Raw genomic sequence first — 59,960 nt, forward strand, 5'->3', positions numbered from 1 at the left:
ACCTAGCACAGTAGCAAACTGAGAATTGTATATCTGGTCTACTTGCAGTTAGATAAAGCAAGGAACCAATCATACCTCTGTACAATTTGTTGTCTACTGGCTTACCTGACTCATCTACTGAAAGTACGATGTCAGTGCTCATGGGTGTTGAGATTGCCTTGCAATTTTCCATGTCATATTTCTTTAGTATTTCATTGGCATATTTAGTCTGGCTAATGAAGATTCCATTTTTGCCTTGTTTAATTTGAAGTCCCAGAAAAAAGCTAAGTTCTCCCATCATGGACATTCTGTTTGCATTTGTTTGCTAAATTCTCTACAAAGTGACTCATTAGTATCACCAAAAATTATATTATCAACATATACTTGTGCTAAGAGGGTATCTTTACCATTCCTCTTGATAAACAAGGTTGTATCGGATTTGCCTCTGACATAGTTTCTATTCAGAAGGAAGTTAGTTAAGCGTTCATACCAAGCACGTGGTGATTGTTTTAATTCATACAGAGCCTTTTTAAGTTTTTTTTTTGAAAGGAGCATTTTTTAGTTTATAAACGTGGTTCGGAAGCTTGAGGTCTTCAAAACCAAAAGGTTGATTTATACAAACCTCTTCGTTTATAATCCCATTGATTTGATTTTGTGCTTGAATAGTCAATTGGTTTAATTGAAATACTTAAATGATTGAGGTTTATTCCAATTGAAAATCTACAAAATAAAATAAGAGGAAAGTAAAGTTAGTTTGTTTAAAATTGAATACATAACTAACTTCTTAACTTAGCTCAAAAAGTAAAGGGAAAATTACAAAAATGGGTCAAATAGGAGGCCCATTTACATATTTAACCCATTTACTCAACCTACTATATATCTAGACTGATTTTGTGTGAGTTTCCCATAATACCCTCAATATTTACGCGGGTCTGTCTCCCTCCCGTCTAACTTCGCATATTCGATCTTATGCGAAGCTTGCGAAGCTAATGTTTGGGTTTACTTGGTGAATTTAATTAGCATATGCGAAGCCTGCAAAGCTAATGTTTGGTTTACTTGATGAATTTAATTAGCATATGCGAAGCCTGGATCTGTTTTGAAGCTAATTCGCGAAGTGGTATATAACAAAAAATTCCAAACAACAACTGATTCTAACATTAAAATCATAACATTATCAAAATTTACAACAAGATTGCCACAATAAACTCCTAACAAATCACTTCATAATACATAGGCTCCTATTCACTACCGATGGACGGTACAGAACAAGATTGCCATAATAAACTCCTAACAAATCACTTCATTATACATAGACTATTATTCACCACCGATGGATGGATGTCTCACGATACATAGGCTCTTATTCACCACAGGGATGGACGTGTCCCACAGTGTAAGCTCTTATTCACGACCAATGGTTGGAAATCCAGGCTTTTTGGAATGAATGTCTCTCATGGCACCCTAACACGCCAGCTTCCAAGAATGAATATTATGTATTCAATCACCTTCAGAAAAATAATCGTTTAGTCAGAAAAAAGAAGATTTGGCTTCGCAAAACGATGATTCGCTAAGTATGCGAACATAAATGTGCAAGGAAGAGGGTGATTTCACTTAGCGAAACAATGATTTCGCGACGTTTGTGAGGAGAAATGTGACGCTCTGACTTCGTGAAACGATGATTTCACGAAGTTTGCGAGGAGAAATGTGACGCTCTGACTTCGCGAAACGATGATTTCGTGGAGTCTGCGAGAGAAATTTATCGAATTACCTCGCAAACTTCGCGTAATCAGCGTTTCGCAAAGTGAAATCGCTAAATTTCTCCCCACAAACCTTGCGAAAGCCGCATATGCTAAGTGGATTTATGGGAAAAACGCAGAAAAAACAGTATATACTTACATTTTTCGACGAGCAGGAAATGGAAGATGAAGAACCATAATTTCGTTTTCTAGGATTAGAAAGTTGCAGAATCAAGAGATGAAGAGAGGAAGAAGAGAAATGCATTGTGATTTAGAGAAATGGTGTAGATTTCGTGCAATTTAAAGGATGATAGGAAGATCAAAAGTCTTGGAATCATTAATGGAGGAGCTGCCAACCGTTTCACGCAACCAAGGAGAAGAGAGGAGAGATCGTTCACGTTTGGGGAAGTGGGAAGGTTAGGGGTATTATGGGAAAATCATACAAAATCAGTCTACATATATAGTAGGTTGAGTAAATGGGTTAAATATGTAAATGGGCCTCCTATTTGATCTAGTTTTGTAATTTTTCCAAAAGTAAATTTGCCATCAAATAGATTAAGAGTGTCAATTAACCTTCTAAATTTTATTAAAGTAATTTATTGATCACTTTAATTTGTTTAAAGTGATTTATTACCCTTAAACACTTGTAATAATGTATTGCATGAAAATACTTAAAAGTGATACATCTCAATCTGTCAAAATACAATCGTGTCATCCTAAATCTAGACGGGGCGTTTGGTATTCTATTGGGATATGGATAAAGATAAATGTTGGGATGGAGATAAGGATAAATGGTTGGGATAATGATAAAAATATGATAGTTGAGAATTATTATTCAATGTTTGGTACGTGGGATAGGGATAGGGATAAAATAATACATTTTACTATTTTAACCCTATTTAAACTACATAACATTAATTTGAGGGATAAGATGGATTTTTCCATCCTATTAAAATCGCATGAGCTTATCACACCTCCTTATACCAACCCCCCTCCTGGTTATAGGATTTGAGGGATAATAAGCTTATCCCTCAACCGTCTCACTCTTGTGTCCCCCAAACAAATACGAGATAACTTATCTCCGATAGAGTTTAAAAAGGAGAATATTTTGTAAGTTTAGGGACTTCTAGGCCAAATTCAGATTTTGTTACAAAACATATCCGGCACTTCCACCATTAGGAGACTTCCGGATTTGGATTCGAATTCGGTGGCTAAAATTGGAGGTTGCAATAACCTGCATTTTTGAATAAAAAGAACAAAACCAAACAAAAAATAGTATTAACATTATCCAAAGTAGACATGCCTACCGAGCTATCTCCGTCCACACTCCTCTTTACCGGAATCCCCAGCTCTCCGCGGATTTTTCTATCACGAAACCTTAACTTACCAATTCTCTCCAAATCCAGAAACGCCGTCCCTAGACTTAGCCTCTTATGTCAAACTGCCGGTACTCAAACTACATCTACAGGTGTATCCGACTTCGAATTCTCTGTCGAAGCTGGCCGACATCGTCTGTCCAAGGTAATCTCTCTAATATTTCTATTTTTCTTATGACAATATGAGGTTTCATTGCGTTTTGGAACTGCAGGTTCCTATCTCCAATATCAGAAATTTCAGTATTATAGCTCATATTGACCATGGAAAATCAACCTTAGCCGATAAATTGCTTCAAATGACTGGAACCGTGCAGCAGCGTGAAATGAAGGAACAGTTTCTTGACACAATGGATTTGGAAAGAGAAAGAGGCATTACAATCAAATTACAGGTACTACGGCCCTTGCCTTTGTTTTAGTTTTAATTTCTGTTGAGTTTCTCGAGTTTTCCTGGAACTAGGTGGTTCGTGATGTTGAACATTCATCTTCAATTTTGATATGAGTTATGCTATGGGCTGTATGGCTTAAGATATTGCTGTATGAGCGGTCTTCACTTGCTTGCGCTTTCATGTTATACAACAACAACAAAGCCTTAGTCCCGAAATGATTCGGGGTCGGCTAACATGAACCATCATATAAAACCGTGAAATCAAGTCGTGTGAGCGACACAAATTCGCTCCCTCCACTCCGTCCTATCCACTACCATATTTTCCTCAATTCCCAATAAACTCATATCAATCTCGATCACCCTCCTCCAAGTTTGCTTAGGTCTTCCCCTACCCCTCACCACTATATCCCTTTGCCACTCTTCGGTTCTCCTAACCGGCGCATCAAGCGCTCTACGTTTCACATGGCCAAACCACCTTAGTCGGTTTTCTCTCATTTTATTCTCAATAGATGTGACCCCTACTTTTGTCCTAATTATTTCATTACTCACCCGATCCTTTCTCGTATGACCACACATCCATCTCAACATACGCATCTCCGCCACCGACATCTTATGGATGTGGCAGTGTTTCACTGGCCAACACTCCGTACCATATAACAATGCTGGTCTAATTGCCGTCCGGTAGAATTTTCCCTTCAATCTATTAGGCATGCCGGGGTTACAAAGGAAACCCGTAGCACTCTTCCACTTCGTCCAACCAGCTTTAATCCTATGAGCAACATCTCCATCTACTTCTCCATCCGTTTGGATAATAGATCCTAAATACCGGAAGCAATCCGAGGCCTGAACAACTCTCCCATCTAGGGTGATCGTCCACTCCTTCTTTCGTCTCATCAACCAACACAATATCATCTGCAAACAGCATGCACCATGGTATACCATCTTGAAGTGAACTTGTTAGTTCATCCATAACGATGGCAAAAAGAAATGGGCTTAGTGCGGAACCTTGATGCACTCCAATCGTAATAGGAAACTCTTCAGTCTTCCCAACACTAGTACGTACACTCGTGCATGCTCCCTCATACATGTCCTTTATGATGTCAATACATTTCCGCGAAATGTCTTTCCTTATCAAGGCCCACCAAAGTACTTCCGTTGGTACCTTATCATATGCTTTCTCCAAGTCAATGAAAACCGTATGCAAGTCTTTCTTCTTATTTCGATAGTGCTCCATTAATTGTCTCATTAGATGGATGACTTCCATAGTTGATCTTCCCGGCATAAAGCCAAACTGGTTTTCCAAGATCTTCACCGTCCTCCTTAGCCTTTGTTCGATCACTCGCTCCCAAAGTTTCATAGTGTGACTCATTAATTTGATTCCCCGATAGTTGGCACAATCTTGGACATCGCCTTTGTTCTTATACAAAGGGATTAAGATACTTTTCCTCCATTCTGATGGCATCTTATTGTTTCTCCAAATTTTGTTGAAGAACGTCGTCAACCATTCGATTCCTCTTTCTCCCAAACATCTCCAAATCTCAATAGGGATGTCATCAGGTCCTACTGTTTTCTTCAACTTCATCTTACTTAATGCCATTTTGACTTCACCCTTTTGAATTCTCCGCAGGCATTCATGATTTATCATATCGTGATGGATACTTATATCTCCAACATCTTGTCTGCGATCTCCATTAAATAAGTCATCAAAATAGGACCTCCATCATTCCTTGATATCCTTATCTCCAACTAGGACTTTCTGGTCCACATCCTTCACACATTTAACTTTTCCGAGATCTCTCGTCTTCCTATCTCTCATCCGAGCAATTCTATATATGTCTCTTTCCCCTTCTTTCGTATCCAATCTTGTATACAGATCCCGATTCACCTTTGCTCTAGCATCTCGTATGACCTTCTTTACTTCCCTTTTAGCCTCTTTGTATTTTTCGTAGTTCTCGTCACTCCTACATTTTCCCAATATTTTATAGGATTCTCGCTTACTCTTTACTGCTTGTCGTACTTCTTCTGTCCACCAAGATGTGTCCTTACCCGGTGGCATGCTACCTTTAGATTCCCCTAGAACTTCCTTCGCTACTTCCCTTATACTATGCTCCATCTTAGTCCATATCGAATCTATATCTAAATCCATATTACAAGTCCAAACATCTTTTTTGGTCATCTCATCCACAAATTTTTGTTGATTATCCCCTTGCAATTTCCACCACTTAATCTTAGTCTCTACTTGTGGTGTTTGTTTTCTTATACATTTCCTACTTCGAAAATCAAGCACCACTACTCTATGTTGGGTTGCCGTACTCTCACCAGGGATCACCTTACAATCAATATAACTCTTTCTCCAAGCACTCCTTACTAAGAAGAAGTCAATTTGGCTCGCATTACCGCCACTCCGATAAGTCACTAAGTGGGATGTTCTCTTGATAAACCATGTGTTCATGATACTCAAGTCATAGGCTTATGCGAATTCCAAAAATATCATTTCCTGCTTCATTCTTATCTCCAAAACCATACCCTCCATGAACACTCTCAAACCCATCTCGCCTAGAACCCACGTGTCCATTGAGATCACCCCCCAGTACCATTTTTTCATCCCTAGGAACCTGTTGCACCACTTCCTCTAAGTCCTCCCAAAAAGCTTGTCTTATAAAGACATCTAATCCTATTTGTGGCGCATATGCACTAATGACATTCACAACCTCATCCCCTATCACTAGCTTAACACTCATAATTCTATCGCTCTTCCTAGACACCGCTACTACATCATCAATATACTCCCTATCAATAAGAATACCTACTCCATTTCTACCCTTATCCTTTCTTGAGTACCAAAGCTTATAACCCCAAGGAGCTATCTCTCTAGCCTTGGCTCCAACCCACTTGGTTTCTTGTAGGCACATTATATTTATTCTCCTCCTCTTCATAACATCTACAATTTCAGCTAATCTTCCTGTCAAAGAACCTATGTTCCATGTCCCAAAGCGTAACCTACTACCCTTACCCCTACCCCTACCCCTACCATTACCGTGGACTAGCTTATTTACCCGCAACCCTTGCATATTTGACAGCACCCCCGGGTCCTGGGGTGGCGCGCCGCTTCGGGGCGACGACCTAGCAACCCTTGCACATTTATCACTACACCCGGGTCTAGGAAGTGCAGCGCGTCGCTGAGTAGGGAACGCCCCAACGATTTTTATAGTATGGTTCATGTCATAAGATGTGGCTAAGTTTTACGCTGGCCGCCACAAACCTACCGCAACCCTCCTCCTTTGTCCGGGCTTGGGACCGGCTGTAAAGGTCACCAAGTGGCCCTCACAGGCGGAGTTGCGCTTATTATATAAGTACTAAATAAAATTATGAGCATGTGATGCCCTTATTTTATTATTATCATCGTATGATTGTAGATATTTGTCTCTAAAGAGCATTTTCGGCTAAAAGTGGATGCTACAGATTTTTCTCATTTATATTTCAAAACTAGCTGATAAGCTCATGAAATCAACAATTGTTGTATGCTGTTGTAGACTCTTATCAGTATAGGTTGTAATTATCATGCCTATTTGCTTGGTTATTGGTGATGTGCATAATTTTTTGATACGTGATAATTTAATGTAATAAATGTAAGTATGATTAAGTCAACTAAACATGTTTTAGCTGCTATATGATTGTTGTAGGCTGTTGCGGGCATACAATATCTCTTTGATTGAAGGAGAACCTTATATATATATATATATGTAGAGTGAGGCTATAGAGAGGGATTCCCTCACTTTTTATTCTAAGGGAAGAATAGCTTACTCCAATTACCAAACAATATCCTCCTAATTTAATTAACCATAAATCCTCCTAATTTAATTAACCAAATTTAATTTAATTAAAATACTAACACCTCTCTTTCTCTCTCCTTCTCTGGAACGATTCACACGGCTCTCTCTCTCTAATATTTCCGATTCACGACTCTCTCTAATATACAAAATTGTTGCTCACATCATTACTCATTATTTTCGAATTTCAATTATTGTGGAAAAAAGAATTATTTTTCATCATCTGTAGCTATAATCCAAAAAAAAATAACTACACTTATGAAAATTTATTTAATTAATTGCTCAAATTATGTTAAGGCCTCACTTGTTTCCTCCAATTAATTAATTACTCATCTTTTTCGATTTTTTTTCTTTTATAAAAATACCTGCTTTTTTTTACTGTTAATTGAATGCTTTTTCGCTTGATTTTTTTTTTCTTTTGTATAGATGAGCAATTTTGAGGGCGAGCCTTGGCGCAACGGTAAAAACGTTGTTGCCGTGTGACCAGAGGTCACGGGTTCGAGTCTTAGGAGCGGCCTCTTGCCAATTAAATTGGCAAGGGAAGGCTTGCCCCCAATACACCCTTGTGGTGGGACCCCTCCCCGGACCCTCGCTCAGCGGGGACGCGTAATGCGACCGGGCCGCCCTTTTTTTATAGATGAGCAATTTTGTATATGAGAGAGAGTCATGAATCGGAAATATTAGAGAGAGAGCCGTGTGAATCGTTCCAGAGAAGGAGAGAGAAAGAGAGGTGTTAGTATTTTAATTAAATTAAATTTGGTTAATTAAATTAGGAGGATTTATGGTTAATTAAATTAGGAGGATATTGTTTGGTAATTGGAGTAAGGCTATTTTTCCCTTAGAATAAAAAGTGAGGGAATCCCTCTCTATAGCCTCACTCTATATATATATTGCTTTTAAGTAAAATATATCATTAGAGGGCGAGCCTTGGCGCAACGGTAAAACGTTGTTGCCGTGTGACCTGAGGTCACGGGTTCGAGTCTTAGGAGCGGCCTCTTGCCAATTAAATTGGCAAGGGAAGGCTTGCCCCCAATACACCCTTGTGGTGGGACCCCTCCCCGGACCCTCGCTCAGTGGGGACGCGTAATGCGACCGGGCCGCCCTTTTAAGTAAAATATATCATTGTAGTCTTTTAATCTACGTGGTATTCCATGTATTCCTATTGTATTACATGGTCAATGACATGGTATCAGAGCTGTTTTGGGTTTCTAGATTGAGATTCCAAATTTGTTTTTTTTGCTTTGTGGGTAGAATTCCTGGGTTTGTATCTTTGAGCGGTTCCTTTCAGCATTTTATTGTCTGCCTTGTGAGCATACTATTTGGACCTAAGGTTTCAAATCTTCGTTCTTCTGCCGCCATCACCTCTCTGTTTCTGACCAGTCTGTTCGGTTAGTTTTCCCTCCTTTTGTGCATTGACGTTGATGGCAGCCTCTTCCATATTGCTTCAATTGAGTTTTGTTTCTCTATTCTCGACAAAGCTTAATGTTCTGCTGCCATCTCTCATGTCCAATTTGTTCTCTAGGTTGCACTTCTCGGATTATATTTTTATATTCTAAAGTATCTTGAATGTGCTGTCCTTAAGACTATGTTATCTGTATCTGTAGCAAGCTGAGCATGATTAGAATCCATGCTTCAGCTTGAGGGGAGTGTTACATAATAATTGAATGTAATAAATTAAGCATGTCTAAGTCAACTAAAGCATGCTTAGGCTGCTATATGACTGTTGTAGGCTGCTGTTGGCCTACAATGTCTCCTGGATTGAAGGAGAACTTTATATATAAATATATATAGGCTTAATACATCATTTTCCCTGAACTTGTCCAAAAAGCTTGATTGGCTCCCTGAATTTTCAAAGTGTTGCGGTAGCCCCCCTCAACTTGTATAAAATGTTTAGTTAGCCTCCTGAACTTGCACAAAATGTAATCAATTGATCACTCGGTTGCAAAAAAGTAAGTTAAATGCAGAAGATGTATTGTACGAGTCTTAAAAAAAAGTAAAACAACCAAAATCGGGATATGCGGTTCTAATATTAGAGAAGACAAGTTTTATGGTTGAGCAAGTAATAACTTCCTTTTTAATTTATTTTTTAATTATGTAATAACATTCTAAGATGCGTGGAATACATCTTCCGTATTTAATTTACTTTTTTTGCGATCAAGTGATCAATTGATTACATTTTACGCAAGTTCAGGAGGCTAACTGAACATTTTATGCAAGTTGAAGGGGTTATCGAGACACTTTGAAAGTTCAGAGGCTAATCAAGCTTTTTAGACAAGTTCAGGGAGCAAATGATATTGCTTTTAAGTAAAATATATTCATATAGTCTCTTAATCTACATGTCTACATGGTATCATATGTGTTACTAGTGTATTACATGTTCAATAATAATCTTCTATGGTTAAATGTGACAGGCTGCTCGGATGCGTTATGTTTGTGAGAATGAAGCATATTGCCTGAATCTGATTGACACTCCTGGCCATGTTGACTTTTCCTATGAGGTAATTATTTCATTTTCTTATTAGTGATTCTACGTAATTGTATTTGTGAGCTTGAATGAATTGTATTTAGGTTAATGGTTCTCTAATAATTGGTGTAGAAAATACAATGATGTTACCCTTTACTCTTGTACTTCTTTAAAATCATATGCTCGGCTGATAAAGTTTTTTTTTTTTTTTGTGTGTGTGTGTGAGTGGAGTAAATGCTCGATTTTTGACTTAATATGGTAGATTGAAAGAGTGAAGATCTTTATCTAGTACGTAGTGTCTAGTTGGTAGGATGAGGAACACCCAATTTAAATTTGTTACGTTACTTAGCCACTGATCACAGGGAGATTAACTAAAAGTCTAACTCTAATAGCTGTCTTTTCTCTTTATAAGGAATTAATACATTACCCATACTTCGCCAAATAATACGATATCCTTATATTTTAAATTTTGGAGATGTCCATTACTCCTTGAACTTTCTTTAGAGTGAGATGAATAATTTCTTAAGTCCTACATGGTAGGGCAAAGTGAAAATTTAGATAGGTTGAAGCGCGAATCACTTTAAGCATGTTCAGGGGCCAATAGATCACTTAAATCAAATTCAAAAAGTTAATAGGTCACATTAAGGAAATTGAGAGATAATGAAGCACTTTCAAAATTGTTTGTCATCAACTTTTTAAATTATTCAATCATCTTTTGATCATATCCTGTGAAAACTAAATCATCAACATACAAACCCACATATACTATTTTTCCATCCTCATTCCCCTTACATACAAAGCATGCTCATAAGGACATCTTGTGAAGCCATTCTTTTGAAAATAATCATCGATGCAAGAATACCACGCGCTTGGAGCTTGCTTAAGGCCATACAAAGCCTTCTTTAACTTCAGCACCCAGTCTTCTTGACCTTTGACAGTGTAACCCAATGGTTGATTCACATAAACTTCTTCGTTAGGAGTTCCATTTAAGAACATTGATTTGGCATACATTTGGTGAATTTTCCATCCTTGTTGAACTGCTATGGAAATAACTAATCGAATTGTCTCCATTCAAGCCACCAGAGCAAAAACCTCTTCATAATCAATTCCGTCCTTCTGAGAAAACCTTTTGCAACAAGGCGAGCTTTATACTTCTCCACTTCTTCTTTGGCGTTCTTCTTCACTTTGAAAATCCACTTCATTGCTACTACTGCTTGTTTGCCTTATGGAAGTGTTGTCAACTCCCAATTTTCATTCTTTTTTATGGAATTCATCTCTTCATCCATGATTTGTCTCCATTTTTTCTCCTGAACGACATCTTCAAATGTACATGTTCTGTATCAGCAAACAAACAAAACAAAGTAGTTACTTCTTCAGTTTCTCCATAAATGTCGCTCAGGCTTCTCATTCGAGACTGCATTTTTGATGAGCTTTCCCGAGACGAGTCTGCTACGTTTGTTTGAGATGTGGAAGGTGAAGTTAGTGGTGTGATAACTACATCTTCATGCTGATCTACAAAATCATCATCAAATCTTCAAAATCCATATCTTTGCCTATCACAATTTTTCCATTTCGAGGATTATAAAATTTATAACCTTTGTCAATAAACACCATCTTCTCACCTTTATCATCCACTTTATATTAATATCTGACCCCCACACGCGAATTCCACTGGCTCTGATACCATATCATGGAACCAATTGAACTAAAAGCTTGGGTTGATAGTTAAAGGTCCACATCCACTTCATATGAATATCTGACATATTTTTCCGCTCCATGACACCATTCTGTTGAGGGGATTTTGGAACAATAAGGAATGGACGAACACCATTATACTAACACAACTGATTGAACTTTTCGGATGTGAATTCTTCTCCTCGAGCGCAATGATTGAATCTTCAAGCCACTTTCATTATCGGCTAGTGTTTTGAACTTCTTAAACACTTCAAATGCTTCAGATTTTGTCTTCAAGAAACCCATGTTTTGCGGGTATAATCATATATAAACAACAAGAAATACTTGCTCCCTCCATGTGAACTCGGATTAATAGAACCACAAATATCCGCATACACCAATTCAAGTGGCTTTGATGTGTTTGACAAAGACTCCTTTGAAAAGCTTCTTCTGGATTACTTCTCGTACATACATCGTTCACAAATCTGATTAGGATGATTTATAGAAGGTAATCCGTGCATCATTTGTTGTTTGCACATTTGCTCCAATCCACCAAAATTCAATGAGATGCCACAGCCATGCAGAATCTGAGGAAGCGTTTAAACACATATGACGATCAGTGCCGATTTTCAACTTGAACATTTTGTTTGAAGACGGAACTTTTGCAATCATTTTTCTCTTTTTATCTCTCATAATCAGCCTATTATTGTTCATCTCCACCTCATAACCTTTCGATTTCAATGCTGGAACATAATAAACATGAGAAATAAATTGATGATCTCCTTTCTTCATCTCCGCTACATGTCAGCAGCAAAGTTGATTCTTCATCTTCAACTGATCCACAATTGCCAAGGTTCTATTAAAGAACTCCTCAATTCACTCTGACTCCTTAATCTTGAGTTTCTCATACTCACTTCTCAAGGTTTGTAAACACACCTTGATTATTTTATCTTTTCCCTTGAAGGAATTTTTAAGAATCTCCCATGCTTGCTTCGCTTTCGTTCACGAACATACTCTCATCCGGACACATGGATTAGAAAGAGTGCTTGTTGGTCATTCTTCTTTAACTTCTTCAAATTTCCGATTTGAGCAACTGTCAATTCCTCCTCATTCTGTAGTTGATCATAGCCGGCTTCTACCATATCCCACACTTTTTGGGAACCCAGCAAAACATTCATTCTAATGCACTAATTATCATAGTTCTCTCTAGTAAGTTGTAGATATTTGTATGGTATCATTACATTCATCATTGTTTGAATTTTTTCATGTTCTCTTAAATTGCTGGAAAAATCTCTTAATCTACTTAGGTATTTATAGATTACAAACATGATTATTGGTAAACAATTTCACTCTTGAGAAACAACACACCTCTTAGGAAAACATACATGCCTCTTGGACAATAAAATGAACCAACATCAAGACTATTAATTATAAGTTTGTTATTTCAACACTACCAACACAAGCCCACACATACGAAGAAAATGACAAAAGGATAGGAAAAGAATGCCAACCTCAATAGAACCAAAGAATAAAAAACCTAGAGAAATAACATCCAAAGATGTCTGTCAACCCATACCAACACGAAGTAGTAGGACCCATAAGAAATCGATCAGAAGAGAAATAAGCCGCTTTTGCAGAAAGTGGCTCACATGCTATTGCGTGGGCTAAGCGTCCGGAAGAGGAGTGGCGCATGTTGGTCACACGCTAGGATTCAACCGACCGGATTTTGGGGGATGATCGATTGGCATTAGTAGAATTTTGTGAGGGAGGAGATGAGACGAAATAGACACTTTCAAAAAATGTCCCTATTATAGACATGGAAATACAAAGGAATCTAGAGGATACCATGTAGACTAAGATACTATAATGATATATTTTAACTTTTTATAAATACACATATATACATAGAGGGATAGGGGACCCATACCTACAAGACCCATACCATTCTTACACTATTATATTCCTCCTCAAGTTCGAGCATGAATTTTAATCATACTCAACTTGTTGCAAATATGATGTCTTAAAGACGATATAACTCAAAAAAATAATAATCAATACACCTCAAAAACAGATTAGACAGATAACAAAAGGAGATGCCAAGGTTGCAATAATCACCGGCAACTCACATAAAGAATGCAAACACCAATCCAAGATGCACAGACTATAGAGGAGGTCAGAAATGACAAGGCAACGCCGGAATACCAAAAGTTGCCGGAAATGGAGTTGCCAGGCGCCCTCACTCACGGGAAGATTGGTCACCAGAATTTGCATATCGGGCCGTCGGTAGAAGAGACTAACTGAGACTTGGAACACTAGGTCGAAACAGTGTTCACAAAGGCAGACAATAATTCTGAAAAAAACAACCTAAAGTATAAACCCATCAATTCTGCTCACAAGGAAGAAAATAAATTCTGGAACCTCAATCCAGAAACCTAAGACAGAAGCCAAAACAAGGCTCTGACGCCATGTTATAAACCATGGAAATAGAATACCATGTAAACTGGGATACTAAATTGATATATTTTAACTTGTTACAAATATATGTATATATATACACACACACACACACATAGAGGGAGAGGAGATACATCCCTAGAAAACCCATACGTACAAGACCCATACCATCCTTACATTATTACAGTCCCCACAAACAGACACCTAAAACACTGCATCTCAAGGGCAGAAAAAAATTCAAGACAGAAACCTAGAAACTCGACTAGGCTCTTATATCATGTAACAAAAAAAAAAAAAAAAGGAATAATACATGTGTATTTTGTATTATAAATGAGTATATATATACACACATCATAGTATGCCATAATTGTATATCCAAAACTTAACCAACTTCATTGTATTTAGGGAGAAATTGAGATGGGTAAAGATAGCCAAAGTTGTAATAAGAAGTAAACAGTTGCCTCAGTAAGTTGCATCTCAAAGTGTCTGGTTAGTTTATTGGATATGTTGAATAACAAAGTTAGTAATTTAATATTCGCATGCATTTGCACATGTAATATATCAAAAAGTATATATAAAAAGTGATGAATTTTAGCATTTGAAACTGTAGAGAAATAGATGTTACAGCATATGAATGCAAAAAAGATTGAATTCTAACAAAGAGCCTATATGGATTGGTTGTAGATATCAAGAAAGTTATATGTCAAATATCAACATGTATTAATGTATGGTTGCTATAACATTGGCTTAACTGCTTTGCTTGCCAATTACATGCAGGTTTCTCGTTCTCTGGCTGCATGTGAGGGTGCTCTCTTAGTTGTTGATGCTTCTCAGGTGCACTGTAAACTCTGCTATAGTACCGTGGGTTTGAGTAGATTATAATTAAATTTTGTATATATAGATACAGATTTGAAATGAACTTAACTTTTCTTGACCATTTACATATTAACACCTTTTTTTATAGGGTAAATAATTTATTAGTCCCCTCCTTTTTACCTAACACACTGTTAATCCTATTTTGAAAAACACATTATAAGATCCCTATCTTTTGTCAATATTTACCCCTTAGTCCTATTTATTTTTTTTAGCTTTTTATCTGTTATATTTGGCATAAACAGACAGACAAAAAATAACAGAGTAACATGACCATTTTGTATCTACTATAGCTATCCTGAAAGCTAAGATCTATTCGGTTAAAAATCTAAAAAAACTAGACAGAAGGACCAAATGGTTAATATTGACAAAAGATAGGGATTTTATAGTGTGTTTTTCAAAATAGGGGGACTAAACAAAAGTAAAATGACGGGACTAATAAATTATTTACCCATTTTTATATGCATATCTATCCTGATTTCAGGATTTTTGTCTTGTTGTAGGGTGTGGAAGCACAAACGCTCGCTAATGTTTATTTGGCCTTGGAAAACAACCTGGAAATCATCCCTGTGAGACATCTTCTCATATAATTGTACAAGTGTTTTATATGTATTTAAGAAGTTACAACTCATTATTGTTTTGGGCAGCATTCAAAAGATCAGTTAAAATACTACAATTGAGGTTTTCACATGGCATCCATGTGGCACAATCATGGAAACAACATGTCTTTAAGAATGGGATAGTTCTGTTTTCACTTGCTTGAGAATACTGTGGACATGTCCTATAAACTTAAATGGCGCGTTACACGTCTTCTGTCTTATGTCCCCATCCTTGTCCATTCTGGATTGATGTTGATACGAATTTAATTCAATAAGTAACTTGTACCTAACTAATTAAATAAATCAGAGACCAAGGTAATCTGGAAGTTGTGTTTTGAATAAACAAGGGAATTATGGATTTTCATTTCACATATGGTTATATCAATACCAGTTCATTGAGACTGAATGTTCTTATTTGTTTCAGGTTTTAAACAAAATAGATCTTCCAGGTGCTGAACCAGATCGTGTTATCCAGGAGATTGAAGAGGTTGGTTCACGAAATGGAAGAACTCCATTTTTTAATGGGTGTGTAATCCAATAGGTTCCTATATTTTGGAACCACTTTTGAATTTTTGTAGGTTATTGTGCTTTTCCGATGTGCTTGTTCTGGTTGTTTGACACACATACGCTGTTACAGGCGGAAAATTAAAGAATAAGAACATTGTAAATTGAACTTAGCTATTGATATATATTTTATATTACCTCAAGATGAAGCTTAGTATGCTTGTCTGAAATCCTTGTTTGATCAAATAATTGACTATCTTTTAGGCTTCAAATAGAAAAGTTATGTTTTTTCTGTTGCTGGTAATGTTTTAAGAACTCACATAAGTTGATATATCTTTATATATAGGTTATTGGTTTAGACTGTAGCAATGCAATACACTGCTCTGCTAAGGTATCTAATTTTCATCTCCTAAGTCAGTTTACTTCTTACTTTACTTACTTGAAGAGGTTAATTATTAGTTAGAATGTAATCTTACCTAGCTTTGCTGTTTTCCTACAGGAGGGAATAGGTATAACTGACATTCTGAATGCAATTGTCAAAAGAATTCCTTCCCCTCGTGATACTGCTGAAATGCCATTGAGGGCATTAATATTTGATAGGTATATATCTGCTTCGTTCGTTATCAAAACAGATTTATCGTTGTTGAGAGTTTGATAAGAACAAACACAGAAAACAGCAAATAACACAGACAACAAGGATTAAATAGAGAAGAATTAAGAGAAACATGCTAGTATTATTTAGGCCTAAACCATATGACAACTCCTAACCTTGTGCCTCCTGAAATAAAAACGTCTAAATAGCCTCTCAAAAATTTTCAAATTAATAATCCCTCTGTTGCACAATAGATGTCTTTTAAGGTTAATGTACAAGAATTAAGAAATGTAATTAATTTTAACTAAAAGACTTTGTTACCTTTGTATTGATTGCATCCACTAATTAATTTTTATCTATTCCCAAAATAAAAAGACAACTTAAATTATATAAAAAAAAGGGCGGCCCGGTCGCACTACGCGTCCCCGCTGAGCGAGGGTCCGGGGAGGGGTCCCACCACAAGGGTGTACTGGGGGCAAGCCTTCCCCTGCCAATTTATTTTGGCAAGAGGCCGCTCCTAAGACTCGAACCCGTGACCTCTTGGTCACACGACAACAACGTTTACCGTTGCGCCAAGGCTCGCCCTCAGACAACTTAAATTATATTTGGTAAAAATCAATTAATGTGCATAGATGGAATCAAAACATCATGTATTAAATAAACAAAATTGGCTTAATACATCATTTGCCCGTTGAGCTTGTTCAAAAAGCTTGATTAACCTTTTGAACTTTCAAAGTGTTCTGATAGCCCCATCAACTTGCTTAAAAATATCCTGATAGCCCCTCAACTTGCTTAAAATGTAAGTAATTAATCATTTGGTTATACAAAAGTAAGTTACATGTGGAAGGTGTGTTGCACCCATCTTGGAATGTTATTACAAAGTCATGTCGCCATACAAATTTACCTGCAGTCTTTGCCATAGCTCTATATTATGATTCTGCACTAGACCTAGATACGACACTTTGCTTCTTCCTCTTCTCTTCCATAATTTGCATATGTGAAACCTTTTTACAACGTGATAACCATGGTTTTGATATAGCATATCATGTCGTGAAGTACATTTTAGATATCTTAGAATACGGCTTATAGCATCCCAATGTGAAGTTCTAGGAGATACATGAATCGGCTTATAATAGTCATTGGGAAGTCAATATCAGGGAGGGTGATTGTATGATAGTTCACTTCTCAACAATTTTTCTATACTTTTCAAGATTCTCAAGTAAATCACTATCTTCCGCTTTCGACTTCACATTTGGTATCAAGGCGCATCACAAGTATCTACCTCAATCAAACCAGCATCATTTATAAATAGTATTTCGTGTAAGTTAGACAAATTTCCTCATGGCTGCGAGAAACTTCAATGCCCATAAAGTATTTCAATGGTCCTAAGTCCTTTATTTATAAACAAATACTAAGGAATTCGTTCAACTTCGATGATCCCAATCTCATCATTTCTAGTGATTGTATGTATCAACATACACATCTAGTAAATGCATCTAGAACAAGATGGTTAGGAAAACACAGAGTGATCATATGCACGCTTCCAGCTCGGTGGGCATTCACGTACGTGGATGTATCAGATATTAATCTGAATTAGGCCTTTAACTATTAAGCTTTTAGTTAAAATGGTTTCATGACAGCAACCAATCGCCCTTTTTTGGAAAGGAAGGGACATAAGATCCCTAGTATGATTTTGCTCAAGTGCCTTCATTTCTTTTCGTTGCTTCTTGCCAACCAGAATGAGTCCGTGCCTCAACAAGGTGGGAACAACAATAGAATATAAAGCAGCTACAAAAGACTTATAAGGGTGTAATAAGACATTATAAGAGACAAAGGATGAAATTGGATAAGTACAAGTGCGATTGCCTTTACGGAGAGCAATAGGAAGATCAAAGGGAGGGTCCGAAGATGGTGAAGGATCTAGAGACGAAGTAAGAGATGTAACACCCATGTGTGGGGTGACTTGCGCATGTCGAGAATACACCCGAGGAACGAGGTCGGGGTGGAATAGAAACTACATGTTCACTTGCAATATAAACAAGAAAATCATCTTCAAGAGCAACAGAGGGAGAAGGAGAGAGAAGATGGAGTTGAACTAAAGAAAGGCGTATCCTCGCGTTAAAAAAAAGAAAGGCGTATTCTCGCTTTAAAAAAAAAATAAAGAAAAGAAAGGGTAACATCAACAAATACCAAGAAGTAAACAACGATAGTCTTTTTGACGATGAGAGTAACCACAAAAAGACACATTTGAGTGATTTAGTTAGCATGGCTTAGACAAAACAAGTGCATCAAAAAATCCAAGGAGCAAGAGGAAATAAAGAAGATATGGGTAACAATGGAATAAGGGATCTGACCAAGAACAAAAGAACGCATCCAATTAATTAGTGTCATGGAACCGATTGAACTAAAAGCTCGAGCTGATAGTTAAAGGTCCACTTCATATTAATAGCTGACACACCCCCACACGCGAAAGCACACTTGGGCTTGAAGCGTGACTACACAGGCCCATATTACCATGTCCTGTGGGGCTGCCAGGAATCGAACCCAGGACCACTTGGTCACACTGGCTCTGATACCATGTCATGGAACCGATTGAACTAAAAGCTCGAACTGATAGTTAAAGGTCCACTTCATATTAATAGCTGACACACCCCCACACGCGAAAGCACACTTGGGCTTGAAGCGTGACTACACAGGCCCATATTACCATGTCGTGCAAATAACTCAACAAATGGGGCTGCCAGGAATCGAACCCAGGACCACTTGGTCACACTGGCTCTGATACCATGTCATGGAACCGATTGAACTAAAAGCTCGAGCTGATAGTTAAAGGTCCACTTCATATTAATAGCTGACAATTAGAAAATAAGCAATGGAAAGATCAATGCTCTAGCAACTTCAAACAAGTGGCAATTCTTGCATGTGGCCATTTTGCTATGGGGTAAAGAAGTCTCATGAAGTATAGCATGATAGGAGAGATAAGATGTGAAAGTAATGACACAAATATTCCTTAGCATTATTACTCCTTAAAATACCAAATGGATTTGTTAAATTCTGTTTTATTTCAGCATGAAATGCACAAAAGATTGTGAATAATTCTGAACGATACTTCATAGGATAAACCCAAATAACTCAAGAATAATCATCGACAAATATCACAAAGTAATGGAAACTAAATTTTGACAAAACAAGATACTGACCCCATAGATCAATGTGCACCAAATAAAAGGAAGACTGTACATGATAAGTTTCACACTCTAGACTAGATTCTCGTTGAAGACTAGAACACAACTTTTGTAAAGCTCGAAGAGGCGGATGACCGAATTTATAATAGAGTTATAAAACTTGACACCGGTTGAGAAGTGAAATCAAGAGTGTACAAGCCATTCAACATACACCCTTTATCAATAATCTACTTCACCCCAAGATCCTAAAAACGACAATGAGTGGGACACAAATCAATCCAACAGCTAGATCTTTAGTCTATTGGCTAATAGATGATAAGTTAAAAGGGAACTGGGATAAATACAAAACAAATGATAAAGAGAGGGTGGATGCAGGGTGTGCTGTCCCACGTCTAATTACAGAAGCTGTAAAGACATTGGCTGAAGTAACCTAAGGTAAATTGTAAGAATCCTTGAAAGAATGAAAATTTGTGTTGCTAGTCATATGATAGCACAAGAATCAATAACCCAACTATGAGACAAGGTGGAAAGACAAGCAACATGCTTATGTGTATCAATGAAGGCATATTGATTGCTGTGAAGTATAATTGTCGGGGAGTTGCTGAAAACGAGCATACTAATCTGCTGAAATAGTGAGGATGATGGAGGAAGTGATAGGATGCCATATTGATCTGCCACATTTGTAAATTTTCTGAGACTTTTCTGTCTTGAGTATTGTGGAGGTTGACTATCCAATATTCTTCTCGATATGCCCATCACCTCCGCAATGATGACATAGACGAAGGGAGCTATGCTTTAGAATAAAAGTACAGTTTTTTCCCCCTTTGATACCATGCGAAGTAGTTAAGAAAGGGAAGAAAATACGAGCTCTAGAGTTTTTCTTGGTGATTAGACCGCGCAAATGATAAGAGCAAGCACAGAAAACAGCAAAATAACCAGAGAACAAGGAATAAACAAAGAAGAATTAAGAGAAATAGGCTAGTATTAGATGACAGGATTGAAAGAGTTCAATCTCCTTAGGAAGCAATCTCCCCTCTATTGAAATAGAGCTCTAAAGAGAATGTAGAGAACATACCAAAGTCAGCCTACCTCTCTTGCTCGGAAACCAAAACGATATACACACAAAGCAGAAACATTCCCTCTAATCTCCAGCTAAGAACTAGGCATAACTAACTTTTACCCCTCCTCCTAACAAACTTCCAGCTAAGGTAACATACTCGACTAATTTCCCTTTGTGCCTTCTCCAGTTGCTTTTTCTTGTGGGTGAAAATTTTCAACTCTCTTGGCCTAACTGGATACTCATCCAGGAATTCTCCCTCAGTATTTTCTCTAGCAGAGTTCCCATGTGTGAGGATACTGTAATCATCCATTTATTATGTGTTCATGATCCTGTTGCATCTAACTTGCTTGCTAATTGGTTATATTAGACTTAATATGTAGCATGTTTGTTTAATTTTTTCAGCATCTGCACCTTTTGGACTCCAATAAGCCATCTTCAGTTAAATTGCTGTATATATTAAATTTCACTGGAAAATTGAGCACTATAGAATTAACTAGGTTAGGATGTTTCATTGAAATTGACTGTTATGGGTCCGCGAATAGGATCTCGTCACGGATCTTTCTATTGCGAAGTGGAGCACGATCTTTTTGTTCTTGTTACTGCCCTTCCTTGGAATACCTACTTTTCTTAATTTAAGAATAGTGTTTTTTTTTTTAATTAAAGAGGTCACCAACTCTTCTTTAAGTTTCTGACTAAAAATTCTGCATAAGTTTATTCCATGAAAATCCCCTTTTAAAGAGGTACAATGATTCCTGATCACATAACGTATCATTCCCCAAATAGGATTCTACCAAAAGAGGATTCTAACTGATAAATACTAAAGATACTCCTAAATAATAGAACTCCTAAATAACGAAAGACTCGTCAATAATAATAATAAAAACACATAAATCCGCCTAAATGATAAATAATACAAAAGACTCCTAAATAATAACAATTCTTAAATAATAAAAATTCCTGAATAATAGAACATGAAATAAAACAATCGGAATCTAGGACGGAATTCATATTTGTCATCCTCCATTTCGTCCATCAAAAGACATAAGAGTTTCTTACACTTACGTCTTGGTGAGTCAAGTTCATCACAATTAAAACACGGCCCTCGAGCCCTGCTGTCTACCATTTCAGTTTGGGACAGCCTTTTGAGTGGAGGCGGAGTGTTACTACTCATGTTTGATGTTGTTGAGGTGTTACTCGCACAAGTCTTTTGATCACGTGGTTTGAATCGAGGATGATGAATTGAGCCCCTTTGGGATTACCCATGAAAAATGATTTGACCCATTCTTACTCCTTAGCTGATTAACAACTTCCTCTCAAAAATCCTGGCAAAATTCATGGCAGTAACAAGATTTGGAAGATTTTGCATCTCCACATCCATCCTTAAGGTTTCAGATAATTCAGCTGTAAAGAAGTTGACTTGTTGCTCAGCCCTCACAGACACAACCCTTGCCAAAAGGGTCTGAAATTGTTCTTGGTACTCATCCACCTTTCCCGTTTGTCGGAGGTCAGTTAATTCACCGAATGGATTACTGCTCAATGGTGGCCCAAAACGCAACAAACAAGACTTTAATTGGTCCCAAGTGAGTCCGGACTCCTCTTGTTCGAGTCAGTAGTACCATAATTGTGCTTCTCTTGTCATGTGGAAGGCTGCTAACCCTACATTCTCTCTTCCGTCTGTATTTTGATTGCTATAAAATTGCTCACATCGGTACAACCAACCTAAAGGATCCTCCTTTCCGTTGTAAGAAGGAAACAAAAGTTGGGTATACTTTGGAACAACAGTGTTCGAATTTCGGTGTTGGCCACCATAATTGCCCGTTGCCTCTGATTCGACGCTTCCAGTTGTAGCTCCACCTTCAGGTTCCTTTCCTTTTCCCAAAAGGTGTAACTCCAACAAAAGTTGGATTCCCTTTATGCCTTCTCTTAACTCTCGCAACTCGTGGCTAAATTTTTTATCGGATTCGGTTAGCCGGTGATCCATATCCTGAAGCTTGGTTGTGCATTGCTCAAAATCATCCATGACGATAGCCTCTGGTACCAATTTGTTATGGGCCTGCGAATAGGATCTTGTCACGGGTCTTTCTGTTGCAAAGTCGAGCGCTATCTTTTTGTTCTTGTTACTGCCCTTCCTTGAAGTACCTATTTTTCTTAATTTAGGAATGGTGGTTTTTTATTAAAGAGGTCACCAACTCTTTCTGAGGTTTCTAACTAAAAATTATGCATAAGTTTATTCGATGAAAATCCCCTTTTAAAGAGGTACAATGATTCCTGATATCCTTCCCCAAATAGGATTCTACCAAAAGAGGATTTTAACTGATAAATACTAAAGATATTCCTAAATAATAAAACTCCTAAATAACAAAAGACTCCTAAATAATAATAAAAACACCTAATAATAAAATAGACTCCTAAATAATAACAATTCTTAAATAATGCACATCCCTAAATAATAGAATATAAAATAAAACAATAATAACATTGACGGTCAAATCAAATCTATTGAAAAGTTATGTTTGCCACAAAAGTATGCTTATTGACAATTTGAGACTTTGTAACTTGGGTTATCATTACAATAATGCTTTATTCTATAATGAGGGTTCTTTTTTAATATTCTGGTTATGACCATTTTTTAGTAAGAAAAATAAACAATGGACTTAAAAGATGTTTTTAAGTGTTCGATTATACGCGCCTTTAATGTTTTGTAATGCTTAAACAAGAGACCTTGTTGGTTATAGTGAAGAGCTGATCATTCAATGCACAAAAGATAATGATCATTATCTTTGCTATCATGAAGCTCTGTCAATTAATGTATAGAGGTGTAACCGTAATTGCATTTTTTATATTCTTCGGCAGTTACTATGATCCATATCGTGGTGTTATTGTGTATTTCCGGGTCATAGATGGGAGCATAAAGAAAGGGGACAGGATTTATTTTATGGCCAGTAAGAAGGTAAGTCCTCGATCACTTATCATCAATCAATTCTCTTTGCATGTATACATTATTCCTCTCTTCTGCTTGCTTGCTTATTCAAATACTGGACAATGTCAAAGACCTGATGATTTAGTGAGTAAGAATGGGGTGGCTCATATCTATGTTTTCCTTAAAAGTGTTTTCATTGTTATTTAACAGGATTACTATGCTGATGAAATTGGAGTGTTATCTCCAAATCAGTTGCAAGTGGAAGAACTGTATGCGGGTGAAGTAAGGCACTCCTTCACAGCTAGTTATTTGTACTTTATAATGTGATGAGCAGTAAGATCAAATTACCCTTAAATATTAGGTTAAATTAAATCCAAACCAAAAAAAAAAATAGGTTAAATTAAATTCTGCTAGAGTTACTTTGATTTGTATAACCATTGTTCACTTTTAATGTTTCATCACCTCCTTTATTTTAGTCATTTACATTTTAAGAAGTGATATATTTACAGCAAAATGTATTATTGAGCCCTTGAACTTTGGTGATTTTTTTTCTTTAAAAAAATCGAGTCTTCATTGTTTTATTTATTTTTTGCAATAAGCCCCTCTAACTATTATAAATGTCAAGATGAGCCCTTAATGTTTATCATGTTATATATGGTCCTTGAATTGTTGTTTTTGTTGTTTATTTATTTATTTTTAGACAAATGGGAAAGAAGGTGTGCTGGGTTTTGAATCCAGGACCCCGGGATTTGCGTTAGAGTCCCTTTGTTGTCCATCTATTGATGGATTGATGCCACTTGAACTATTATTATTGAATGACATTAAATGCTTATTTATATGGACTCAATACAAACAATATCACCAAGTTCAAGGGCCAAACACATTATATGAAGGCTTAATTTGCATCTGTAACTGTAATACAGTAATAGTTTGTGGGTAACTGTAAACAAAGAAACAAGAGCATCTCAATGGAGAAAAGCCACCAAATTAATGGGCCAAAATGTATTTTTCTATTTCATCTCAATATTAGATGTTTAAAAAACTGGAGAAGCCATTTCTTCAATGGCTAATGGCCTTATAAGGAGTTCACTTCATCAACACATACATCAAGTGACAGCCTCCAATCATTTGCTGCATTTTTTCTTCCATGATATATAAGCTTTTTCTATGTAGTCTTTATTGGTAATTTCATTATTAATTGGAAATTATATCTGTTATTGGTCTTAGATGGTTATGTTAAATAATGTGCTTCAAACGCGATGCCTGAAGTTTCAATTTCTTCTTCTATTTCCTTATCTTTCTGATAGAGCATGACACTAAAGGAATTAAGGGCAATAATGGAATATAAAGTGAGGCGTGGATAGGGCTAGCTGGAGTCTGTTATATAATATATTCGGGTTTATTGTCATTTTAGGTGAGGTGTATATATAGGTGTTCTATGGAGATGGAAGGGTAGCTTTTGGAAGTATGATTTTGGCTTTTGGGTCTCTTAGCTTTTAGCTAGGAGAGAAGGAAGAAATCCCTGGGTGTGCCTATGTACAGATTTGTGTTTTGCATTAATTTCTAGTTCATCAATACAAGTCTATTATTTCATTTTCCCACTTTTTCTCTGTGTTTGTGTGTCTATTTGCTGTGTTTGGGGTGTGCCATTGTTGAGGATCTGAGGTTCCTATCACTTTCTTTCTTGGAAAGATGGTCATCTAGTGATAGATTATATTAATTTGTGTTGCTCATATTTGTTGGTGCCAAGTAAACCTTATTGGAAACTTCGTTTTCCCATTAATATATTTGTTCAGAAACAGAAATAACCATGACTTTCAGTTTCATTGATTTCAATTTTTATATATAGTTCAGTATGGTTATTTCAATTACATATGAATCTTGTTAGTCGGTTTATTATGCATAATTTTGATCATGGTCCTACTCTTTAGCTGTTTATCTAATGGACAATTTTAAGTGCAAGTAATTTATTATGACACTTCAAGCAAAAAGAAACCCAGTGGTTAGCACAGGAAGCATGCCATTATATTGGAAGAGGCTAATCTAAAAAGTCACTTTTTGGAAGTTCCCCTGAGGGGAAACATTCTTTTGCAAGTAATTCTCTCTGCAGTTTCATGTCCCCTTGCAAGAAATAATCACAAACTTTAGTGTATCATGAATTTTCTCACTTTCTCTTAGAGTTTCCCTGTCCTTCACTTTTCGTTTTTCTCTGTATTTCAGCTCAGTGATGTTTCCTATTTACTTTTTCTTTCTAAAGATTTTGTAACTGACAATGCAGCATGTCATAATAACACTTTTCACTCACTTTTCGTACTTTTTACCTTTTAGTTTTACCTGTTCAGGTGGGCTACCTTTCTGCTTCAATAAGGTCAGTAGCAGATGCTAGGGTGGGTGACACTGTTAGTCATTATAGTAGAAAGGCGGAAACCTCGCTACCTGGATATAAGGAAGCAACTCCTATGGTGTTCTGTGGCCTGTTTCCAGTTGATGCAGACCAGTATTTTTCTTCCTTGTTCAGATTGTTATAACAAAGTAGATTGATGCTTCTTGGTGTGCTGCCATCTTTTGAATTTAAAGTCTTCCTTAAATTTGCTGATAGGTTTTCTGAATTGCGAGATGCACTGGAAAAACTACAACTCAATGATGCTGCGTTAAAGGTATATTAATTTGTAGTTGCATTATTCATATTAGGGGTTCCTTTGGTTGATTCTTATGGGATCTGTAGCAGCAAAAAGTTTGTGTATGTGCGTGTGCGTGCGTGCACATGTTTGTGTGTCATGTGGGTTTGGGCTAGAATTAGAAAAACTAGGGCTTCACTGAGATTTAGGCCCATATCAAGCCCATTTGGAATTAGAGTAATTTGAGTTACGGTTGGAATAATTATCTCTACTGGCCCCTTCCATTTGATTTGCGGCATAGCCTGTGAACCCCTTCTCCGTTTTGATTCCCAACCACCAAGTCGCCACCCATTTCTCTTCTCCCTGCCGCTTCTGCTGTCCTGGCTATGCGCATGGCCTCAAGTCTGGTAGACAGATTGTGCATCTGCACCTTATCCATGATTATATCTTCTAAGCCACTGAGAAAGTACCCTACCTACTGGAGCTCCGGCTACCTGGGTACTAGATATGCTACCAACTCAAATTCTTCGATAAATTCCGCTACTGATCCTCGTTGTTGTAATGAGGTGAGTTCTTCGATGGGCTCAGAACCTCTGTAACAGCTCCTCCGTGAATGGTTCCCATGTTAATAGAGGTGTTGATTCTTGCAAAATGTTGAACCAGTTGATGGCCTATCGTTCAGTACAGATTTCTGCATTAGGAATGTGGAGTTCATCCGGCGTTTGATTTATACGAAAGTATGTTTCTGCTATGGTCAGCCAGCTTTTTGGGTCCGCTCCCTCAAATAACGGTAACTTCACCTTCCTTGCTCCTAGGTGAGTATCTTCCGGTGGTTGGCCTCTGCCAAAATTCGGAGATACGGGTCCCAACTCAAGCTTTCGCCTTGTTCCCGGAGTTGGGTTTTGGCCAATCATCTATGCTTCTCCTGTGCTGCCTGCCATTCGATCAAGATGTGGATTTCGTCCAACAGAGGCTGTCTCATTTGCATTCACAGGCTGCTTCTCCAACTTCTTTGTCAAGTTAGACAGTTGAACTTTGATCTCCACCATTGATACTTGCATTGATGACATGTTTTGCAATAGCCTCGTCACCTAGTTTCCCATTCTAGATAGCCGCCTCTCCACCCCCACTATCTTTGTGTCCGTGGAATCGAACTTGCTCTGGACCCTCTGGTCCGATGTTTGGCAGCCGACAGGTCGGACCAAATGATACAAAACACTCACAACCAAAGTAAGAAGAAAGAAGATAATATTATTCAAATTAATGAAACAATGTTACTGGTATATAGAGCTAAGGCAACCACACTAAGGAATTATACTTCTCAGGACCAGCCCCTCTTTCCTTTTCTCCCAAGATTCCCAAAATAGTTTCTAACTAGCTGCCTTCATCATGCCAGCCTCTAACTTATTTAGCACACCCACCCACTACACACAACTACTTACAATTAAGGTACACACAATATCCCCAGCTTGCACGTGTCCCCCTTATTACCTATTCCCTTTCTTCTTTCTCACATAGTCTTTACTTACAAAAGGATTAATGTTGCCGTTTTTTTTAATTGAAATCTTGGTGTGTGGGAAAAGAGTTAGACAGACATCCCAGCTAAGCTGGCACCCCTGTCCGGAACCCGAAACCCAGAACCATTATTATTGTTACAGTATTAATTAGATATAGTTAGTAGTTGGCATTTAAGTAAGTAGTTGGGAAGTAAGTAGTTGGGAATTAATAGTTGTTTGTATATATATATATACTTGTAATACCTTTGAGACAATAAGAAAACACTTTCAAATAACCCTTGTGTGGTTACATGGTATCAGAGCCAAGCATTTTGGCTTAGGAAGTTGTTTCTATGAGTTTGAACGGTAAACGACGGTCCGGGTTGGAAGTCGTTTTTTCAAACACCTCCGTTCATCTCACCGCCCCCTCCATTGGATTCCTCTGCCGCCGATCTGTCGGGTCGCAACACTCCGGCAACTAGAAAGGCCGCGCGTAGGGCTCACGCGCCGCCCACTTGCCGGCGCATGAGGGCGCGTGGCCGCTCCGTTCGCCGCCGTTTTTCTTCTCCCAGGCTCGCCTCTGTATCTCCGGCCCATCTGTGTGGTTAGTTTCTCGTTGTGGCAACTCCGGTCAGTCTCCTTTGTGGTTGCTCCGACTTGTGTTCGGTTTGACTCATATTTCTGATCTGATTTTTCTTTTCAATTGAGGTTGCTATTTGCTCTACTTTATCTTGGTCCTGTTAAAATTATCAGTAGTGCCTTTACTGTTCTTTGAATTTTTGGTGGTAATTGTCATTTGCTTGGATTGAGAATGAGTGAGGAAAGGGATAAGAAAGTCATGACTGAAATTACTGTTGGTACCACTCGAATTACGGACAGAAAATTGACTGGAGTTAAGGATTACACTCAGTGGAAACGTACTATTACTCGGTACATTAATAGTGTTGATTTGGGGGATCATTTGAATAATAATCCTCCGCCTAGAGATGATCAGGGAAGTAGGAAGAAATGGATGATGGTAGACTATAAACTGTTTAATCTGATTCAGAATACTTTGGACTCTACCATTGATGACATTGTGACTCATTGTGATACTGTCAAAGAAATGTGGGAATACTTAGAGTCTATGTATGCTAGTAAACAAGACTTGACTCATATTCATAACTTGTTGTCTTCATATTATCGTCCTCAGAGAAAGGGTCGCACCTTCTTTCAGTATTATAATGAATGTAAGCAGATTTGTGAGGAGAAGCAGACTCAGTTTCCTATGATAGCCGATGTTAAGCAAATGCAAGATGATGATGATCTTGTATTTGTTCTTGGATTTCTGGAGGGTCTTGGTCCTGAATTTGAAATAGCACGCAGCCAGATATTGACCAGTGGGACACTTCCCTCCTTTGCTGACCTCTATGGTCGACTTCTTCCTGTGTGTAAGGATATTGAAAAGACGTCTGATGTGATGTCTCAAGAGACAATGGCTTTGGTGAGCAATGCGACACATGGAGTTCAAAGTGGTCCTTAGAATTCCACTACTCACCGTATGTCTCAAAGTGGTCCTCAGTTATGCCATCATTGCGGTAAAAAAGGACATATTAAGAAGAACTGTTGGAAGCTACATGGTCGGCCTCAGAAAAGTAACAATCGGAAGTTTGCTCACATTGCTGCTGGTGATGGTATCCTACCGTCCCCTCAATCTTCGTCTTCTACTCCTACTGTCACTATTTCTGTTGATGAATGCGCTCGACTTCAGCAGCTGTCTCTTGATCATGGTGCCTCCCAGTCTGCTACTACTGCTTTGGCTGATACAGGTAATCGGGCTGCTTGTCTCTCCACCTCATCCTGTAGTTGGGTTATTGATTCTGGTGCTACCGATCACATGACTGGTAACACAGGTATTCTTTCTTCTTTTGATACTAATGCTAATCTGCCATCAGTTACTTTAGCTAATGGAGCCACCACTTCTGTAAATGGTCTTGGAACAGCTCATCCTACCTCTAAAATCTCATTATCCTCTGTTTTATGTCTTTCTCAATTCCCTTTTAATCTGTTATCTGTTAGTCAACTCACCAAAACCCTTAATTGTTGTGTTGTTTTCTTTCCAAATTATTGCCTTTTTCAGGATTTTGGGACGAAACAGAATATTGGTAGAGGGAAACTGGTGAATGGTTTGTATGTTCTTGACTCCACTGAAGCGGTGTCAAGACCAATTGCCTGTACTAGCTCGTCTCTGTTGCAACTTCATTATCAGTTTGGTCATCCATCTCTTCCTGTCTTGCAGAAAATGTGTCCGAGTCTCCCGAGGAACTCTACTTTGGAGTGTGAAGCATGTCAGTTTGCTAAGCATCATCGAGTCTCATATTCTCCTCGAATAAATAAACGTGTTGAGTCTGTTTTTGATTTAGTTCACACTGATGTGTGGGGTCCTTGTCCTATTGTTTCTAAACTTGGTTATCGTTATTTTGTCACCTTTGTGAATGATTTTTCTCGAGTTACATGGCTTTATCCTTTGAAGTATCGTTCCGATTTATTTACTGTTTTTTGTGCTTTTCATGCTGAGATTAAAACTCAATTTAACAAAAATATCTGTACATTGAGAAGTGACAATGCCAAAGAATACTTATCTAGTACTTTTCAGTCGTACCTTTTACAGCATGGTATTATTCATCAAACGTCATGTGTTGTTACACCACAACAGAATGGTGTTGCTGAAAGGAAAAATCGCTATTTACTTGAAGTCACCCGGGCTATCATGTTCCAAATGCAAGTCCCGAAAGTGTTTTGGGCAGATGCTGTTTCCACTGCCTGTTACCTCATCAATCGTATGCCGTCCGCTGTTCTTCAGGGTCAGATTCCATACTCTATCCTGTTTCCTTCTCAATCTTTATTTTCTCTTGGCCCTCGTATTTTTGGGTGTACTTGTTTTGTACACGATATTCGTCCTCAAGTCTCCAAACTTGACCCCAAATCTCTCAAGTGTGTCTTTTTGGGATATTCTCGAAGTAAAAAAGGGTACCGTTGTTACTCTCCATCATTGGGATGCTATCTTGTGTCGGTCGATGTCACGTTCTTTGAGAATACGTCTTTCTTCCGTCCATCTTCCCCTTCACCCTCTTTTCCTGCTGATACATCTGATGATGATTTTTTGATCTATACTGTAAGTGAACAGGTTGTCCCTCGTCCTCCTATTCGTCACGTTTATTCTAGGCGTGTGCAGCCTGCGGTTACGGCACCTGCTCCAGGACCAGTCCCCAATGATACCTCATCTGTTTCTCCTCCAGATCCTACACCTTCATCCGAACCCAGTCTTGATCTCCCTATTGCTCTTCGAAAAGGTACAAGGTCTTGCACTTACCCTATCTCCTCCTTTGTTTCTTATAATGCCTTATCACCCCCTTCCAAGTGTTTTGTAGCTACCTTAGATTCCATTGCAGTTCCAAAATCCATTTCAGAGGCTATGGATCATCCTGATTGGCTAGAGGCAATGAAAGAAGAACTGAAGGCACTCGAACAAAATCACACTTGGGACCTTGTGGACTTACCAAAAGATCGGAAGAAAATTGGTGCTCGGTGGATCTGGACTGTTAAGATGAATCCTGATGGTACTGTTGCTCGAGTGAAGGCTCGCTTGGTTGCTAAAGGCTATGCTCAGACTTATGGTCTTGATTATTTCGATACTTTCTCTCATGTTGCCAAACTCACTTCTGTCCGTCTGTTCATTTCTTTAGATGCCACTTACAATTGGGAGCTTCATCAACTGGACGTTAAAAATGCTTTCTTGCACGGTGACCTGAATGAAGAGGTTTATATGGAGCAACCTCCCGGCTTTGTTGCTCAGGGGAAGTCTGGAAAGGTGTGCAGATTAAGAAAGTCTTTGTATGGTTTGAAGCAATCTCCTCGTGCATGGTTTGGTAAATTCAGTGCCGCAGTATTGGAATTCGGCTTACACAGAAGTGCATATGATCCATCTGTTTTATACTTCAGTTCTAGCTCTGGATGCATTCTACTGGTTGTGTATGTTGATGATATCATAATTACAGGAAGTGTTGTTGATCGGAAGTGTTGTTGATCGGATTAAGGAGTTGAAGAAGTTCCTTGATACTTGCCTCCAAACAAAGGATCTTGGTCCTTTGAAATACTTTTTGGGAATAGAGGTATCTCGCAGTAGGAAAGGAATTTGTTTAAATCAGAGAAAATACTGTTTAGATATGTTGAAAGATGCTGGTCTAATTGAGGGAAAGACTTGTGATGCTCCAATGGTGCCCAATGTGAAGTTGAAGTTTGATGATGGTGACTTACTCAAAGAACCTGAGAAATACAGGAGAATTGTGGGCAAACTTAATTATCTCACAATTACTCGTCTAAACATTTCATTTCCTGTGAGTGTGGTAAGTCAATTCATGTCCTCACCTAGGACAATGCATTGGGATGCTGTTACTCACATACTGAGGTATCTAAAGTGAGCTCCTGGACGACGCTTGTTATATCAAAATCATGGACATCGCATCGCAGAAGGCTTCACCGATGCAGACTATGCTGGAGATTTGTCAGATAGATGCTCTACTACTGGGTACTGTGTATTTGTTGGGGGAAATCTAGTTTCATGGAAGAGTAAGAAGCAAAGTTTAGTTTCTAGATCCAGTGCAGAATCTGAATACCGAGCTATGGCACAGGCTACGTGTGAACTTGTGTGGTTACGTCCTCTACTTGGCGAAATTGGGTTTGACCAGATAAAACCAATGAAGTTATATTGTGATAATAAAGCAGCTATCTATATTGCAAATAACTATGTGTTTAATGAAAGATCAAAGCATATAGAAGTTGACTGTCATTTTACTCGAGAGAAGTTGGAGGATGGTACCACTCGAATTACGGATAGAAAATTGACTGGGGTTAAGGATTATACTCAGTGGAAACGTACTATTACTCGGTACATTAATAGTGTTGATTTGGGGGATCATTTGAGTAATAATCCTCCACCTAGAGATGAGCAGGGAAGTAGAAAGAAATGGATGATGGTAGACTATAAGCTTTTTAATCTGATTCAGAATACCTTAGACTCCACTATTGATGACATTGTGACTCATTGTGATACTGTCAAAGAAATGTGGGAATACTTAGAGTCTATGTATGCAAGTAAACAAGACTTGACTCATATTCATAACTTGCTGTCTTCATATTATCGTCCTCAGAGAAAGGGTCGCACCTTCTTTCAGTATTATAATGAATGTAAGCAGATATGTGAGGAGAAGCGAACTCGATTTCCTATGACAGCGGATGTTAAGAAGATGCAAGAGGATGATGATCGTATATTTGTTCTTGGATTTCTGGAAGGTCTTGGGAAAGAGACATATATAGAATTGCTCGGATGAGAGATAGGAAGACGCGAGATCTCGGAAAAGTTAAATGTGTGAAGGATGTGGACCAGAAAGTCCTAGTTGGAGATAAGGATATCAAGGAACGATGGAGGTCCTATTTTGATGACTTATTTAATGGAGATCGCCAACAAGATGTTGGAGATATAAGTATCCATCACGATATGATAAATCATGAATGCCTGCGGAGAATTCAAAAGGGTGAAGTCAAAATGGCATTAAGTAAGATGAAGTTGAAGAAAGCAGTAGGACCTGATGGCATCCCTATTGAGATTTGGAGATGTTTGGGAGAAAGAGGATTCGAATGGTTGACGACGTTCTTCAACAAAATTTGGAGAAACAATAAGATGCCATCAGAATGGAGGAAAAGTACCTTAATCCCTTTGTATAAGAACAAAGGCGATGTCCAAGATTGTGCCAACTATCGGGGAATCAAATTAATGAGTCACACTATGAAACTTTGGGAGCGAGTGATTGAACAAAGGCTAAGGAGGACGGTGAAGATCTCGGAAAACCAGTTTGGCTTTATGCCGGGAAGATCAACTATGGAAGCCATCCATCTAATGAGACAATTAATGGAGCACTATCGAAATAAGAAGAAAGACTTGCATATGGTTTTCATTGACTTGGAGAAAGCATATGATAAGGTACCAAGGGAAGTACTTTGGTGGGCCTTGATAAGGAAAGGCATTTCGCGGAAATATATTGACATCATAAAGGACATGTATGAGGGAGTATGCACGAGTGTACGTACTAGTGTTGGGAAGACTGAAGAGTTTCCTATTACGATTGGAGTGCATCAAGGTTCCGCACTAAGCCCATTTCTTTTTGCCATCGTTATGGATGAACTAACAAGTTCACTTCAAGATGGTATACCATGGTGCATGCTGTTTGCAGATGATATTGTGTTGGTTGAGGAGACGAAAGAAGGAGTGGAGATGAAGTTGGAACTATGGAGGCAAACTCTAGAATCTAGAGACTTTAAGTTGAGTCGAAGTAAGACAGAATATTTGGAGTGTAAGTTTAGCGGCCGTAGGAGTAGGGAGGCAGGGACAATCATCCTAGATGGGAGAGTTGTTCAGGCCTCGGATTGCTTCCGGTATTTAGGATCTATTATCCAAACGGATGGAGAAGTAGATGGAGATGTTGCTCATAGGATTAAAGCTGGTTGGTCGAAGTGGAAGAGTGCTACGGGTTTCCTTTGTGATCCCGGCATGCCTAATAGATTGAAGGGAAAATTCTACCGGACGGCAATTAGACCAGCATTGTTATATGGTACGGAGTGTTGGGCAGTGAAACACTGCCACATCCATAAGATGTCGGTGGCGGAGATGCGTATGTTGAGATGGATGTGTGGTCACACGAGAAAGGACCGGGTGCGTAATGAAATAATTAGGACAAAAGTAGGGGTCACATCTATTGAGAATAAAATGAGAGAAAACCGACTAAGGTGGTTTGGCCATGTGAGACGTAGAGCGCTTGATGCGCCGGTTAGGAGAACCGAAGAGTGGCAAAGGGATGTAGTGGTGAGGGGTAGGGGAAGACCTAAGCAAACTTGGAGGAGGGTGATCGAGAGTGATATGAGTTTATTGGGGATTGAGGAAAATATGGTAGTGGATAGGACGGAGTGGAGGGAGCGAATCTGTGTCGCTGACACGACTTGATTTTCACGGTTTTATATGATGGTTCATGTTAGCCGACCCCGAATCATTTCGGGACTAAGGCTTTGTTGTTGTTGTTGTTGTTGTTGTTGTATTTCTGGAAGGTCTTGGTCCTGAATTTGAGATAGCACGCAGCCAGATATTGACCAGTGGGACACTTCCCTCCTTCGCTGACCTCTATGGTCGACTTCTTCCCGTGTGTAAAGATATTGAAAAGACGTCTGATGTGGTGTCTCAAGAGACAATGGCTCTGGTGAGCAATGCGACGCATGGAGTTCAAAGTGGCCCTCAGAATTCCACTAGTCACCGTATCTCTCAAAACTCTCAGATATGCCATCATTGCGGTAAAGAAGGACATATTAAGAAGAACTGTTGGAAGCTACATGGTCGGCCTCAGAAAAGTAACCATCGGAAGTTTGCCCACATTGCTGCTGGTGATGGTATCCTACCGTCCCCTCAATCTTCGTCTTCTACTCCTACTGTCACTATTTCTGTTGATGAATACGCTCGACTTCACCAGCTGTCTCTTGATCATGGTGCCTCCCAGTCTGCTACTACTGCTTTGGCTGATACAGGTAATCGGGCTGCTTGTCTCTCCACCTCATCCTGTAGTTGGGTTATTGATTCTGGTGCTACCGATCACATGACCGGTAACACAGGTATTCTTTCTTCTTTTGATACTAATGCTAATCTGCCATCAGTTACTTTAGCTAATGGAGCCACCACTTCTGTAAATGGTCTTGGAACAGCTCATCCTACCTCTAAAATCTCATTATCCTCTGTTTTATGTCTTTCTCAATTCCCTTTTAATCTGTTATCTGTTAGTCAACTCACCAAAACCCTTAATTGTTGTGTTGTTTTCTTTCCAAATTATTGCCTTTTTCAGGATCTTGGGACGAAACAGAATATTGGTAGAGGGAAACTGGTGAATGGTTTGTATGTTCTTGACTCCACTGAAGCGGTGTCAAGAGCAATTGCCTGTACTAGCTCGTCTCTGTTGCAACTTCATTATCAGTTTGGTCATCCATCTCTTCCTGTCTTGCAGAAAATGTGTCCGAGTCTCCCGAGGAACTCTACTTTGGAGTGTGAAGCATGTCAGTTTGCTAAGCATCATCGAGTCTCATATTCTCCTCGAATAAATAAACGTGTTGAGTCTGTTTTTGATTTAGTTCACACTGATGTGTGGGGTCCTTGTCCTATTGTTTCTAAACTTGGTTATCGTTATTTTGTGACCTTTGTGAATGATTTTTCTCGAGTTACATGGCTTTATCCTTTGAAGTATCGTTCCGATTTATTTACTGTTTTTTGTGCTTTTCATGCTGAGATTAAAACTCAATTTAACAAAAATATCTGTACACTGAGAAGTGACAATGCCAAAGAATACTTATCTAGTACTTTTCAGTCGTACCTTTTACAGCATGGTATTATTCATCAAACGTCATGTGTTGTTACACCACAACAGAATGGTGTTGCTGAAAGGAAAAATCGCTATTTACTTGAAGTCACCCGGGCTATCATGTTCCAAATGCAAGTCCCGAAAGTTTTTTGGGCAGATGCTGTTTCCACTGCTTGTTACCTCATCAACCGTATGCCTTCCGTTGTTCTTCAGGGTCAAATTCCATACTCTATCCTGTTTCCTTCTCAATCTTTATTTTCTCTTACCCCTCGTATTTTTGGGTGTACTTGTTTTGTACACGATATTCGTCCTCAAGTCTCTAAACTTGACCCCAAATCTCTCAAATGTGTCTTTTTGGGATATTCTCGAAGTAAGAAAGGGTATCGTTGTTACTCTCCATCTTTGGGGCGCTATCTTGTTTCGGCCGATGTCACGTTCTTTGAGAATACACCTTTCTTCCGTCCATCTTCCCCTTCACCCTCTTTTCCTGCTGATACAACTGATGATGATTTTTTGATCTATACTGTAAGTGAACAGGTTGTCCCTCGTCCTCCAATTCGTCACGTTTATTCTAGGCCTGTGCGGCATGCGGTTACGGCACCTGCTCCAGAACCAGACACCAATGATCCTCCACCATCATATGTTTCGGCTCCAGATCCTCCACCTTCATCTGAACCCAGTCTTGATCTTCCTATTGCCCTTCGAAAAGGTACAAGGTCTTGCACTTACCCTATCTCCTCCTTTGTCTCTTATAATGCCTTATCACCCCCTTCCAAGTGTTTCTGTAGCTACCTTAGATTCAATAGCAATTCCAAAATCCATTTCAGAGGCTATGGGTCATCCTGATTGGCTAGAGGCAATGAAAGAAGAGCTGAAGGCACTTGAACAGAATCACACTTGGGACCTGGTGGACTTACCAAAAGATAGGAAGCAAATTGGTGCTCGGTGGATCTGGACTGTCAAGATGAATCCTGATGGTACTGTTGCTCGGATGAAGGCTCGCTTGGTTGCTAAAGGCTATGCTCAAACTTATGGTATTGATTATTTCGATACTTTCTCCCCTGTTGCCAAACTCACTTCTGTCCGTCTGTTCATTTCTTTAGCTGCCACTTACAATTGGGAGCTTCATCAACTGGACGTTAAAAATGCTTTCTTGCATGGTGACCTGAATGAAGAGGTTTATATGGAGCAACCTCCTGGCTTTGTTGCTCAGGGGGAGTCTGGGAAGGTGTGCAGATTAAGGAAATCTCTGTATGGTTTGAAACAATCTCCTCGTGCATGGTTTGGTAAATTCAGTGCCGCTGTAATGGAATTCGGTCTACATAGAAGTGCATATGATCCCTCTGTTTTCTACTTCAGTTCTAGTTCTGGATGCATTCTTCTGGTTGTGTATGTTGATGATATCATAATTACAGGAAGTGCTATTGCTCGGATTAAGAAGTTGAAGGAGTTCCTTGGTACTTGCTTCCAGACAAAAGATCTTGGTCCTTTGAAATACTTCTTGGGAATAGAAGTATCTCGCAGTAGGAAAGGAATTTGTTTAAATCAGAGAAAATTTTGTTTAGATATGTTGAAAGATGCAGGTCTAATTGAGGGAAAGACTTGTGATGCTCCAATGGTGCCCAATGTGAAGTTGAAGTCCGATGATGGTGACTTACTCAAAGAACCTGAGAAATACAGGAGATTGGTTGGCAAACTAAATTATCTCACAATTACTCGTCCTGACATTTCATTTCCTGTAAGTGTGGTAAGTCAATTCATGTCCTCACCTAGGACAACGCATTGGGATGCTGTTACCCATATCCTAAGGTATCTAAAGGGAGCTCATGGACGAGGCTTGTTATATCAAAATCATGGACATCACATCGCAGAAGGCTTCACCGATGCAGACTATGCTGGAGATCTGTCAGACAGACACTCTACTACTGGATACTGTGTATTTGTTGGGGGAAATCTTGTTTCGTGGAAGAGTAAGAAACAAAGTGTAGTTTCTAGATCCAGTGCAGAATCTGAATACCGAGCTATGGCACAGGCTACGTGTGAACTTGTGTGGTTACGTCGTCTACTTGGAGAAATGGGGTTTGACCAGATAAAACCAATGAAGTTATATTGTCATAATAAAGCAGCTATCTATATTGCAAATAACTATGTGTTTAATGAAAGAACAAAGCATATAGAAGTTGACTGTCATTTTACTCGAGAGAAGTTGGAAGATGGTACAATCACAACTCCACATGTCAGAACCGGAAGTCAATTAGCAGATGTGTTCACCAAGGCTTTACCAGGAACTCGAGTCAATTATATTTGTAGCAAGCTGGGCATGATAAATATCTATGCTCCAGCTTGAGGGGGAGTGTTACAGCAATAGTTAGATGTAGGTAGTTGTTGGCATTTAAGGAAGTAGTTGGGAATAAAGTAGTTGGGAATTAATTACTTAGTTTGTATGTAAATACTTGTAATACTTTGAGTTAAGTAATAAGAATATATTCTCACAAATAACCTTGTCTGATAACATGAGTAAAGTTCATCACAATTAAAACATAGCCCTCGAGCCCTGCTGTGTGCCATTTCAGTTTGGGACAACCTTTTGATTGGAGGCGGAGTGCTGTTACTCATGTTTGATGTTGTTGAGGTGTTACTCGCACAAGTGTTTTGATTATTGACGGTGGTTTGAATTGAGGGTGATGACTTGAGCCCCTTTGGGACTACCCACGAAGAAGTGGTTTGTCCCATGCTTAATCCTTGGCTGATTAACAACTTCCTCTCAAAAGCCCTTGAAACATTCATGGCAGTAACCAGATTTGGAGGATTTTGCATCTCCCCATACATCCTTAAGGTTTCAGATAATCCAGCAGTAAAGAAGTCAACTTGTTGCTCAGCCCTCACAGACGCAGCCCTCGCCAGAAGGGTCTGAAATTGTTATTGGTACTCTTCCACTGTTCCCGTTTGTGGGAGGTTAGTTAATTCACCCAATGGACAATGGTGGCCCAAAACGCAGCAAGCAATAGGACTTGAACTGATCCCAAGTGAGTTCGGACTCCTCTTGTTCGAGTCGGTAGTACCATAATTGTGCTTCTCCTGTCATGTGAAAAGCAGCTAACCCTATCTTCTCTCTTTCGTCTGTATTTTGACTGCTGAAAAATTGCTCACAACGATACAACCAGCCTAAAGGATCCTCCTTTCCATTGTAAGAAGGAAACTGAAGTCAGGTATATTTTGGAAAGGTGTTTGAATTTCGGTGTTGGCCACGGTAATGACCTGTTGTCTCTGATTCGTTGCTTCCAGTTGCAGCTCCACCTTCGGGTTCCTTTCCTTTTCCCAAGACATGTAAGTCCAACATACATTGGATTCCTTTCATGCCTTCTCTTAACTCTCACAACTCTTGGCTAAATTTCTTATCGGATTCTGCTACCGTGCGATCCAGTTCCTGAACCTTGGCTGTCCATTGTTCAAAATCACCCATGACGATAGGCTCTGATACCAATTTGTTATGAGTCCGCGAATAGGATCTCGTCACGGGTCTTCCCACAATGAAATCAGATGTGATTCCTTTGTTGGTATTTCTGCCATTCTTTGAAGGACCTATTTTCTTAACGAGGTGGATTTTTTGATTTAAGAGCTCACCAGCTCTTCCTGATATTTTTGATTTAAAATGCTGCATAAATTTATTTGATGAAAATCCCCTTTTAAAGAGGTATGATGATTCCTCATCACATAAGGTATCCTTACCCAAATAGGATTCTACCAAAAGAGAATTCTAACCGATAAATACTAAGGGTCCGTTTGGTATGCCGTAATGCAATGTAATGTAATCAAAGTTGTAATGTAATGTAATGTAATGGAATGATGATTCTATTACAATGTTTGGTTGATAAATAAAAACAAAATGATAGAATGTAATGACCATTACAATACTTATGTTTTCCTAATTAAATGTAATTATAAAATTTTATTTACATAATTAAAATAAACGAACAACATGAAAACATGGAAAATGAGAAAAACGTGAAAAGCATAAAACACGAAAAATGGAAAAAAATTTGAATCGAAATCAAATATAAAATTATATTAACTGAAATTAATAAATTAATGAATAGTTTTTCGTTTTTTAGTTTCCATTTTCACCGTTTTTTGTTTTTTTTTCTGGTTTCCCGTTATTTTTTCGTTTTTTCCGTTTTCAATTTTCCATGTTTTTCTCTTTTTGTGTTTTTAATAATGATAAGATGTGAGATTTGATAAATGAGAGGTTAGATTGAGGTTTAAAAATAAGAATTAGAATTACATGTTTTGGATGTAATGGGAATTCAAATCATTTTTCTATGTAATGGGGATTACAAGAGTTGTTGAACAAAATTTAACTAATGGTTTTCTCATTCCATTACAACAAATTTACAACATGCAACCAAACATGGTAATGGGCCTTGAATGTAATGGTCATTCCATTACGAAGCCCATTACATCTTACCAAACGGGGTCTAAAGGTATTCCTAAATAATTAAACTCCTAAATAACAAAAGACTCCTAAATAATCATAAAAACACCTAAATCTGCCTTAATAATAAAGAATAAATAGATTCCTAAGTAATAACAACTCTTAAATAAAACAACCGTAACAAATATTGGTTGTAAGTTTCCTGCATTTGTTTCTGCATATTCTTTCCTTTTCCATTGCTTCCCGTAAGTGTTCTGTCTCACTGGTTAGAGTTGGAGTTACTTTCTAATTTTTCTTCAACAATATTTATGGTTTTTCAAAAGAAGTTATAAACAATTCTGGTAAATGTAATTAATGATAGCATGCCCAAGACTTCTGAAGGGCTGCTACAGCATGCTTAGGCTGCTTTTAGGGTAAAGGTGTCTAGGCTGCTTGTTGAGTAAAGATGACTCCTTGACATTTTAGGGGTAATATCAGTAGCTAGCTGTGTATATATATATGTGTGTGCATGTAATATAGAAATCGTAGAAATACCAACACAGATAATTACAGTAAATTACTGATAAAGAGTTTCCCCCTTGCTCTTGTGTCAAATATGCAGTTTGAGCCTGAAACATCAAGTGCCATGGGTTTTGGCTTTAGATGTGGGTTTTTAGGTCTTCTCCACATGGAAATTGTCCAGGTTTGATATATTTGAACTGCCTTTTCAGTTACAGTTTATCTACAGAAGATGGAAATGTACCTGAATAATGTGATCTTCCAGGAAAGACTTGAAAGGGAGTACAATCTAAGCTTGATAACTACTGCTCCAAGTGTGGTATACAAAGTGAATTGCACAAGTGGCGAAATTGTAATTTCTGTTCCCTTGTCTGCATTTCGATTTTGTTGATCAATGAATAATACATAGATTTGATGCTCGATGCATGACTTTTAGCCGTCTGTACATGTGGAGCAGTTCTTCATTATATCTCATATTATATCCTAATTGCAGAATCAGTATGAATCAATGATACATAATACTGAATGAATGATACATATATGTGTTTTCGTCTATTCTAAAGCAAATATTAATAATTAGAGTGACAAAATTATTAATTAATATGCTATTATTATTGCTATGTTTTCTTTTTTCTTGTTAAAATTACAAGTGATGGTTGTAAGCGTGGTATTTGTGTTATTTTTTGTCAGATAAATTTTATCCTAATTGATATTGGTGCTTGTTTGACACTAGAGAAATCAGAAAGCAATAATGGAATTTTGTTTTATTGTACTCTCAATTTTTTCATAGGTCATTTTGGCTAATGCAATTTTATTTATTCATCATAAATGAAATGAAAAGTATTTTCTGCATTTGTATAGAATTCAGTCAGCAAGACTTGTCGTGGAAGAAGTACTTCAAAGAAGCTTGATTGCCTGATCTTTGTATGGATACAATATCAATGCTTTCATGGTTGGTTGATGTGCTGCTAGAACAACTTGTCCCAATACCATGTGAATATTGTTCAATTTGGTCCGAGTTCCATTCTTAGTGCCTGGTGGCTTTAAACTCCGTCTACATATATTAGAAACATCTTTCTTATATAGCAGTAACGTCCTCTCCATTTCTAATGTTGGATTTGGTTCATTTATGTACCTTTCATCTTGTCTTTGGGCTGCTCCTTACCTAGGCCATATGTCTCGCTCAGGATCGGGCTTTATGGGCTGTGCCATAATTTCTTGATTAAATGCTTGCTCTGAATTCCAAAACTGTGACTTATTAGCTTGTACCTTAATCCTTTATCAATCAACAGGTAAATATGTCTATCTACGAATAAGATACTTTTTGCAATCTATAATTGAAATTAGGCTTATATTTATGCAGAATTGTCAAAATAACATAAAGTTTTAAGCAACAATTTGTAAATATGCAATCTGTTCTTCCATGATGTAGTTTGTCTTGGAGATGTCACTATTGGTATGAACCATGCTAACCATGATTTAAATAATCACAATTTTGACTGCATAGCTTTTATGATATGATATTAGCGACTACTACTAATAATCATAACAATGATTTTTCGCATTATGATTTAATACAGTTTTTGTTTATTAGTGCTTTTAATGCTTAAGACTCCATTTTAATGGCTACTCAATATTTTTTCTCTTGGAAGCGCCTAGTTTCCAAGTCGCTTCTTATGGTAATCTTTTGCTATTGACATGAAATTTCTTAAAGGTTGAGTGCTCAAATCCTTCTTTGCTTCCTGAACCTGGAAAAAGGAGATCGATTGAGGAGCCACTGGTTAAGGTATTTCTATCATATTATCTTAAAGTGCTATTATCTAGCACGCAAAAGTTCCATTTCAATCATGTCAAAAAAACGTATCTTGGATTTTTTTTATTTTTTTTATACATATAAAAATTTGATCTGGTGTGAACAGATTGAGATGCTTACACCGAAAGATTACATTGGACCCCTTATGGAATTGGCTCAAGAAAGAAGAGGGGATTTCAAAGAAATGAAATTTATAACGGAGAATAGAGCCTCCCTTACATATGAATTACCCCTTGCTGAGGTAATATTCTGCTTCAACTTCACCTTTCTAAACCCCTAAAAAATGTTGGTCATTGGGTTGGCTTTCTTTTTGGATCTCGTGGCTATTATTCGTTTCACTTAACTAGCTGCCTATTAAATTTCACAGATGGTTGGTGATTTCTTTGACCAGTTGAAGTCCAGGAGTAAGGGGTATGCTAGTATGGAGTACACTTTTATCGGGTAAAAAATATACTTTATTAAGGAATCCAAGGGATTTAAGAAAATGGAATTTGAATTTGATCTAATTGTCGCTAGCATTGATGCATGTCATGGATAAAACATATTGGTCTAGGTACAATACTTATTTTGGATCCATGCTAAACTACCAATTAGGCTGTGTGTGAAAGGAAAAAAGCCTCGTCCAGAAGTCTAAAAGTGAATACAGTAACAAAAACGATAACCAATCCCTAGTGCAACAAGTTTGGGTCCGTTTGTTAGGTCATATCCGTAATACACTATGAGGATTTTTCGATTGTCTTTATCTAAATACTTTCCATAATTAATATTTGAAAATTCTCTCAACCTCTTGTGTTTGATTACATGGTATTAGAGCTGCCCTAGTGTGCAGATCCTTTAATTTTCGTTTGCCCAAGTGTGTAAACGTTCTTCGGGACCTAGGGTTCCACCCATTCTTTTTACCCACTTGCTACTCTCACTACCCCTCCCAATCCGTTGCCGGTGCTCCGGTCAATCGATTTCCAGTGGTCCGGTTGCATTCTGAACGACGAGTGAAGCACGCACCACCATCAGCGGACGACTCTCCTCCACACGTCGGCAAGTGACGGCGCGTCCGTCTACCTCTCCGCCTCTGATTGACATCCTTTGCTTCTCCTTGTTATCCCCAGCCTGCCTGTCCACTTTGTTTCTGCTTCCGGTAACTTTTTTTTCCTGGTGAAGATCAATCTCTTTTGGGTTCCATTTCGCTGTTGTTCGCTCTTGCACATAAGTATATTGGATTATCTTTTGCTTTTTGTGTTTGTAGTTACTATTCGCCAATAAGACGGACGGAAAGAAAAATGAAGCTAGCAAAATTGTGGTTAGTAGCATTGTGATAGTATCTCTGAAGATCACTGATCATAAACTGACTGCGTCCAACTATATCAATTAATCCAAAACCATTAAGATATATCTGGTGTAGTAGACTCATCACTTGACTATTGATATGGCGACAGATAATGAGGATTGGATGGAAGATGATGCTTGTCTGTTTCTCGGAATCAAGAACTCTATCGATACGACAATTGTTGGAATGGTTCGTCATTGTGAGTATGTCAAATAACTTATGGACTACTTGCAATATTTATATACTAGCAAGGATAATGTCTCTCGCTTATATGATAGAAGTTGAATGAATTGTAACCTTTGAGCAGTGATATCGAAGTGATGCATGCTCAAAGGGAACAAATGTTTGTTCTTCGCTATTTATGTGGACTTGACTCTAATTTTGAGGATGTTAGTTCTCACGTCTTTTTAGTGCCACCATTCCCGACTCGTGTTTTGCAAAGAGGGCTGGTTCTTTCACTAACTCCTGTTGTTCCTGCTTCTAGTGCTCTCGTCAGTCACAAGAATGCATCTGATCATATAAGGGGTCGATTAAGGGTAGTACTAGGGACACCACTGGTCCAACTGAAGGAAGCAAAGTAATTAAGTCTTATTATTGTAATGAGTTGGGTCATACCAAGCATACTTGTTTGATACTTAAGGCAAAGGCGCAAAAGAATCGGTCTGCTCAGGTTACCACTACTGATGCTACATTCTAGGACCCGACTTACACTCTTACTATAGAAGAATATGCTAAGTATCAAGAATCATTAGGTTTGCAACATTCTTCATCTAGCATTGCCATATCTAAGTCGGGTAATTCCAATAAGTGCCTCATTTCTTCATCTTCAAGGTGGGTCATTGATTCTGGAGCAACAAACCAAATGACAGTTAATTCTAAATTATTCACTTCTCATAATAGAACGTTTCCATGTTACCATTATTGATGGTACGCATTCTTCTGTTATTAGTTCTTGCACTATTAACCCAACCTCTTCCTTTTCCCTTTCCTCAGTTCTTAATGTGCCTGGATTTGCATTCAATCTGATTTCTATGAGTAAGCTTACCTGTTCACTAAACTGTTCTTGCACTATTAACCCAACCTCTTCCCTTTCCCTTTCCTCAGTTCTTAATGTGCCTGGATTTGCATTCAATCTGATTTCTGTGAGTAAGCTTACCCGTTCACTTAACTGTTCGATCTCATTTTCCCCTGATCATTGTCTGTTTCAGGATCTTATGACAGAGCAAATTATTGGTAGTGGACGGAAGTTTGTCGGTCCCTACGTCTTGGATATAACTATTAGAACTTGTTCTAGTATATCAACACGTTTTGATGGACATTGTCTGTTTGGACATTGTCAGCTATTAATATGAAGTGAACCTTTAACTATCAGTTCGAGCTTTTAGTTCAATCGGTTCCATGACATGGTATCAGAGCCAGTGTGACCAAGTGGTCCTGGGTTCGATTCCTGGCAGCCCCATTTGTTGAGTTATTTGCAGGACATGGTAATATGGGCCTGTGTAGTCACGCTTCAAGCCCAAGTGTGCTTTCGCGTGTGGGGGTGTGTCAGCTATTAATATGAAGTGAACCTTTAACTATCAGTTCGAGCTTTTAGTTCAATCGGTTCCATGACAGACATCATTCTCTACCTCTGTTGAAGAAATGTCCTCAATTTCAGAATTTGTCTACCTTAGATTGTGAGTCGTGTCAATTTGCTAAACATCACGGTTTGCCTTCCTCTCCTCGAGTCAATAAAAGGTCAAAATTTCCATTTGAATTAGTTCATTCTGATGTTTGGAGTCCTTATTCGGTTGTGTCGAAATCGGGTTTTAGATATTTTGTAACTTTTTTGGATGATTATTCTCGAACTACTTGGTTATGTTTGATGAAAAATCGTTCTTAATTATTTACTTATTTTACTACTTTCTGTGCTGAGATTAAAACCCAGTTTAATGTTTTTGTTCATAAGCTACGAAGTGACAATGCTAAAGAATACTTTTCTTGACATTTTCAAACTTTCATGATCTAGAATGGTGTCCTTCATCAATATGTTTGTGTTGATGCACCGTCCCAAATTTGTGTAGCTGAAAGCAAGAATCGGATCTTCTTGAAACTATTAGCGATCTTTTGTTTCAAACACGTGTTCCAAAACACTTTTGGACTGATGCTGTCTCTATCGCATGTTTTCTGATCAACCGCATGCCTTCCTTATGCTCCAGCTTGAGGAGGAGTTTTAAGTATATAAAGTTAGGTGTAATAGAATAATACATGGGACAAATTTCTTCTTTTGCTTATTTATTTTTTTTCCTTCCCGGGTATGCCATAGAAATCAGCCACATTTGAGTAGCTAGTTTTAGGTATGCCCTAGAGAGAGGCCACACTAACTTCACTTTTTCTACAGATGGTGTTTTGTCTAACCACATCTCAGCCTTTAATCACTTACCATATAATCTTCAGTCACTTGATTTGGTCCCATCTCACCTAACAACTAGTTGATGTCGTTTATAAAGTGTAATTAATGTAAAGCATGTGTAATCAATGTAAAGCATACCCAAGGCTGCTGAAGGGCTACTTAGGTTGTTGTATGTCTAGACTGTTGTAGGGTAATATGTCTAGGTTGTTTGTAGGGTAAAGATGTCTCATAGTTGTGTATATAAATATATGTGCATGTAATACAGAATAATGTGAGAAATACCAATACAGATTACATAGTATCATAGCCTTGTCTTGACTTCTGTTTTGAGTTTCTGGATGGAGATTCCAGAATTTGTTTTTTGTCCTTGTGAGCAGAATTTTGCTGGGTTTGAGAGCTACTCTTGTGAGCAGAAATTTTATGGGTTTGTTTGAGTTTTCCCTAGTGAGCAGCCCAATTGGAACCAATTTCAGTTTGTCCTTGTGAGCAGACTGTTTGGACCTAGGTTCCAAGTCTCAGTTCATCTCAACAGATTGTCGCCGTTCCCCTTTCGCCTCTTTGTTTCCGACCTGTCTGTCCGGTTAATTTGCCGGTGAATCTCCTTTTGTGCAATGACGTTGCTGGTAGCCTCTTGCGTGTTGCTTCGACTGAGTTTTGCTTGTCCATTTTCTACGAAGTGTTCTGCTGTTGTGTCTCTTGTCCGATTTGTTCTTCTAGATTGCATGTCCCGGATAACATTTTATATTCTAAAGTATCTTGAGTGTATTGTCTTTAGCATGCTTGTTGATTATAGGCTGCTACAAGATAACTATAGGTGGCTAGTACGGCTACTATGTTTCCTTGATTTAAAGAGTGATTTTAGGAATGTCTTGTAGATATATGTGTAGTGCTCTTAAGTAAAATATATTAATGTAACATTTTACTCTACATGGTATCTCATGTATTCCTAGTGTATTACATAGTTTGTTACATAAAGGTTGATCTATACTAAGCTAAGTATGATTGTTGTCTATGCTCCAACTTGAGAGTGTTTTAGTATGAAAATATGTGAACAAAGCTAGACTTAATAGAATGATTTAAGGGAGGAATCAAAGAAGAAATTATAGAGATAGTATATCTGCCCACTTTGTATCCTCATTCTCGTATATAAACTATTTATGTTTCAATATGTGAAAAGGAGCAGTTTTCTCCCAAACTAACATAATCTATGTCTTTTTCCCTTAAATTTTTTAAATCGCTTCATGGTTTATCATAGGCATAAAAGCAAATCAGTTTTTCCACGTAGCTGCATCACATCCTATATTTTGTTGCATTCCTCTCCCAAAGCTTTATGATTTATGAGCAAACAATAAATGCACAAACACCCTTGAAATTCATAGACCAAAAAATCCCAATAACTACAAACATTCATAAATTGAAACTCGGAATTTTCGAGTAAAATATGGAGATAAAAAAAAATTGATAATTTTTTTTATTTGTTACGGGGATATTAAATTTTATTAGAAAGTTTTTAGTGTTGTTTGTTGGTTTGAACTTTTAGAAAAAAATTTATGAGATTTAGAAGACATTGTTTTTCCTTTTTTCCCCATTTTTCACAAAACAACACAAAGTGAATGAAAAGTTTAACGAAATGAGAATCATTCTATCTTAAGTATTAATATTGAAATGACAAAAAAGAAAAAGATATCTTTAATTTAGAGTAATATAATTAGTTGTTTGTTAGTGGGGATTCCACTGTAGTAGGAAAAACGGTGAACACATTATAAAAAGATTGTAAACTAAATTAGAATCTACAAAGTGATTGTCAAGTTAGGATCATAAAATTTTGCTATTTATCTTTAACGTTCATGTTTTATTCATCTATTACAAGATATTCATTTTTCAAGCATTGTAATGTGTTCTGGCACATGCAAGTTACACATGTTTGACACATCCTCGTGTTAATTTGTAGGTACAAGGAGAGCAATTTAATCAAGCTTGACATTCAAATAAATGGGGACCCAGTGGATCCATTATCGACTATTGTGCATCATGATAAAGTAAGCAAAGTCGTTTAACTTAAAAAGTCTTGAAAAGACCCTTTAATTTTTGTTATTTAGTGATAGATACTTCTTTTCATTGTGAATAATATACTCTCTCTTTTTTTTCCTACAGTTTTTAATGTTTAAATATCAATATAACACCAAATTTTTATTTTGTCTAAACTCTATAATTTCATTTAGGCATATTCTATTGGGAGAGCTCTGACTCAAAAGCTAAAAGAACTTATACCACGACAAATGTTTAAAGTGCCCATCCAAGTAGGTTTTCCTATTCTTTTCTGTATGTAGTTCATGGTAGTCCTGGTTATTATGTTTTAGTTACTATGTATTTTGGTCAAATTTGACCCGACCTTATTAAACTAAATACTACTTTAAAAAAAATGTACTCATTCGAATAAAAAATGAAATTTTGATCACAGTTTGAAATTATAGAATTTTTTTAGGAAATAAAGATATGAAATTTGTAACTACTGTTACCTATGGTTGCTTTCAGAATCTAAAACAAAAGGAATTAATGAAGTAAAATCAAAAGTTTGTTCATGTTATTGCTTAGTTGTACACAAAAATTAGAAGTAAAAAAATAAATGACCTGTTTTATTTACAAATTAAATAATACATTAAATGAAAGAAAATGAGGAAAAGATAGCGAAATAATTGGGAATGACCTTGATCCATCACAACCCGGCCAGATAGTCGCCCCTAGATGCTACTGTATTGTGATGTCGTACGTATAGTTTTATGACGGTGTGATACTATGAAATGCATCTCTCTCCCTCTCATTGTGGGTGTTTATGTATATATGACGTATATTCAATTATTTCTTGTGATGAATGATTTTCGTTCATTATTGGAATTGTATTCTGCTACACTGATATGTAGACAAAAATGCAGCGCTGCTGGTTCAATTATTTCTTGTGTTGAATGATTTTCCTCATTAAAAAATTTACTATCTTCTCATCGTCTTTTTCATAGAACTATCAAGGTTCGTTCTGAACTATATCTCTAATTTGATTCAGGCATGCATAGGTTCAAAAGTGATCGCGAGTGAGGCCTTATCAGCCATAAGGAAGGATGTATTGGCCAAATGCTACGGTAAAAAATCTGTAACTATGGTCACATTTTCATTATTATTCACTCCGGGCACAGATATGGACGTGGGATGGTTGTTGCTTTTTCTTTTGTGCCATATGGGTGATTTGTACTTCATTTTCCATACTCCCCCTTTTTTAAGTTAGGTGGATTATTCTTAATTGTTTTGTTTCACATGATTTTGTTCAACAGGCTATTGATGCTAGATAAGGCTGAAGTTAAATAATAACAGGAAAAGTAATTGGAGGTTACTAGTTTATAACACTTTGCATATTCTTGCAGGTGGGGATATTTCAAGGAAAAAAAAGCTGCTCAAGAAACAGGTACACTAGGTGTATAATACCAATATAGGATTTCATGGTAGAATATCTTTTCATAGTCCCTCAACCAGTTTGCTTTGCAAATATCTCAGTACTATAATTATATTTAAAGGTGCACCTGGAACTTTCACCCTTCATTCAATTGGCCAAATTGATAATGGGACGACAGAAGGAAATCAATGGATAAACTAAAATAAAATGGGTATTTTAGCATTAGATTAGCTTGAAATATTATGGTAGTATCCAATAAAATTTGAAGGCTAGGTAAAAAATGAGATGAATGGTTAAAGTGGGAATATTATAAGAACATATTTATCTTTTGCTGTTGTATAGATCCTGTTTTCTTGTACAATTTTACTTAGTATTCTTTAATGTGTCCCTAGTATTTGGTTATTGGGATTGGGTAGTTTTTTGGCTTCATTGTGCATTTGATGCTAGAACTTTCAGATATCTACTGTTTTCTTGGTGCTGCACGTTTTTTTTTTTTCATTTTCTTCATCTTTAGAAGACAACATAAATTACATGTAGCTATAGCTGCATTTGAAGGAATTTATGAAGAATAGTTGTATCCAATTTTCTCACCTATAAATTACATGTAGCTATAGCTGCATTTGAAGGAATTTATGAAGAATAGTTGTATCCAATTTTCTCACCTTGTCTGCTAGTACTATGGATGGCGGGGAGAGATGTTTGAGTCCTCAAACGAATATCAATATGACCAAAGTTAATTAGATATTTATAAAAAAAATTGGCACTTTCTTATTTCCATGAGCATGTACTGTGTCAGTTTGTAGATGAGCAAACTATCAGTATTAAGGACAGTCCTGCAGTCTGATTTTATATACCCAAACTCAGCTAACGGCGACTCCATAAGTTTTAGGGTAAACAATTACAAGATTCATGTGTTTTTATTTAACATACTACTAGATTATTATAAGTTTATTAAATTTTATATGAATTAACTCTTTACCCTCTTCATTTGTTTTTGTATATCAAAATACAAAATTAGCTCTAGTTATATAAATAAAAAACTTATCTTTTAGTTTTGAAATTTAATCAAAAAATAGTTTTAATGAAGTTTGTGAAATATATTACACCAAAATTAATATACAATCTTTAAACTAACGTTGAATAATATTATAAATTTTGATATTTTTTTCTCAAAAATCATATTTTTTTTATTCATTTCATCCATACAGTTTTTTAGAGAAAACATTTCACTTTTATAATTTTATATAGTACTTCTCATATTCAAACTTTTGAATAACTTCTACTCTACTAAATTAAAATTCTATAATTATATAAAAATTAATAAATCAATTATTTAATATTAGAGAGATTATGATTATTTAGGAAGAAAAAAAACATGAATAGAACAAACAAATTTTTTATTATTAAATATAGAGTAAAAAGTAATTTTGGCATTTTAAATTTAAATTTTGGTTAGTCTAATTTGACTAATGGCTCAAACATAAACACTGAATGGTTGATGGAAAAAAAAATGGAGGATGGACTGTATAATTAAGTGTTAGGTAAAAACACAGGATCTTATAATTGCATCCTAAATTTTATAAAAGACTGCCTTAAATGAAATACACTTCTCTTGGCACATTTCTTTCATCTCCAATCAATTTATGACTCCACGAACATTTTGTTTATATCCTGCTTTACTTAGTTGTATTGAAGAATATCTTTCATAGATTCTGGTTTGGCTTATAACTTTTTGCCTTTTTCTAATCAGGCTGAAGGAAAGAAAAGAATGAAGTCAATAGGTAAAGTAGATGTACCTCAAGAAGCTTTCATGGCTGTGTTGAAACTTGAAAAGGAGGTGCTTTAATCCAGTATTATTTCACATGTTTTCACTATTTCCAGTATGTGTATATTAATTCTATTTAGATGTAAAGAAATGTATGCCAATTTTTATTTTTATTTATTCCCCTCATATAATGGTCATGTTTCATTTAGGCCTCATCTCAGCATAAGGCTTTAAATTGTAATTCTGGAGTGTAGAACATGGGATTGTTGCATTTGATCAACGAATATATAAGATCTTCATTCCTAGAAACTTAGACGGTGGTGGATAAATTTTAGTTTTCACCCACCAAAAAGCATGTGTTATTTTCCAACAAATTTTGCCAAAAAAAAAAACAAAAAGGAAAAGAAAAGAGAGAGAAAGAGAGGAAAGAAGAGGTCAACAAATGGGAGTATGAATTTTAGATCCGAACCTTTTCCGTATAAATAATTGAATATAAGTTCATAGGAGTTTGACCGATACATAATTTTTTTAAAGCAATACACATTCTTTTTCATGTAGTAGTTTGCTGAATGTTTTCTTACTTCGTTATAACGGTGTATCTGAACTTTCATCACGTGTCTAAATATCTCACCGAATCTTCCTGATAACAACCTGTAAAACATAATCGTAGGTCATATGGGGTCAGAGTTTGACGAATATGTTTCGATGCCTAATCATTATTTGATGATTTAGGAATGGTTGAAGAGTATGGACTAGTTGTGAGATAATAGATATCTTGTGATTATATATATATTAGGTCGACACTTTTGTTAACTAGAAATCCTTATGAGTTGAGGATTTCTTTTGTCACGTGTAACTCTAGTTATTTTCAAATGTTCCTTCATCAGGGGAACCGTAGCTTCTAAGGTTGCCCTTAGACATGTCTTGTTGCACGTGATGTACTTGTATAAGAGATGGTGTCAGGGCGGCTCTAGTATTTTTGGAGGTCCTGGACAGTTTATGTATCTTTTTTTAATAAATAAAAAATTGGATAATAGTTAAGAAATAGTATTAAATACCAAATTGTTTTTTTTTTTTTTGAAGTATAAATACCAAATAATTAAATGAGTATATTATTGATTACAATTTATAATCATATATTAGTCTTGGTACAATAAACAAAATTACATAATAATTATCTAAATCCAAGAAATTATTATTCTTTTCATTTTTATATGCAAACTCTCTAATTAATCATTATATTCTAGTTTAACTAGATTTTTTTCTCAATAGACAACATAGTCAAACCAAATTTAGGGCTCGTTTGGTTCACCTATCGTTGTTTAGTGTTTGTTGTTTGCCATTTATTATTGTTAGTTGTTTGCTGTTTATTTATTAGTGTTTGGTGAAATTATGACTAATTGTTGTTGTTAGTGTGTAAATTGACTAATATGGATATATTTTAAAGAAATCAACAAATAAATTATATAAATATTAACATATAAGTTTGGATAATCAAATTCGTTGACAACAATCCATATATATAGGGTGAATAACAGTTCTGGTTGCTAAACTTTACTCATTTTCACGATATGATCTTAAATTTTAAAATGTAACATTAAAGCTACTAATTTTACACGTCGTTCATGGTAAATATCATTTTAAAAAACTTTAACTCTTGAATATTTTTATTTTAAGGTCGTTAACGGCCATTTTGATGCATTAGTTAAACTCTAGTGGACATAATGTTAAAAAGGTGTAAAATTGAGTGTCTTTTATATTATGTTTTAAAGTTTAGTAGTCATACCGTGGAAATTAATAAATTTTAGTGGTCGTAGGTATAATTTTCCCTGTATACATTAGATAATAGCAAAATTGAAAGCTAATTATGAATAATTAATCTCAGAGTGAAAACTCCAACAACTCCAATCAAGCACTCACCATAGATCAGGTTTTTCAATCGTAATTTAAATAATAAAGATAGGAAACTTGGGGTACTTGTGTCAATTAAAATCAAACAGGGAGCTGTTTCTCTTGAACAGCAGCAAAATGGAGCCTGTGGAAACAGCTGATGTTTACTTCTATAACAGCAATCGACAGTTGTTCCATAATGTTTGCCAAACACTATTTTACCTCCAGTTTAGTTTAGAGGGAAACAGCAAACAACAGTTTTAAAAATGGGAAACAAACACCCCTTTAATCTTTTTTCTGACATAGTTGATCGAATAAAATCTTTTATTAACTTCAGATTGAAAAAACTTCTTTCAGCAGTAGTTATTGTTCAAAGGCCAATAAAAGATTTAATAATTAAAAATAATCTAAATTTGAAATATTAAAAAAATAAGAATAAAACTAGATAAAAAAAGTTATTATTAAAATTATATAATAATAATAATAAGGGTAAATTCTAAAAAAAACCCTGTGGTTTCATGTTCTTCCAAAAAAACCCTTGTGGTTTGTTAATACAAAAAAAAAGGACTGTGGTTTGCGCCGTTACCCGAAAAACGGAAAATGACTTAACACCGTTAAAGTGCTGACGTGGCACAGGGGTAAGGTTGGAAATTCGATTTTTTTTATTTTTTTATTTTTCTTCTTCTTCTTCTTCTTCTTCTTCTTCTTCTTCTTCTTCTTCTTCTTCTCTCCTCCTTCCTCCTTCTTATTCTTCTTTTTTTCTTCTATTCTTTTTTTTTATTTCCGATTTCCAGATTTCTGGAATCCATAAATTTTCCGGATTATCAGAGTCATAGGATTATCCCATTTCACTACATTCATGAATCATAATGATATGAACATCACCAATTTCATTCACAAACATCAAACTCCAAAGCAATATCATCAATCATCAAATTAATTATTGAAACGCACGCCCACTGTATATCATATTTGTGTGAAAGGGAATAATAAATATACAAGCTAAGATTTTCAGAAAGAAAAGCTAAACAGACTTCTCCAGAACCAACCTCAGCCGCCGAGCCAAGGCATCCACCTCTGCAACTCTTTGCACCTTCCACCTCCTTTCGAACTCCGCATGCAACTTTGCCCTCTCATGGATCCTTTCAACCTCTTTCAGGGACTCATCAAACACATTCATCACGCTTTTAGCCACCCCCTCGAAATCATGATCCACTCTCGTCTTTCCCACATTTCCATCAATTGAAGATAAGTTTACAGGCAACATAGGGAGAATGTAACCTTGACACCGACCAAATTGATCCGTTCAGACTAAGCGACACTGATATTAGAATTGATTTTCTTATCAGAGCCCAAAGGCGATAACCCGGAATTTCCTGCGTAATCGGCGGAGCTTCTCAGAGAATTGGGATTTAGTGTAGGGGTGCGACAGAAAGTCCATCGGAGGAGGAATCAAGGAGACCTTGAAGGAAAAGGATCTCATCGGGCTCCGTCCAGATGCGGTGGAATTTAAAGGGAGAGGGTTTAAAGTCAGAATCGAGAGTGGTAATGGGAAGAGCATCGGGATGGAAAGGGGCAGTGGAGGAAGAAGAAGAAGAGGATGAGGAGAAGAAGAAGAATAAAAAAGTAAAAAAAAAATAAAAAAAATTCCAATTTCCAACCCTACACCTGTGCCACGTCAGCACTTTAACGGTGTTAAGTCATTTTCCGTTTTTCGGGTAACGGCGCAAACCACAGTCCTTTTTTTTTTGTATTAACAAACCACAAGGGTTTTTTTGGAAGAACATGAAACCCCATGGGTTTTTTTTTTGAATTTACCCTAATAATAATAACAAAACATATATGAAAAATAAAGAGAAAAGAACTTTATATAATAATAAGAAGAAGAAGAATTATTATTAAGAAAATCAGAAATAATGAAAAAAATGAGAACCAAAAAAATGCAAATCTAAGAATCAAACTCTCACCCTCACAAACACCTCCATTACACATTTACTATTCAACTTAGCACTAAATTTTATTATAAATCCAAGTCTACAAAGTTTTTAATCATAGCAATCATAATAATTATCAAATTTGAAACAAATTCTGATTGGAGGCCCTAGGCGGTCGCTTATGCAGCCTGCCCCTAGAGCTAGCCCTGCTAATCTCACATGTGATGTTATTTTGTATGATATTATATGTGTTGGTCCCGTGTGATTAGTTCCAAAAGGGGGTTAGGAACTAATGTAACTTTTTCACTTAATTATGCTGACTTAATTAATTCCTTAAGTTATTTAACTTTGTTTTGGTCAGCACGGCCGAGAGATGTAAGACAGCTTTAGTCAGATGCTGACTAGAACTGTTTTACTTATGAGTTGGGAATTGACACTTGAGGTCAGCTTCCAACTCAGCACCACGATTACTCAGTGTCAGCTTTTACAATTTATATCTTGAGCAATTTAATCAAGCAACACATACAAATATATATATTGAGAGAGAGTTAGAAATTACTCAGCAGACTTATCCTGGTTCGGCCTCTCCGCCTACGTCCGGTCACCAGAATCCATCCGGACTTTTTCAATCCAATACTGAGCTCTTTAAAGGTAGAGCACAAACCGTTTACAAGGCAGTTGAATATGCAAGAGTACCTTCCTCTATTCGTCTACTCAACTCCTGCTAAGTGCTATAACCCAACACCTAAATTTCTCTACCGCTGAGTACTTAAAACCGAGTACTCAGCACCACTCTCTCAATCTTTTACAATTGATACAAACTTGTTCTTTCTAGATGAAGAACACTTTAGATGATTACAAAATCAATCTAGCTTTTACACAGAGATAGAAATTTGGTGTAAGATCTTTTTTCTTGTTTGAATGTGCTTTTGTATGTTTCTCTTTTTCTCTTTTTATTTATCAGCAATCGGCAAAGGATCCAAGAATGAACTTGTCCTTTTATAGTTGAAATCTGAAGTCTCAATCATTTGAATCTGGATTTATCCGTTGGATTCAAACGGCTCTTTCTTGCGTCGTTGTTCTGGTCAGCTTCAGATTTGCAGGCCAATCCTGTCGTTTGAAATTAGCAGGCGTCGGGATTGTCTTCTTCCCGCAGGTGCCAGTTCGTCTTTTAGCTAACGGACAGTTGACCCATGCATCTCGAAATTGACTCTGTGCGTAATTCCAAGGCTTCTGTTATTGATGCAGACAGATGTCGGATATTGTCTTTTAGCAAACGGATCAATCATGCTGTCCTGACGAACACTCAGCTTGACTTTATTGACGTTGCTTTTGTTCTTTGTTTCTGAGTCATATTCTTACTCAGCTTCCGTGGTCAGCTTCGTCTGCAAGCTTTAAGGTTAGAGGAAGACTTCTCTGAGTTGCGTTCCACTCAGCTTCTTTGGTCAGCTTCATCTTTGAGCGTTTGTTCTGAAGATGACTTTCCTTCTGTTATACTGAGTTGCACTCCACTTAGCTTGTGCTATGTTCTCATGCTGACTTCGTTCTGTCTTACTTTTTATTTCTGTTTTCATTTATACTTATACTCAATATTGAACAAACATATTAGTACAATTAAATCAAAGCACTTAAATTTAATTGTCTTTTAATCATGGATTAACTTAAATAATTTTGTCAAATCAAAATCATGTGGAAGGGTGTTTCAACAAACTTCCCCATTTTGATGTTGGCAAAATATTTAATTGTGGAACTCAGCATTGAGATTCCCCATAATTGAAATTCTTTTTATACTTCTGAAGTTACTCCCCCGTAAGGGTTGCATCTATTGACTTAACTTAACTCTAAACCTTCTAAGATTTAATCGAGTAAAAATTAAGACATGCATGTACTGACTTAGTTCAATTATAGACCTTCCAATATCTAATTCAGGTGAGCTTAAGTCAGCTTTCAGAAGAGTTCAATTCTTGAAACATATGTTTACTCAGTTTAGGTATCAGAGTTATGAAAGGATGTATCAGAGCTAATGTGTACTGAGTATGTTTCTTTTTAATTTTGTTTGTTTGTTCATATAAGACAGATCAGCACAAAGCACAATAAGTAAGTAGGCATCACATAAGATTTGTCAATTCGAATAAAGGATGCATAAATGTATATAGATGGTCAGCATTAACAAGATAGAACATGCCAGATAAAACTACAAATCAAAAACTTAGACTAGCCAGTCTATTTCTTCCTATTGACTTGAGCTTGGTTAGCTAGCCCTTTGCCTTTGGCGTTTCTTTGTTGCTGACTTAGAGTTGCGGAACCAGATGCCTCCCCCATTTTCTGTTGAGTTCCAGCAGCTTGTTTTTCTTTCTCCCCCGTTTTGCCATCATCAGAAGATGGAGGAATAAATGTTTCGCGAAGAACAGCACGAGTTAGTTTAGCTGAGTATGCTTGGAGTTGACTCGTACTCTCCCGAAGACCGTCGAAGATAGCCATGCCATCGTCTAGAGTGGCAGCAGGGATCCTAATGTTAGCACTTAGCATGCTCAAGAGACACTCCTGTGATTTTCCGATCCAAGTTATAGATTTTGACAGCTTGGCATAAGATTGATGGTACATTTTGAGCAACGCAGCATCATAGAACTGACGTTGAGTATTAGTATGCCGGACATGATTAAGTGTGGCTTGAGAATACTGCAGAATCTCATTTGTCTTTACTTGGTCAGTATCCATTTCTTCTTTATTCAAGTTGAGTAGGCGAACAGCTTCACTAATTTGCTCAATGGAACACTGGGAGGAGGAGGAGATTAATTCACGAGTTCCGATCAGCTCAGAACTTAGCTAGGTAAAGAGTTGATGAACCTCGGCAGAGGTTGCGTAGATTGAGTTCGCAGCTGAAAAATTATTGAGTTGACCCTAGAGAGAGTTCATGTGATTGACCATTGTCAGCTGGAGTTCAGCCAGCTTCACGATAGATTCTTGCTTGGGTTGTTGAGATTGAAGAGATGTCATGACACTCAGTAAGTCCTTGAGACCCTTGATTTTAGTCAAAAGCTGAGTGACAGAAGAGAGTTGAGTTGGCTCAATATTGACAGACCCAGCAGCATCGGCATTAGATTGATGAATATCCTGAAGTAAGGCTTGAGCGGAGTCAATGATTCTTTGTCTAGACTCAGTTGCATGCAAGTAAGCATAGGATTCATCGTTTTGTGTTTCAGATGCCGGAATTGGAATAGCACCAGATGGAGGAGGTGTTTGGTGCTGTCCAGACTTAGATGTGCCAGCTTGGTCAGCAACTGGACTTTTGTTCAGGTCAGCATCTGGAACTGACTGATTTTCATTCTGCGATAAAGGAGTAGGAAGAGGTGGATCGGCAGAGATATTGACCTGTTCAGAGTCAGCCTGAAGCTGATTAGTTGCAGAAGGTTAAGGTAGTTCAGTGCTAACCTGAGCAGGATTTTCTTTTGCTAACTTGTTGTCTTAAGTAGCAGGAACTTCGAGCACTTGCTCGGCAGAAACAGGACCTTGAGGAGCTTTGGGATCGGCTTGTTCCTCAGCTTGAGAAACAGAGGCTTGCTTTTTCTTGATTTGGTCCAAAGTTGGTTCAACTACAGTGTTGAAAAACTGGAACTGAAGTGTGGTGAGGTCAGAGATTGGTTCCCTTAGCGGAGAATTGTCCAAAAGATCAATGACTGGAGACTTTTGAGCCTTTTGTTTGAGGCGTTTGCCTGTGTTGACTTTTGGAGGAGAAGGATCGGCAGCAATGGAGTCAAGAGACTCAGAAGATGAGTTCAGCCCAAGGTCAGCATTGAGATCTCCCACTGCATTGTCTTTCACTGTGGACTCAGCATCAACTGTCTTACCTGGCACAGTTGGATTCTCAACCAGCTCAGCATCAACTGTTTGGTTTTCCTCAGCATCAACTTCCTTACATGGCTCAACATTATCTGTCCTTTCATTATCAAACTGTCCTCCAAGATCACCCAGTTCTTCTTCTTGGTTAGCAGGAGGTTTCTCAAGATCGATATCTTGACTTCTCACAAAGTGTGAGTCTTCAGAGACTAAAAAGTCTAGAGGAGATGCATCAATCGGCTTTAACCCAGAAGGTTTCTTCTTCTTTTGCAGAGGTTGCTCAGGGGTTTCCTCACTTTCTTCCTCAGGCTCAACTTGCCTTTTCTATTTTTCTACTGACACAGGTTCCTCATGACCTTGCTGAGTATCAACTTTCTTCCCACGTGATACAAACCGAATTTTCTTCGGAGCTGAGTTAATGTCTTTGGAAGAGGTTTGGGCAGCTTTCCTCTTTTTATC

The 59,960-nt window shown here is 37.3% G+C and overlaps 1 protein-coding gene across 3 annotated transcripts; it reads left to right on the forward strand.

Moving 5' to 3' along the window:
* Positions 1-2,901: 2,901 nt before the first annotated feature.
* On the forward strand, positions 2,902-52,295 carry LOC136228738 (translation factor GUF1 homolog, chloroplastic). 3 transcript variants are annotated; one of them, XM_066017201.1, is made up of 23 exons: positions 2,904-3,236; positions 3,304-3,480; positions 9,718-9,804; positions 14,676-14,732; positions 15,275-15,340; positions 15,795-15,857; positions 16,221-16,265; positions 16,374-16,474; positions 23,565-23,661; positions 23,842-23,913; positions 25,974-26,128; positions 26,231-26,288; positions 41,208-41,288; positions 41,370-41,456; positions 41,966-42,028; positions 42,819-42,890; positions 43,024-43,158; positions 43,285-43,358; positions 48,585-48,672; positions 48,856-48,933; positions 49,692-49,767; positions 50,047-50,087; positions 51,826-52,295. In XM_066017201.1, exons 1-23 carry the CDS (start codon positions 3,015-3,017, stop codon positions 51,919-51,921), a joined length of 2,091 nt encoding a protein of 696 aa, XP_065873273.1. In that variant the 5' UTR covers positions 2,904-3,014; the 3' UTR covers positions 51,922-52,295. The 3 variants fall into 3 exon arrangements, with proteins under 3 accessions (XP_065873275.1, XP_065873273.1, XP_065873274.1); XM_066017203.1 differs by lacking the exon at positions 48,856-48,933 and having other exon boundaries at positions 2,902-3,236; XM_066017202.1 differs by lacking the exon at positions 41,966-42,028 and having other exon boundaries at positions 2,906-3,236.
* Positions 52,296-59,960: the final 7,665 nt, after the last annotated feature.

The sequence above is a fragment of the Euphorbia lathyris genome, chromosome 5 (genome assembly GCF_963576675.1).
Source record: "Euphorbia lathyris chromosome 5, ddEupLath1.1, whole genome shotgun sequence".
NCBI lineage: Eukaryota > Viridiplantae > Streptophyta > Magnoliopsida > Malpighiales > Euphorbiaceae > Euphorbia > Euphorbia lathyris.

Coding starts and splice junctions, on each gene's coding strand:
- LOC136228738 (XM_066017201.1), top strand. CDS start 3,015: ATGCCTACCGAGCTATCTCCGTCCACACTCCTCTTTACCGGAATCCCC. Junction 9,805..14,675: donor ATGTTGACTTTTCCTATGAG/GTAATTATTTCA, acceptor AATTACATGCAG/GTTTCTCGTTCTCTGGCTGC. Junction 15,858..16,220: donor TTATCCAGGAGATTGAAGAG/GTTGGTTCACGA, acceptor CTTTATATATAG/GTTATTGGTTTAGACTGTAG.